The sequence below is a fragment of the Ranitomeya imitator genome, chromosome 1, assembly GCF_032444005.1.
Source record: "Ranitomeya imitator isolate aRanImi1 chromosome 1, aRanImi1.pri, whole genome shotgun sequence".
Lineage (NCBI taxonomy): Eukaryota > Metazoa > Chordata > Amphibia > Anura > Dendrobatidae > Ranitomeya > Ranitomeya imitator.
In genome coordinates this window covers 909606793-909678881 of record NC_091282.1, presented here as the reverse complement: position 1 = coordinate 909678881, position 72089 = coordinate 909606793, and the positions used below count along the sequence as shown (strand labels likewise).

Sequence of the window (72089 nt, the reverse complement as noted above, 5' to 3'; positions counted from 1 at the left end):
TCCATGTCTTTTCCCGGACAGGTCTGCCGAAGGAGATCCTGACTGACCAGGGGACACCTTTCATGAGCAAGGTGATGAGGGAGTTATGCAAAGCCCTGAAAATCTCCCAGTTGAGGACCTCGGTGTACCATCCCCAGTCAGATGGCCTTGTTGAGAGATTTAACAAGACACTGAAGAGCATGCTGAGAAAAGCTATAGAGAAAGACGGTAGAGACTGGGATTGTCTCTTACCCTATTTGATGTTTTCCATTCGTGAAGTTCCACAGGCCTCCACAGGTTTCTCACCGTTTGAGCTTCTGTATGGCCGACATCCACGAGGACTCCTGGATATAGCCAAGGAAACCTGGGAAGCCGAAGTCACGCCCCACAGAAGCGTCATTGAGCATGTGGCCCTGATGCAGCAGAGGATTGCAAAGGTGATGCCTATCGTGAAAGAACACCTTCTCCAAGCACAAGAAGCTCAGGCCAGGGTCTACAACCGGTCTGCCAGAGTGAGGCAATTCAATCCGGGAGACCGAGTTCTTGTGTTAGTTCCGACAGTGGAAAGCAAGTTCTTGGCCAAATGGCAAGGGCCATATGAGGTTGTCGAGAAACTTGGTGAAGTAAACTATAAAATTCACCAACCAGGAAGACGGAAACCATTCCAAGTATACCATGTCAACCTTATCAAGCCGTGGCAAGATAGAGAGCCGACAGTAACTCCATCGTTGTTAAGCAACCCAGAAGATGAGGTTGGAGCGGTTACTATAGCGGAGACGCTATCGGAGTCCCAGAAACAGCAATGCCGGGAGTTACTCCAGAAAAACAGGGACCTGTTTTCCGAGTTGCCTGGGTACACGAAGGTCATAGAGCATGAGGTCCTGACAGAGCCCCATGTGCGCGTGAACGTGAAGCCCTATAGAATTCCTGAGGCCCGTCGAGAAATAGTCTCCAAGGAAGTGGAGCGTATGTTGAAGCTTGGAGTCATTGAGGAATCCAAGAGCGGTTGGTCGAGCCCAATTGTCCTGGTCCCAAAACCTGATGGGGAGTGGAGATTTTGCAACGACTATAGGAAGTTGAATGAGGTCTCCAAGTTCGACGCATATCCCATGCCCCGAGTTGATGAGCTCATCGAAAGGCTTGGGCCCGCCAGGTACATAACCACCTTGGATTTGACGAAGGGGTATTGGCAGATCCCCATGGCACAGGAAGCCAAGGAGAAGACGGCGTTTTCTACACCAGATGGATGCTTCCAGTATGTCCGGATGCCATTTGGCCTACAGGGAGCTCCGGCCACCTTCCAAAGGGCTATGGATAGAGTCCTTGCACCCCACAAGGCATACGCTGCTGCGTACCTAGATGATATCGTCATCTTTAGCCCGGACTGGGAGAGTCATCTGGAGAAAGTCCAAGCGGTGTTTGATGCTATAAGAGAGGCCGGATTTACAATAAACCCGAAGAAGTGTGCATTGGGTAAAGAAGAAGCTAAGTACCTTGGATACATAGTGGGTCATGGAGAAATAAAACCCCAAATCAGTAAAGTGGAGGCAATTCAAACATGGCCAAAACCAGTTTCCAAGAAGCAAGTTAAAGCCTTCCTGGGAATCGTGGGATATTACAGGAGGTTCATCCCAAACTTCGCCACAATGGCGGCGCCTCTGACTGACCTGCTAAAAGGGACAAAATCAGTAATGGTTAAGTGGTCCGAAGAAACAGATTCAGCCTTCCAAGAAATGAAAGAGGCTTTATGTAAGCAACCCGTTCTGATGGCCCCAAACTTCAAGAAAGAGTTTATTCTTCAGACAGATGCCTCAGATGTTGGGGTGGGAGCAGTCCTTTCCCAAGAACTACATGGGGAGGAGCATCCTGTTCTCTATCTGAGTAGGAAGCTGTCCTCATCTGAAAAGAACTACTCAGTCGTTGAGAAGGAGTGCTTGGCCATAAAATGGGCAGTGGACACATTGCGGTACTATCTGCTGGGACGTAAATTTAGACTGGTATCTGACCATGCCCCGCTTAGGTGGATGAGAGAAACGAAAGGAAGAAATGCTAGAGTCACCCGTTGGTTCTTAGCCCTGCAGGACTTCAGTTTCCATGTGGAACATAGGGCCGGAAAGCTGCACGGTAATGCGGATGCCCTATCGAGAATCCCTTGTTTAGTGGGGGAAAGTGCCAAGCCCCACGGCTTTAGGCAGAGGGGGGAGGTATGTAGCATGGCTAAAGGGTTTGTAGTCGATGGGAGGTATGTGCCACATAAGTGCCTGGTTGCTGTAATGTAGCCCGGAGTATTCCTTTCTTGCACATAATCTTGTATATGTGTTTCAGGACCTGTGGTAATGTCAGACCACATGGCTAATCATGTGATGGGTTACTGGGTGGGGTTAGCTCTTTATAAGACTGGCTAATCCTTTACACAGCAGAGATGTGTGGAGGTGAAACCCTCCTGAGTGTGTTACGGCTTCAGGACTGAGCCGGATGAACTGGACACTTGTTTTTCTTTACCTGAACCAAAGGCTATTTGTTTTCTGTTGTTTGCAACATGGTTTATGAAGCAATAAACCCAGTGAACTTTAAAGGAACACGTCACCTGAGTGTCAGCCGTCGCAGCTGAGTGAGTGAAATCCTTACAATATATATATATATATATATAAATAAATCCTAAGGGAAAAAAAGAGTAATTAGTAAATGGAAGCATATATTCATATGCAACTAGGTAGCTAGAAAGAGACATACCCGCAAGGATTTAAATCAAAAACAGTAAAGCCATCATAAATCAACATATAAACATATAAATGATAGGTAAATATGTTTATTAAATATCTATTGTAAACATAGCGCATATAACTATGATCCATAAGGACAAATGAGCTGTAAGGTGCCCTGGTATGGAATAAATAAAGGACTCAAAGTTCAGGGGTCCATAGGTCCCAAGGGTTAACGGCTTTGCACCTCCATCCAATATCCATCCCACCATGTTGTCATCAATAATTGGCATAAATCCCCCACAAAATTGTTTCTATCCATCTCTGTCAAATGTCCTTGTAATTCAGTCCATATCAACACACTTAGAGGTACCCATGTTTCTTCGGTAGCCACCCATATCCACCTTCGTTGGAATTTTCCTCGGTATCTCATAATCCAGAACATTCCATATATGTGACCAAGGACCGTTGTAGGCTGGTGATAACCACCCTGCATGATGAAATATAATTTCCGATTCTTCAAAATCGTTGTGTAGAGACGCGGCATGGCCACACATATCCCCCTCGCCTTCCTGATGGAAAATAAGGTACAAGTGGTTAGTTAACAAGTACTGCAGCACAAACCCTCATGTGATTATGAGCAACATACAGTGTATAGATGGACTCACAGGGGAAATCTATGCCACGCTAGATCCAATAGGAATGACTCTCCATTGGTAGCGACCACATCCACTGTACCCTCTCGTAGGGAGGAAAGTTCCAGTGATTTTTATCTTCCACCAGAAGCGAGATAGACCACAGACCAGGTGTGGTAGGGGAAGGAGGAACTGCAAAAAAGCGGGCGGCACGCTCGTACCTGTCTGTGCTCTTTTGACTAACAACCGGTCCATATCACATGTACCACTGCCCATCTATCTAACACCTGGTCCAGCACGCACCTGCCAGTGCTTTTCTGTTCCTCAGCCATTCCCATCTATACCCTTGGTTCCAGTGTCCCTACATTGCCTGCATTCTTCATCCCTCCTTTGGGCCGTAGCAGCCTATCCGCTGTAGGTGGTCAGCTGCCACCTTCGGTAGGTCAGCCCTGGAGTAGCACCTGGGACCACCTCCTTGTCCCTCCTTGTGTCACAGTTTTCGCCTCCTGCCACTTATCTGAGTTGTGGGGATGGGAGGTCACCTAGTTACGCCCCTCCAGGCTTTCCGAGGAATAGGCATGTGTAGACTCCTAGTAGATTCCACCACCTTTGAGTCAACTACCTGTGTTACTAGCCTTAGAGTTTTCTGTCAAAAGTAGTCTCTGAAACTGATATTTGTGCCACCTGATTGTGGCTCAGCATGAAAGCAGGTTGCGCTGTTTTATGTGGTATCAGGGCTCCCAGCACAGCAGGCCTACATCGATCCCTCACCCACCTTGTCTAAAGGTACCTTCACACTGAGCGACTTTAGAATGATAACGATAGCGATCCGTGATGTTGCAGCGTCCTGGATAGCGATATCGTTGTGTTTGACACGCAGCAGCGATCAGGATCCTGCTGTGAGATCGCTGGTCGGAGCTAGAAGGCTAGAACTTTATTTCTTCGCTGAATCGGCGTGTGATGCCGATTCAGCGATGTCTTCACTTGTAACCAGGGTAAGCATCGGGTCAGCTTCCCTGCACTGTGTCAACGCCGGCCAGCCGTAAAGCAGAGCACAGCGGTGACGTCACCACTCTGCTTTACGGCCGGCGCTTACACAGTGCAGGGAAGCTGAAGGCAGGGGACGCGACAGACACCGGAATGTAAGTATGTAGTGTTTTTTTTTTCTTACATTTACAATGGTAACCAGGGTAAACATCGGGTTACTAAGCGCGGCCCTGCTCTTAGCAACCCGATGTTTACCCTGATAATCAGGGGACTTCGGCATCGTTGGTCGCTGGAGAGCTGTCTGTGTGACAGCTCTCCAGCGACCACACAACGACGAAACAGCGACGCTGCAGCGATCGGCATCGTTGTCTATATCGCTGCAGCGTCGCTTATTGTGACGGTACCTTTAGAGGCATATGTTGGCTGTTTAACACAGCAGGCACCTGCATTGTATTAAATTGGCTCAGTTCCTAATCCCCAAATCCCGCTCCATACAATTGCACCCTTTGTATTAAGAAGGCAAATGTATTGTTGTGCTCATATTTATAGGTTAGGCAACTCTGTTGAAAGTTCTGTCGGATTTGAAGGTAGTACATCAAATAATTCTAACAGACCCTGTTGTAAGTCACAAGAGTACATTGGGTGCCTTTGATATTAACAGTATGATTGATCCAGCACAGTGTATTAACTACATTATACATACAGCATCCTCAGACCTGATACCGTTTTTCTCATGGTGTAACATATGGATCATTATTGCATAATTTTAGCTTTGTGAAGAATGTTTAAATTCCTTAGTTATATTTGTGTAAATGTAGAAAGGCAAGAGCACCCCCTTGTGCATATTGTAACAAATGTACAAATGTTTATAAACTATCGGAAACTGTGCATTCCTTCTTTAAACTGGCCCCAGTTTTATGTCTTATGTATTATTTTATATTAATAGCAGTTTACTACGGCTGATGGAATACCCTTATATATTCTGTTACATTATGCCAGGAACTTGCCAGTAGGAAGCAAGAGAATGTGAAACAGTTATTGGGCACATATCCAAAATGAAAGAGTGCTGTGTCACAGGAAAACCCAAAGGGCATAATGATGCCCTTCTGACACATTTCTGGGCACTGAATTAGACTGTGATTTAAAGAAAGTGATTCAGAGTTATGAGTGTTTAATATCTTAATATGTAGTAGTTAATGGGACTCTGAAATAAAATAAAAACCTTTATCCTCCATCATGTTTACAGAAAAATAATGTCTAAACAGGCTCAGGAACTTTTTATAAAATTCAAGCTTTATTCTTCACTCTTTTAAAAAAAAAATATGATACAGAGAAAAGTGGGAGAAAAGTACAATGCATTTCAACCACTTTTGCTTCTATTCATGGCTTGAGAAAAGCTCAAACACTTCCAATTAAAAAGCACACTATGCCACTCCCGCAATAAAATAAAGTGACAGTAAAAATGCTTTCAAAAATAGAAAGGTTAATAGTTTATTTTTAGCAACTAGCTATAGTAAAATCAATGAACAAAAGAGAAATCTAAATCCCATCATTATTTGGTGTGACCAACCCTTTGCCTTTAAAACAGCATTGAAGCATCAAGTCTTCTAGGTACACTAGCACACATTTGTTCCAAACATCATGCAGAAATCACTAAAGATCTCCCCGTACATGAAGGTTTTCTCAAATCCTTCTGTCACTTCATGTAATCCCAGCCAGCCTCTTAACAGGACTTAATGTTCTTCTTTTTGCTGAAGATAGTTCTTAATGATATTGGCTGTGTGTTTGGGGTTGTTGTACTGAGTAAATTTGGAGGGAATCAGATGCCTCCCTGATGGTATTGCATGATGGTTAAATATCTGTCTGTATTTCTCAGCTTTGAGAACACCAAAAATTTATCAACATTGATGACTGTAGATGCAGGGCCGGCCAAGGAATCTTAGTACAGTAGAAGAAAGGCATATCATGCTTATATCCCTTCGAAATCAGAAGATGTTCAGCAGGACCATCATCACAATTGGCATCAACCAGTGGGACCCAGCTACACCTGCTATTCAGTGAAGTCTAACTAGACGTGGTATTCATTGAATAACTGCTGCCAAAAATCCATACCTTTGACATATGAAAACAAGGTCACGTGTCACGGGTTTACCGTGACAGGGAGGACCCAGAAGAAAACAGGGTCTGATTTCTCCTTTTCCTGCACTGCTTAGAAGCACTTCACCTTCATATTAAATGGTGTAGGTTTCTTTTAGCAGTTCAGGGGTTAATCTGCTCAGTTGAGAGATCTTGGAAGCTTTCCTGCATTAAGGCTCTCAGCTGTTCACTGTTAGCCATTCCCCTCTCTTATATATTCTGGACTCTGGCAAGCACTCATTGCCTGAGCTAACTTCATGCTGCATGGTTAGGGGATGGTGGTTTGTTGTTGTTTGAGAAGGCGTTTGGCAGATATATCTGAGACTGTGGCTAGACTTTGGTTGTGTGCTAATTCCCCTCCTTCTCCTACTTTGGTTTTACCCCATCTTCCACTCCCCAGTGTTTACCTCTGTTGTTTGCGTGAGTGTATTTGTACAGTATGATTGGTATTTTCCTTTATCCCTGTTTGTATTTCATTGTTAGTCTGGTTGGTGTATTGTGGTACACTATTACTCACCTCTTACCTGGGTGGGGGGAAGAGTACAGAGCGGATTCAGGAGCTAAGGCAAGGTACGTGGCCCCGAGGTCTTCACCATCAGTAATCTAGGGAACAGGGTGAGCTAGGGCGCACCTAGTGTTAGGGACAGGGAAGGAGCCCTTGGATACCACACAACAGAGTTGTGACACCAAGTGACTCAATTATGTATGAAAACATAGGAATTGTGGTGCAAAAAAATGGCAGAATGTGCTCTGGAGTCAAAATGAGTGAAATATCTGGCTGTAACAAAAGACAGTTTGTTTGCCTGAGTTCCAGATAGGGGTACTGTCTCCAGACAACAGTGAAGCATGGTGGAGGTTCCTTGTAAGTTTGGGGCTGCATTTCAGCAAATAGAAGTGGAGATTTGGTTAAGATTAATGGTGTCCTTAATGCTGAGAAATTCAGGTAAATATTTATCCCTTATGTAATACTATCAGGGAGACGTCTACAGTAATTAGCTCCAAATTTATTCTGTCTGTCCGGCCCATAGGTCTTAACAGCTCATTTAAATATAAAAAAAGTGGATTTTTCTGGAAGGAGGCATCGGATCAAAGATATGAAGATATTATTTTATTCAGCTTTCTATGACCTACATGCCTATGTAGACCGCTTACATTTTCTTTAAGTGAGAAAAACTAGACTACTAACATTTCTGTTTTTTTTTTTAAAGCACTCTTACTTACAGCATTTTTCCACACCTGCATAAATATTGCACACAATATTGTCTGTATATAATTATTATTATTGTATATTTATATAGCACCATTGATTCCATGGTGCTGTACATGAGGGGTTACATACAAAACAAACTAATGATGATAGACTGGTACAGAGGGGAAGAAGATCATGGATTTGCAGGCTTTCATGGATGATGGGGAAGTAGACAGTAGGTTGGGGGGTTGCAGTGGCTCCGGTGGTGTTGAAGTGGCAGCATGGTCATTGCAGGTTGTATTTCTGCTGCACACTTAAAGAATCACGCTTATGGAGCCAGACCACCAACATGTATAAAAAAATTAAGATTTTTATCAATATCTCACAACAACAATTTTCAAAATTTTGATAAGACTGAGTTTCATAGAACTTTTTTTAACCCATAATATGAAAGTAAGGTTAATAAAATATATTTCATTACGCAATCTTCAGTTTTACTCACATTAGCTGATGTAAAAATGAAAACACCCCACGTAAAAAAAAAAATACATCTAGTATTTTGTATGACCTCCATGATTTTTAAGGACCAAGTCTTCTAGGCATGGAATGAACAAGTTGGCGACATATTACAACATCCCTTTTTTATTGGTCAAAAACCTTTTAGAAGGTCTTTTAGAGCCTGGATGCTTGATGGAGAGTGATGCTCAACTTGTATCTTCAGAATTCCCCGTAGGTGTTTGATTGGGTTCAGATGAGGAGACACACTTGGCCACTGAATCACTTTCACCCTGTTTATCTTCAGAAAGAACAGTGGCCTTAGATGTGTGTTTGGATCATTCTCATGATGGAAAAATGCACATCTATCAAAGACGTGGAGTGATGGTAGCATCTTCTCTTTCAACATAGAGCAGTACATCTGTGAATGCATGATACCATCAATGAAATGTAGCTACCGGACATCAGAAGCACTCATGCAGCTTCATATAAGTGAAGTGCCACCACCATGTTTCAACTTTAAGTGGAAGAGTTGTTGTGTTATAGATTTAGGCACTATTTTGGTAAGGTTGTCACATTGAAAGCAGCCTCTTTAGTAAAGAAACTGAGGCCCATGATAAAGGGGTCCTGAGCAAAGGCTCCATTTTTATAGTTTTCTATTTCACTATTGCCCATTGAATCTTTGCTATAGTTAGGTGTGGACTTGTTTGACTCTAAAGTCAGACCACAAATTAATTTATTCAGTAGAAATGCTACCTGTGCTGTACCTTGTAGGCAGCCTTTTCCAATTACCATTAGAGGAGTTTAAAGTATGTGAAATCGTATTTTTATTTTATTCATGAAAAGGGTGAGGAATCTCTACAACCCCAGGATACCCTTGCTACAATAGATCTGTAATTATGCAATAAGCAGCCCTAACCTCTGACAGGCAGGAAATAGAAAGAAAACTGGCAGGCAGAAGGAATGTGATTTGCGCAATAGTCTTTGAAAGTCCATTGTTAAAACTTGTAGTAACAAATCCCTAGCAAACTCATAAAATTACTAACAAATATTTTTATTTAATATCATATTTTTCAGCAAGTCTAGGATGATCTGTAATCAATGACTTATGCACAGTATGCATTTATTTAATTTATTTTGACGTAATGTGCTATCAACCCACAATTTTTCAAAGAAATTTAACACGTCAAGTTGAGCACATACAGTATGTAATAACTTCTACCCTTATATTAATTAAAATTTCAGGCCACACAACAAATACTGGGGGAGATTATTGATAGTGGCACTGTCTAAGTAGAAAAAGTTTGAAATGGCAATATTCCATTAAAGAGAACCTGTCAGAAAGTGCATGCTGCCCAGACACTGTCTGCATTATTGCATCCATTTATGCTTTACTCTAAAATGCAGTATCCTTATATAGATTGAAGGGCACGCAATAGTTTTATTGGGGTTGCCAGTAAAATGGTGCATCTAACCCCTTTCACCCCCCAAAAAATTAAATAATTCACTGCACACACTTGTATATGATGCAATTTTTCAGACAGAAATTAATTGTAATACACAGTTCACAGAAGATGCCAGAAATGACCAAGATTCATGTCATAGGCAACTATAAAACTGTGTCACTACTCAAAGTGACAACGATTTACCGTGAGGCAAGATAGTCAAAAGGTTCAGGATCAGCACCAATAGAGCTTCCAGTAGATAAAGGGAAAAAGACAAATGCGTAGTCATGTAACATCCTGAGTTCAGAGTATCGGGAAGGTAGCAGATCAAGACAAAGGAGTAAGTCAAACAGATGGTGAAAAAGGTAAATTCAAGGTCAGCAACAAAGATCAGAAGACAACTCAAAGTACAGAGCAAACACTTGGACAAATCTACAGTTGGCAAAGATCTGACAATTGTCAGAGTGCTAAATAGCCATGTAATCACCCAGAATAGGTGACATATGGAGGAGATCCCACAGACCCAGCCAGAGAGAATGGCTGAGCTATCAATCACAATACTCACACCTCTACCTGAGATTGGGCAGTAGTGCGGTCATTCACAATCCTCACAGCTTAGCCAACCCTTGATCCCACAGGGCGGCAGAGCTGTTATTCACAGCGTGTCTAGGACAACGTGAACAGTGCAAACATGACAATTATTTGATGTTTCAAACCTCCTGGGTCTTTCTTAATAATTTACTTGATAGGAGATGGGTAAGTAAACATCGGACGGCAGACGCATGGCCCCTGTTGCCGGGCGATTATTTTCTCGCACCCATTAACTTGCATTGGCAAGTCTCGTCCGATATATGCAGCTACATGCTGTGATTTTTTTTCTCGGTCCAATCTGAGCTGAGAAAAAGATTGCAGATGAACAGGGAATCATAGAATAACATTAGTCAGAGTGCAATCTGGTTTTTTACACTTGTACTCGTCCGTTTTTCCCGCAAATGAGTATGAGCCCTTAAGGGGAACCTGTTGTGTAGAAACACTATTAGCCTCCAGATGTGTGGTTAATCTGCAGGTTAATAGCGTTCTAAAGCTGTGTAGCCACTGCACCAAAAGCTCGACTCCTGGGAAGAAATTAACTTTATTCATTCTGGAAACCTTTGGCTTTTCAGCCATAAAGGCACATCTTCATGCTTCGTTCATATATAGTGAGCCACAGAAGTAACCATGCCCCCATACTGAATCAGGAGACAACCGGAAGTGCAGTGACTGTAAAATACATATAGACATGTAGCACATCCTGCTGGAAACCTTCTGTAACTCAGATTTTTTTTTATAGTTGACAATATCTGTCCAATAGAATTTTGTACATACCAGCTATTTCTTGAAAAACCTAAAAGGTGTTTATGAAATTTCCCTACCATAATATGTATAGTGTGATGTAAGAGTACAGTAACACTCTTGAGACAGTGCAGCTACTGAATGTGAAATGGCTGTCTTCAGATGAATTAAAGTGGTTGTCCATGTTTATTGAAAAACTGTCAGTTAAGGCCCCTTTCACACATCAGTTTTTTGCCGTCAGTCACAATCCGTTAGCTCGACTGATCCATCTCAGATTGTGAAAAACTGATGCGACTGATCCGTTTTTGGATGAATCCGACTAGCAGATCTGGCTAGTTGGATCGGAGTATGCTCAGTTAAAATACGGAATCCGTCGCCAGATTCCGTCATTTGATGCATTCGGCACCATAGGCTTCCATTCTAGCAAGCAACGGATCCATCGCTGTCTGTTGTTTCGACGTACACAAAGAACGTTACTTTGTCCGTTGTCTCATGCCGCTGGACAAACAACTTTCGACAGATCTGGTGAACGACAGATGAAACGTGAGGCCATCCATCGCTAATACAAGTCTATGAGAAATACAAGTCTATGACAAAAAAAATGGACCTGGCAGCATCAGTCGCCGGATTCGTTTTTTTTCAAAACTCAATGGATTGCGACTCATGGCAAAACACTGATGTGTGAAAGGGGCCTAACACTCTGCTAAACTAAGTAGATAAGATGATACTAAAGGTACCGTCACACTAAGCGACGCTGCAGCGATACCAACAACGATGTCGATCGCTGCAGCGTCGCTGTTTGGTCGCTGGAGAGCTGTCACACAGACAGCTCTCCAGCGACCAACGATCCCGAAGTCCCCGGGTAACCAGGGTAAACATCGGGTTACTAAGCGCAGGGCCGCGCTTAGTAACCCGATGTTTACCCTGGTTACCAGCATAAAAGTAAAAAAACAAACACTACATACTTACATTCCCGGTGTCTGGTCATGTCCCTCGCCTTCAGCTTCCAGCACTGACTGAGCGCCGGCCGTAAAGTACAGCGGTGACGTCACCGCTGTGCTCTGCTTTACGGCTGGCCGGCGCTCAGTCAGTGCGGGAGGCTGAAGGTGAGGGACATGACCAGACACCGGGAATGTAAGTATGTAGTGTTTGTTTTTTTACTTTTACGCTGGTAACCAGGGTAAACATCGGGTTACTAAGTGCGGCCCTGCGCTTAGTAACCCGATATTTACCCTGGTTACCAGTGAAGACATCGCTGAATCGGCGTCACACACGCCGATTCAGCGATGTCAGCGGGAGATCCAGCGACAAAATAAAGTGCTGGACTTTCCCCAGCGACCAACGATCTCCCAGCAGGGGCCTGATCGTTGGTCGCTGTCACACATAACGATATTGTTAACGATATCGTTGCTACGTCACAAAAAGCAACGATATCGTTAACGATATCGTTATGTGTGACGGTACCTTTAATCCTTTTACTCTTCTCAGTTCCCTAGATGTTTCCCCGATACACCCTATTGGTCTTCTGTTTACTTTGCCTAAAGCCATCAGTGGGATGAAATTTTGAAAAAACTGCAATTACGCCACTGTTTTCTGGGTTTCCAGTGGTCATTGATCGATAAAATGTAATTCTACAAGTCAATTCGATTATGGCGATACCAAATTTATGCCATTTTATTTTTTTTATTTTACTGATTTTAGTCCATTTCCAGCATGTAATGTACATGCATCTTAGTAGCAAAGCCCCAAAAGAGGACTAAAAATCCTCCAAAAATTCAAGAATACAGCTGAAAAGGGGCTGCACAAAATACATAAAATATGTGACGTATTGGTCGATATTTTGGGCAAAAAATGCAATCTCGCAACCCAACGTCAAGGGTTGTGAGTCCTAACACTAAACTTAGTAGCAAAGCCACAAAAGAGGACTAAAAATCCTCCAAATATTCAAGAATAAGAAAGGGGGTGCCATGTCTCTGCCCCCTTAATGTATTTTGCTGCTAAATATGTATATATATATATATATATATATATACATACTGTATATATATATATATATATATATATATATATATATATATATGTATATATACAGTATATATTTATATGTAGGATGCGTGTTTTGTACTTCTATTTGCCTTATTTATATTTAGATATTTCAGGGTAGTGCAATTGTGACATCTGTCCACTAGATGGGGCACACTAGTGCAATTCTGACATTCGTCCACTAGATGGGGCACACTAGTGCACTAGTACTCAGGAGTGTACATAGTTAACATAGGAGGAGTTTGCTGTAGTTAAGATAGGAGGACTTCCTGACTCCGACTCCAGTCAGAAGAGCCAGGGTGCTCAAGGAGCTCGGGTGGTCTTAAGGCCTGAGCCAGACAGCAACCACGTAACATTTGGGAAGTAAAGTACCCAGCCATCCAGAGTCTGCAGGGAAAGACAGAGGTACAGCTGAACGGCAGTGGGACCACAATATGAGCTGAAGATAGAGAAAAGGTCCAGGACAGTAAACGGGACACAGGTCACTCAAAGATGTGGCAGGTCATTGCATGGGCCGATGCCCTTAGATCCGGTGCAAAATGGAAAAGGGAGCCCTCAGCCATAGAGACCCAGCACAGGGAGGATGCTGTGTTACCACAGGAGCAATAGGACCCAGTAATGTACTAACAGACACAAAGGAAGGGAGCATTGTAAACTGTGTGAAAACTGATGCTGATGTTGTCACAGACCAGGATGTGCTGCGAAACGCAAAAAGTAAAGTTCTTCATTTTAAGTTTGATTGTTATTGTGCAACTACATCAGCTACAAGACTTCAGCAAGCCCGATGGGACTTTGGCTTTACTGAAGGTGTAGCAGAAGGTATGCTGACAGAGGGACAATATTTTCACGTGATGGGATACCAGGGTGCACTACAACACATAGTGACGGAGAGAAGATTCTGCTATGATGAACCCATTACCTGCGGAGGAAGGTCACTGACAGCTGCCGGAGTCAGAGCAGAGTCCTCAGGAGCCGGAGTCATGTGATATGGAGCCGGAGCACCGATGTCAACTGGAGCCCTACCGCCTTTTCGACCGAAACCACTACAGGAGCAGGAACCAAGTTTGCAGGAGCTGGAGGCCGGACCTGGTGACCGCCTCGGCAAAGCCATCACCGGAAGTGGTGGCAAGACCGGTGCTAAAGCCATGGGGGATGGATTATCCAGCGGTTTCTGCAGAGAGGACCAATGGGATGGGTGTGACCAGACTGCTAAAGGTACCGTCACACTAAGCGACGCTGCAGCGATACTGACAACGATGTCGGTCGCTGCAGCGTCGCTGTTTGGTCGCTGGAGAGCTGTCACACAGACAGGTCTCCAGCGACCAACGATGCCGGTAACCAGGGTAAACATCGGGTTACTAAGCGCAGGGCCGCACTTAGTAACCCGATGTTTACCCTGGTTACCATCATAAAAGTAAAAAAAACAAACACTACATACTTACCTTCCGCTGTCTGTCCCCGGCGCTGTGCTTTCCTGCACTGACTGTGAGCACAGCGGCCGGAAAGCAGAGCGGTGACGTCACCGCTGTGCTTTCCGGCTGGCCGGCGCTCACAGCCAGTGCAGGAAAGCACAGCGGGGGACAGACACCGGAATGTAAGTATGTAGTGTTTATTTTTTTTTACTTTTAAGCTGGTAACCAGGGTAAACATCGGGTTACTAAGCGCGGCCCTGCGCTTAGTAACTCGATGTTTACCCTGGTTACCAGTGAAGACATCACTGAATCGGCGTCACACACGCTGATTCAGCGATGTCTGCAGGAGGTCCAGCGACGAAATAAAGTGCTGGACTTTCTGCAGCGACCAACGACATCACAGCAGGATCCTGATCGCTGCTGCCTGTCAAACTGAACGATATCGCTAGCCATGACACTGCAACGTCACGGATCGCTAGCGATATCGTTCAGTGTGACGGTACTGGTGAGTCCCCTCAGCCTTTGACCCCACAGAGCTGGTCCTTGCTGCATCCCAGTGCATTCCAAATACGTCCCTTGACTTATCTCATGACCATTATGACCGGAGGGCCGAAAGCCCATCTGAGGCAGGGCTCTAGGTGCCCCGTATTGCCACCAATCTGAAGAGGACTCGTCCACAGTCAGCCTGGCTAGCAGGGGTGATAGATGGGAAAAAACAAAGAGAGAAGGAAATATGGGCCAAACTGCTTAAATACGGAAAAAACGCTATGGCCGTGCGCCGAACTTGAGGGCAGCTGGTCCACACCAAAGTGAATCAAGAGAACAGCTTCATCCGGGAGGCTGGAACAAATGACAAAGTTTATGTCAACGCTGCCTCCGTTAAGTATGGGAGACCCTTAGTGGATGGGGACTGTGTCTAATTTTTTCAAGGAATACTGTACTACGGGTTACTTTGCGGTGGCAATCATTATATGCTCAGAGGACGACGGCCCAAAACTGCATGAGGGCCCAGAACAAAGACAACCGGTTCCCTATCCCTCAGCCACCGGACGGGCAGATTCAACCCCTGCCACATCATGACGGTCCCCGATGCCTGTGGCTGCAGGAGCGTTAATAGTCAGAACCAGGGCAAGAAGTCCATTGCTTGGGCGGATGCCCTTAGATCCGGTGCAAAAAGGACAAAGGAGCTCTCAGCCGTAGAGACCCAGCACAGGAAGGATGTTGTGTTACTGCAGGAGGCGGTAAGACCCAGTAATGTACTAACGGACGTAGAGCAGAGGGCAAAGGAAGGAAGCGTTGTAAACTGTGTGAAAACTGATGCTGATGTTGTCAATAACCAGGATGTGCTGTGAAATGCAACAAGTAAAGTTCCTCGTTTTAAGTTTGATTTGGACTCTGCTTCTTATTGTGCAACTACATCAGCTACAGGACTTCAGCAAGCCTGATGGGACCTTGGCGGTACAGAAGGTACAGTAGAAGGTATGCTGACAGAGGGACAGTATTTTCATGTGATGGGAGACCAGCGTGCACTACAACACATAGTCTCAGCCACGACTACCCCTCTGGCGCTCCCTCACAAACACAGCTGAAAAGGGGCAGCACCGCTTACCTGCCCAGGTCTCTGAACAAATGCACTACAGGATGCAGCCAGCCCATGTAGCAAAGATGTCGGCAACGCAGGTGCAAAATACTACATAGACAGACACTCACAACCTACCAATTCATAGAGGAGGTGACTGCTTAATATATGTTTGCACAATAGATTATAATGTACATGTATATGTGGCACCCCAGCAGTTCGGGTACCACAGTGATGCTGCCTTCCTCTCGGGGAGGGTAGAGCCATGCCTGGAGACAAGTGGGATCCCTTTGGCAGGTAAATCTTACACACAACATATTCTAACTCCAGGCCAGAAGGGGGAGCTCAAAGCCCTGTTCTAGGGGAACTTCTCTGATTTCCATCCTGGTCTGGATGAGGAATGAGTTCAGCCTGGAGCAGACATTGAAGGGAGAAGAGTGATTAGGAGCTCAGGGAGGCTGCAATTGGGCCTCCTGTGAGCCAGAGCGCAAAAAACGCGCATCGGGAGCCCGAGATTGTGGATAACTGCAAGGTCCACAGTAGAACCGGAGGGCATAGGACTGTACATTAATTGCCCAAACATTCCAGAGGTACAGCAGCAGCCTGGAGTTACCGTGTCAGAGACCCCCAAGAGAATAGCTTAAGCTGCCTGCCATGCAAATACTGTCCCAGGACAGGAGAGAGAAAGGGGTACCTTGCCAGCGAACTGCAGATAACAAGGGACTAGAAAATCAGCGTACAGAGGAAGGCTCCCAACCTGACTTGCCAAGGGAGATTACTACTTGTTTTCAGGCTGCCTGGATTCCTTCTGCACCTGTTGCCGGTACCCTAGACTGAGGCCTGTTACCTTCAGTAAACCAGTTAAAGATTGCAACTCTGTGTCATCCGTTATTTACCGGCAGCCCACCATCCTTGCCATACATCTTGGGAGCCCTGTGGACCCCACTTTACCTGTAGGAAGTGTCACCATCTTGCTGCAACAACATCACCCCAGAGGACCCCTTTAAGCAGCATCGGTCCCTCTGACCGAGAGCCACAGGTAACGTCACAAATAAACTTTGTTACCAAATTCCCTTTAAAGACTTTTCCTCTTTTATTAAGTGCCCAGGGCCACGGACCAGGTCGCAGCCACCATGACATCCCCTTTAAGAGCGACCAGACCTTTAAGAGATCGAGTTGCCAGTATTCCCATTATGTGTAGTTTTGCACAAATTCCACTCCCTTGTTGCAATATCTGTGTGTTAATGGATTGCCACCATCTTTTTTACTCCATGACACTGCAAGCTTTTTGCTTAATAGAAGGTTGATATTTCTACTAAATACTACAATACTGTGCTATAGTACTTCAGTATATAATTTAAGCGATTGCAGGTTCAAGTCCCCTAGGGAGAAGAAAACATAAAGGAAAAATTAATAAAAAGTGTTTTTAAAAAAAGTATTAAACTTAAATGACTAAATTTTTGCTTTTCATTCAATGTATCTCCCCAAAAATGCATTGAAAAACAATCAAAATGTTATGCGCACCCCAAAATGGTATTGATAAAAAGTCAATACATCACGCAAAAAACAAGCCTGGACACATTATCAATAAAAAAAATTTAAATGTTACAGACCTCAGAAAATGGAACAACAAACAATTTTTTTTTCAAAGTTCTGATTTTTTAACCACGGAAAGAAAAAAAGAGTAAATGTTTAGTATCATCATAATCGCATAGTCATGCTGACTTGGAGGTAGGGATCAGTGTACTCATGGATGTTCGGGTTCAGCTGAACTGTAGTTCAAAGTTTGGTTCAGTATTCGAACTTTGACCCCGGCCCCAAATACAACAAAAGTCAATAGGGTCCCGAACTTCGCTGCTTTAACATTGCTGTAAAATGGTCATAGTAAGAGCTAGAGGGCTGAAAAAGGAAGCAAATTGGGGATAAGAGCAGGACAATTGCTCTACAAACAAATATAGATAGTGAAATTACTTAAAATAACAGAATAAAAAATAATAATAATAACAATAATAATAATAATAATAATAATGAACCAGAAGGTGGAGGTCCAAGTGGAGCAGGTGGAGAGGACGTGACAGTGTAGGTGGAAGAGGCAGAGGAGGAGGTAGTCAACACTGTATTTTGTTTTTTTATTTGGGGAGGCCCAAAGTTAAACAATTGGCAAATAAAGTTGAACAATGGCTGGGTGCGGCTGGTATAGTTGACTAGTCAGCCAAAAGTGTGAATAAGTCCTGTGGGATCCACTCCTGATTCATTTTAATGAATGTCAGCTTCACCATGTTGGCTGTGGACAGGTGGATGCTTCTGTCTGTGATTACATCCCCTGCTGTGCTAAATACATGTTCCAACAGAACACTTGCCGCAGAGCAGGCCAGCACCTCCAAGGGTAAGATCCAGAAGTTAAAAGAGGCCGACCCATCAGTTAGTACGTGGAGACGTGAGGGCCCATACTCTTCCACCATGTTTTTGTAACACTACTTCCTGCTAAAGCGAACTGTATCAGATGGTGGTGCTGGATATTGTGGTGTACTGAGAAATTTTTTGCCAAATTTCGGCCATGCTAACCCTGCCTTTCAAGGTGATGGAGGTGCCCCAGCTGTGTTGGCAACTTCCTACTCCTCTGCCTTGTTCTTCCACTGAGCACCCGCTGTCAGGTGGGAATGCCATCAGTAGTGCCTCTTCCAGGGTACGCTTTTATTCATGCATTTTGCAATCCCACTCCAGTGATGGAAATAATAATGGTACGTTGTCTATATAGCCGGGACACAGCAGGGTGGCCAACCAGTAATCAGCAGTGGTAACAATCCAGGCAACGTGACTGTCATTGCGCAGGCACAGCAGCATGTATTGGTTCATTTGTGCCAGGCTGCCCTGGGGAAGTGACAAGCTGTCCTCGGTGAGGCCCATTAGCAGCTTTTAGTGCCACCTTGCTGTGAACACTGAAGTATTTTTTCCAGCAAGCACAGAAGTAGTATTGTAACGCTCATAATGGCGTCATCAGCACTGGCCATGTTGGTGGAATATTCAAGGCAGTGCAACACAGCACACACGTAGTGGTGTTCCGGTGTTGTTCCACTTAACCACCAATGAAACGACTCATCTCACTATTGCTTGCTGCTGCTTGCACAGACTATCCAGCATATGCAAAGTAGAGTTTCACGTTGTCGGCATATAAGGCTGTAAGCAAGAAGGCAGAATTGACACTGCAGAGCAGATAGGTGAGCAGCAGCAGGGCGAGAAACCCAAAAGCGGGCACACACTGCCCATTTTGTGTTCTCTAACTGCTCTTACATACAGTTGTGCTCAAAAGTTTACATACCCCAACAGAATTATTTTTGCTTTCTTGGCCTTTTTTCAGAGAATATGAATGATAACACCCAAAATTTTCTTCACTCATGGTTAGTGGTTAGGTGAAGCCATTTACTGTCAAACTACTGTGTTTTCTCTTTTTAAATCATAATGACAACCCAAAATATGCAAATGACCCTGATCAAAAGTTTACATACCCCATTTTTTAATACCATGTATTACCCCTGTAACATCAATGACAGCATAAAGTCTTTTGTGGTAGCTGCGGATGAGGCTATTTATTTTCTCAGATGGTAAAGCTGCCCACTCTTCTTGGCAAAAAGCCTCCAGTTCCTGTAAATTCCTGGGCAGTCTAGCATTAACTGCGTGCTTGAAATCTCCCCAGAGTGGCTCAATGATATTGAGGTCAGGAGACTGAGATGGCCACTCCAGAACCTTCACTTTGTTCTGCTGTATCCAATGACAGGTCGATTTGGCTTTGTCTTTTGGATCGTTGTCATGTTGGAATGTCCAAGCACATCCCATGCGCATATTCCAGGGCTGATGAGTGCAAACTTGCCTCCAGTATTTGCTGATAACATTCAACATTGACCAAGTTTCCAGTGCCTTTGTAGCTCGCACATCGCCAAAACATCAGCAATCCAGCTCCATGCTTTATAATAGGAATGGTGTTCCTTTCATCATAGGCCTTGTAGACCTCTCTCCAAATGTGATGTTTATGGTTCTGGCCAAAAAGTTCAATTTTGGTCTCATCACTCCAAAACACCTTGTCCGGAAGTTTTGAGGCTTTTATCTGTGCTATTTCGCGTATTGTAGGCGAGATACTTTGTGGCATTTGAGCAGTAATGGCTTTCTTATGGCGACTCGACCATGCAGCACATTTTTCTTCAAGTGCCTCCTTATTGTGCATTTTGAAACAACCACACCGCTAGTTTTCAAAGAGTTTTGTATTTCAGCTGATGTTATTTGTGGGTTTTTCTTTGCATCTTGAACAATTTTCCTGGCAGTTATGGATGACATTTTTGTTGGTCTACCTGACCGTGGTTTTGTTTTTACAGAGCCCCTGATTTTCCATTTGTTAATCAGAAGTCTGGCCCAATCCAGCCCTTGTTAATTTTGATAAGAAAAAAATATTTTTAGTTGACAGGTGGATGCGCCTATCAGTTATAATACCCCAGGAGATACTAAAAACCCACTCTGACAAAACGCTAGCGACTGAGCAGGCCATGACCTCCAAGGCATAGCGAGATAGTTCATGCCATGTGTCTAGCTTGGATACTCAATTGTTACAATGCACAGGGAAATCCCAAAGAACACGGGTACGGTCTACAAGGTACTTCTTCAGTAACTTCCAAAACTTTTCCCCCCTTGTTAGAGTGCCCCGTGCATTAGGGCCTGGGCACTGTGAGGGTCTGGGAAAACAGTCCCAGAATTTTGAGAGTGTTCAACTGCCTCTAATGCATCTGGTGTTTGTCTCCTCTGTCTCCACTCCTTGGTTGTCCAAGGAATTGTGACCTCTGCCACCAGCATTGTTAGATGTGAATTATTTTAATAATTCAACTTTAATAATTTAATAATTCAACTAGTGCCTTCTGATACTGCAAAATGGGAAGGAGATTTCTCCTTGTAGCGTGGGTCTAAAAGAGTGACCAAGCAGTAATTGTTGTTGTTCAAAATTCGTGCAGAGCATGGGTTACAGGAAAGGCAGCGGAACATAAACTCAGCCATGTGTGCCAGACTGCCAATAGCCAAGCCTTCACTGTCCCTACCAAGAGGATGACTGTCCATGTTGCCTTTTCGTCCTCCTTCTCCTCCTTGTCTTCAGGCCATCCACGCTGAGACGAGATGAAGTTGGTGTGGGTATTACCATCTTTTGTGCAGGCAACCAGCTCCTGTTCCTACTCCTCCTCCTCATCACCCAATCGGAGTTGAGAACATGAGATGAGGCTGTGCAGCATCAACCAGTATAGTTTCTTACTCCATGTCAACTTGCTCCACCTGCAAAGCTTCCTCTATAGTTGTGAGTAGCGAGCATTTCTGTAAATAGAAAAGCGGGATTCTGGCATCAAAGTTTGATGCAACAAAGTGTTTAATACATACAGTATTCACAATGTTCACAAACGTTTCGGTCTGCAAACGACCTTCATCAGTGTGCTCTATAGCTAATCGGAGAAGGGTATGAGAAAAAAAACACTTGAGAAGGATATTGCATCAAAAAGATTTTTTTATTTGGGTAAACAGGCAATCCTGTAGATAGAGGGCTAGGCCAGCCGATCAAGTTAAAAACAGCTGGAGAGCAGGAGGGAGACACGGTATCCACCGCAAGTCTGGTAACGGTACGGTACGGTATTACAGTGACTGGCAGGCAATCTCCACGTTTATTGGCTGTCTAAAAAGTGTAAAACATGCGGGATTGGGTGTCGCGCTACCGCTCGAGCATTAAAAAAATATTCGCCAAGTAACAAGCATCACATACAGTAGCGAGTAGCGATGAGCACGCTCGTTCATCACCAGTCTGCAGTTTTGGCAAATAAGAAATATTATACAAAGAAATCTCTCTTTTGCTTGTCAAGATTATATTTTTTAGAGAAATCATTTCAGGAGGCTGCAGATATGTATGTAGGAGGGGACGATCCCTTGGGAATATATTATCTCCTAGTTTGTACCTGATACCACCTGAACTTGGCGAAATGTTAAGAGATTTTTTAGGTGTGCAGGGAGTCGGTGCAACATCAAAAGGTGAGAAATTTTATATTGATAAACTCAGTAATTCTGGTATACCATATTGAATGTAGTGCATGCAAAATAACATACCTATGTTGCACCATGAGAAAACTAAAACAACGTATATCAGAAGATCCTGTTAATATAGTCAAAAAGATTGCATGCTATTCCAGTGCAGTAAAGCATTTTGTCAATGTCCACTACGTGTTCTATGGAGTAGGAAAGGATTCCTACCCTGTCAGAGGGGAGAGTTGGCAGACGCGCCTCATGTTGAGAGAAGCCTTTTGGATACTTCAAACCAAATATCCTGGAAGTATACATTTCAGAAATTATTTGTTTGTTTGTTTTTTTATTTTCCTGGACGCAATATCCTTAGGCCACAATAAATATCTAATACAATAAATGTGATTTTTCCCTCTGTATAGCATATGAAGTACAGGGATTTTAATTATATTTTCTCTACTTTTTTCATGAGTTACTGTTCAAATATTATTTATTTAATTTTTTAAACATATTTTAGGTAACAGAACTTCTTACTTTGGCATGTTGCATGTTGTTATGTGATTCTCCTCTCGTGTGGTTTTCTTGTTAATTGCATTTGCATCATGTGTTAGCTGATTTGTTCATTGTGCTTTAAATAAGACCATTGCAATGTATTTGTTATAACATGATTAAGGGCAAGTGACTCTCCAGAAACGTGTCTACTTTAAATCCCTTGTGTGTCATTTTAATAGATACAAGTTTAAAGAAATAATGACCTTTACCTACCTTTAGATGCGCCGTCTCTTCCATCTTCCCTTGGTTCTTTACTGCTGTGCTGAACCAGCCAGAGACATGGCACCCTTTGGTTCGATCCCCTTTGCTGCATTGGAATTAGCTTGATTAGGCTCCTTCACCTTTCCCCTAAATACTTTTTTAGTTGTCCTAAGGACTAAAACCTCTGATCACTTGTATTTTTTTAAAGCAATGGTTACGTGTTCCAGTAAATAGTAAAATAATGAGTTCCTTATGAAGCCAAGCCAAAAAGTTGGGCTTCTTAGGATCACCAAAATGGCGGCTGTATGAGCCTTCAGTATGTCCCTTACTCCCATCGTAACTTATCGGCACTATACAATGGTGTTGTACAAGGGTAGGAGGAGATCATGAATCAACAAATGTACCCCCATAGCATATAAAACCATTTAAATGTTGCTGTTAAAGATTGACAGTGACATCTAAATGGTTAAATAGAAATGCTCGGTTCAAGCACCGGGTGGTCACTGCTGGTAGAGACAGATGCTGGACATGTAACGGCTTGTCTAGGGTCTATATCAAAGAGGTATAATCCCCAGTAGTATTACAGTGCATTAAAAGTGCAATTAAAAGATTGTAAGGTCAAGTCCATGAGGATTTACACACTGTAAGGTACCCATTTCTGGCCCCATACTGCCGTCAACAAAGCATGACACCCCCACAGAGCCTCCGCAAAGTATGATGCCTCATACAGTACAATCCCCCACAGCCCTCTAAACATTATGATGCCCACCCAGTGGCGTAACTTGAAACTCATGGGCCTCGATGCGAAAGCTCCAACTGGGCCCCCAAATAATTTAAATCTTTAATTGCAATAGTCTTTTTATATAGGCCAAAGGGAATTTTAGGGCCCCCTAGGCTCCAGGGCCCAGGTGCGATTGCCACCCCTGCACCTATTGTAGTTACGCCCCTGTGCCCACCACAATCCCCCCACAAACAATATAATCCCCCACACACAGCATGATTCCCCCTTATGCACAGTATGATGCCTCACATACACAGTATCATGCCTCTCATTGTGCCCTTCACACTGAATGATGCCCCTACACAGTAAATGAAAACATGAAGTTTGCTATACTGTAAAGTATAAAAGTGTAAGGTACTTATTGTTTTTTGATCAAAGAGCACAACATCCATCCACGAATGTCAAGGTGTACCTAAATGTGGATGGTCCCTATCACTAATGACCTACCACTAGTGTTGAGCATTCCGATACCGCAAGTATCGGGTATCGGCCGATACTTGCGGTATCGGAATTCCGATACCGAGATCCGATACTTTTGTGCTATCGGGTATCGGTATCGGATCAATAGGGATGTGTAAAATAAAGAATTAAAATAAAAAATATTGATATGCTCACCTCTCCGGCGGCCCCTGGACATCACGCTGGTAACCAGCCGGCTTCTTTGTTTAAAATGAGCGCCTTCAGGACCTGCGAATGACGTCGCGGCTTCTGATTGGTCGCGTGCCGCCCATGTGACCGGCACGCGACCAATCAGAAGCCGCGACGTCATTCTCATTCACAAAACTCCTAATTCTAGGAATTAAGGACCTGCGAATGACGTCGCGGCTTCTGATTGGTCGTGTGCCGGTCACATGGGCGGCACGTGACCAATCAGGAGCCGCGACGTCATTCGCAGGTCCTGAAGGCGCTCATTTTAAACAAAGAAGCCGGCCGGTTACCAGCGTGATGTCCAGGGGCCGCCGGAGAGGTGAATATATCAATATTTTTTATTTTAATTCTTTATTTTACACATCCCTATGGATCCCAGGGCCTGAAGGAGAGTTTCCTCTCCTTCAGACCCTGGGAACCATGAGAATACCTTCCGATACTTGATGTCCCATTGACTTGTATTGGTATCGGATATCAGTATCGGCGATATCCGATACTTTTCGGGTATCGGCCGATACTATCCGATACCGATACTTTCAAGTATCGGACGGTATCGCTCAACACTACCTACCACTCAATATGCCAAACCAGGCATCATCTGGATGGGGAAGTGAAAGAAAACCAGGCAAAGCTCACAATTAAACCCACGTCTGAGAGGGATATGTAGATAAGGGTGGTGAGCCCTAGAGGGAGCCACAAAATGAATACTACAAAAAAAAAGAGAAAATTAGTTTTCACATACGTTTAGTATTAAATTAATGTACAGGTATATAAATGCGCTATGTGGCCAATGTACAAACACATCAATACACTAGGTGTCAGCACACTGCGACTACTGAGTACCTGAACGCTATTGCTGTGTTAAAAACGTAAGGTACTTAATTTTTTGATCAAAGAGCACATGCAGGGCCAACATTGGGGGCTCCCCCAGGGACAGCCAGCCAGTGCCTTTATGGGGCCCGTGAGTCAGGGGGGGCCTGTCCAGCGTAAGGTTGCCCCTCCTGTTATGAATAGGTAATTCAGAACCACAATGGACCTTGAAGTTCAGAGCACACAAAGTGACCTGACAATAAGCAAAAAACAGGACGAGCTCTGAGACGTGGGAACTCTGCTGACCGCAATCCCTAATCCTATCACACCACACTAGAGGTAGCCGTGGATTGCGCCTAACGCTCCCTATGCAACTCGGCACAGCCTGAGAAACTAGTTAGGCCTGAAGATAGAAAAATAAGCCTACCTTGCCTCAGAGAAATTCCCCAAAGGAAAAGGCAGCCCCCCACATATAATGACTGTGAGTTAAGATGAAAGTACAAACACAGAGATGAAATAGATTTAGCAAAGCGAGGCCCGACTTACTGAATAGACCGAGGATAGGAAAGATAGCTTTGCGGTCAACACAAAAACCTACAAACAACCATGCAGAGGGGCAAAAAGACCTTCCGCACCGACTAACGGTACGGAGGTGCTCCCTCTGCGTCTCAGAGCTTCCAGCAAGCAAGAAATACAAATTAAAGCAAGCTGGACAGAAAATATAGCAACAAAAGTAACACAAGCAGAACTTAGCTTATGCTGAGCAGACAGGCCACATGAGCGATCCAGGAGGAAGCAAGACCAATACTAGAACATTGACTGGAGGCCAGGATCAAAGCACTAGGTGGAGTTAAATAGAGCAGCACCTAACGACTTAACCTCATCACCTGAGGAAGGAAACTCAGAAGCCGCAGTACCACTTGTGACCACAGGAGGGAGCTTGATCACAGAATTCACAACACCCTCCCCCCACATTCAACTGTATCAACATCATAGATGCCAATACAGTTGAAAGCAATAATGGAGCAGAGAGCGTCAGATGACGCTCCCCCATCATTCCCCTCTGCCTCTGACACAGTGGGTGTGCAATGACATCACTTCATCATGCCTCATGCTGTGTTCCAGGCAGTGCTGCTGCTGAGGCTGGAGTAGAGCCTGATAACAGCAGGGAAATGAAGAGGAGAGGTGAGTATTGTGCGTATATATATATATATATATATATTATGAGAGGCTGTGACCCCTGTTACAGCTAGGGGGCGATGTTTGTGCTTCCCAGAATGTGCATGCAGACAGATGAAGTCCATAGGTGTGCATGGCAGTCGCAGGTGTAGCTGTGATTGCAATGTGAGGCAGTGACTCATGTTACAGGTAGGGGTCGCTGTGTCTTCTCCCCAGGTTGTCCATGCAGACGGATGAAGTCCATAGGTGTGCATGGGAGCCACGGATTTCTGATCTGGGTTTTCCATGTGGCCGAAGGCCACAGGTTTGTGTGTGTTAAAAGCCCTGCAGTAAGAGGTATGGGTGTGTCAGGTGTCAGGTGTGTGAGGTGCATGTCAGTGTCAGTCTGGTGTGTGCTGGTGTGCAGAGCAGAGGCCTGCAGAGTGCTGGCTAAGTGCATGGAGGCACAAGCCAGTGGAGCCAGCACCCAGGGCAGCTGAATAGCCTGGCACCCAAAGCGTATACAGTGATGCAAGTCGTCCATGGTACTGGTCTCGGATGTGGACAGTCCTGTGCTCGGAGGTGGATGTCCTGTGCCCGAAGGAGTCGGATGTGAACAGTCCTGTGCCCGGAGGTGAATGTCCTGTGCCCGAAAGAGGACTAGCATGTGTAACGATTGCAAACAGGTGGATATGGTGCTGGGCTGCTAACCGGAGGATATCCTGGACTGTGTACGGCTGTGTGAGTAAAGAGACTGTAAGAGACTGTGATACAGCGATACAGGACACCCACAAGAACTAGTCAGAGGAGAGCTGGCGTGTGTAGTGTCTACAACATATGAGGCTGTGTATATGGAGACATATGGAGACTGTAATATGGCGTGCGGTCGCCCAGGGAAACTGGACAAGGGAGGTCTAGCCTGATTAGGAACCATAAATCGAAAGCCATGTAATATGTATTGCTATGAACTGGTGTGAACTGAACACTGATAGTATACACTGGAGTTATATGCATATGTGTGAATTGGACTTTAATGCCATGAGGAAACACATTAAACAGACTTTTGTGTTGGAACTTTGTGGGTCACTGCCTCTTCACTGCGTACAATGCTACTGCATCTTACATTATATATATTTAGTAAGTAAGTACTGGTGGCCATAATACTCTAGGACCGTGGGGCTGGATTATATTCTATGGGGGGTTGTATTATACTATATGAGGGGGCTGCATTATACTCTATCAGGGGCTACATTATATTTTATGGGGATTACATTATATTCTATGAGGGGCTGCATTATACTCTGAGGGGGCTACATTATATTCTGTGGGTTGTTGCATTATACTATATGAGGGGCTGCATTATATTCTAGGTGGTTATATTATGTTCAATGGGGCTGCATTATACTCTATGAGAGGACTACATTATATTCTATAGGGGGCTGCGCTATATTCTGTGGGGCGGCTGCATTATACACTGAGGGGCTGCATTATACTATATGGGGGATGAATTATACTGTATCGGAACTAGGGGCAGTGCATTATGCTATATGTACTATATAGGACCTGCATCATACTGTATCGAGGACTATGGGGAATGCATTGTACTATATGAAGAAATATGGGGTGAATTATATTATGGGAAGTGTACTGTAGTACATGGAGGACTATTGGGGTGCATTATACTATACGGAGGACTATGAGGGATGCATTATACTATATTAAGGACTATGAGAAGTGTATTATACTATATAGATGACTGTGGAGTCTATTATACTATATGGACAATGGGGAATGTATTATACTATATGAAGGACTATGGGGATTGTATTATACTATATGGAGGACTATGGGAATGTATTATGCTATATGGAGGACTATAGGGAGTGTATTATACCATATGGAAGACTCAGGGGAGTGTATTATACTATATGGAGGACTATGAGGAGTGTATTATACTATATGGAGGACTATGGAGTTTACTATATTATATGGACGACTATAGGGTGTGCATTATACAATATGGAGGACTGTGGTGCACATTATACTATATGGAGGACTATGGATTGCATTATACTATGTGTAGAACTATGGGGAGTGTATTATACTATATGGAGGACTATGGGGAGTGTATTATACTATAGGGAGGACTGTGGAGAGTGTACTATACTATATGGAGGACTGCGATGAGTGTATTATACTATATTGAGGACTATACAGTGCATTATATTATATGGAGGACTATGGGTGTGCATTATACAATTTGGAGACTGTGATGTACATTATACTATATGTAGAGCTATAGAGTGCATTATACTATGTGGAGGACTATGGAGAGTGTATTACACTATAGGGATGACTATGGAGAGTGTAATATACTATATGGAGGACTATGGGGAGTGTATTATACTATATAGAGGACTATGGGGCACTTTATATTATATGGAGGATTATGGGGTGTGCATTATACAATATGGAGGACTGTGGGGCTATTATACTATGTGGAGGACTGTGGGGTGCATTGTGCTATATAGAGGACTATGGGTTGCATTATGCTATGTGGAGGACTATGGGGTGTATTACACTAAACAAGCAACATGCTGAATATTCATCGAGTGATTGGATTGTTTATGCCGAAATAAAAATCATTATTGTCAGCAGCACATCATCTGGTGCAGATATGCTGCTGATAACATGATACTGTATGGGGACAGATTGATCTCTTAGTGATTGTTCTGTCCCCATCATTGTTCCTCAGCCAGTGTGAAGAAGTCAGGAAATTAGCGTCGAAAGTCTTCAGTATTGTTGATCACACAGCGCATGTAAATACAACCAAAATGCTTCTGTGTAATGTGCAATATGTTAGCATTTGGGGCCTCATTTTAAACTTTTGCCCAGGGTCCTACTTTGCCTAAAACCGCCCCTGAACACATGCACATTAATTTAATACTAGAGGTCTATTTTTTGTAGTACAGGTTGGGGGATGTGGCCCCCTCCACACAGTACCCTTATCTGCACATCTTTCCCAGGCAAGGTTTTACTTGTTTCCCCATTCAGATGAGGGTGGTTTGGCACTTAAGCTATATGCACACGTTGCGGAATGGGGTGCAAAATTTTCTGCACAAAATCCGCATCTCCTGGCAGAAACCGCAGGTGCAGATTTGCCGCAAATTTTATGCGGATTTTGTGCAGATTTTCTGCAGTTTTTACCATTGCGGATTTCTATAATAGTAGGGTACATAAACGCTGCAGATCCGCACAAAAAAAGTGACATGCACTTCTTTTAAATCCGCAGCATTTCCGCGTGGATTTTTCCGCACCATCTGCACAGCTTTTTTTTTTCCCTTTGATTTACATTGTACTGTAAATCACAGTGCGGATCTGCAGCTTTTCTGCGCGGAAAAATCCTCTGCGGATCCGCACTAAATCCGCATAGTGTGCACATAGCCTTAGAGCGGTAAGACATTAGTGATAATGACCATCCATATTTATGTGCAACTTTACATGGTTGGATGACTTTTGAACTCTTTGTCCAAAATACACTAGGTACCTTATGTTTTTAATGTTTACAGCAATATTGGCTTTCATCGAGTATTCGTAAATCGCAGTGTGCTATAGCATAGTGTATGTATTTCTGTTATGCTGTAATGTCTATTGTCTGTACAAGTCCCCTCTATAATTTGTAAAGCGCTGCGGAATATGTTGGCGCTATATAAATAAAAATTATTATTATTATTATTATGTATATGCCTGGTGGAATAAGAATCTGATGGTTCCCTGATCAACCATTGTATTAATCTGTATTTGTGTACAGAGGACACAGATATAGATGAAGTCGGACTATACCCCTGACCTCCTGGTATGGTAAGACAGTTCCTCAAATTCAGGACCATCTCACTGATCAGGGAGAGTCAGGAATATGCATATCCCTGCATTGTGCTTCGAGTGGATAGGTAAAAATATTTTAAATCTACATTTTATTTGCAATAAGCCCCCTTTCATCACTACACTGTGTTCATGTGACATGATGTCAACACCTGGTAAAGAATACACAGAAAAAACAGCAGTTTTAGATGACATAAGATAGACATATTGAGATTAATGTATTGTCAAAGTATCTTCTAGGAAAAGAACAACTTCTTTAAGCTGCAGTGACATCAAAATAAAAAGCTTTCATACTAGAAAAAAAATATCTATAGGTGTGTATACAACTAAACTATATATGACTTACTTTGATGCAGGAGAGGGTTTCCTATATCCGAACAAGACCAATGGAAGGTATGAAGGAGGTTGGTTTTCTAGTTAATTTTTTCATAGGTAAGCCAGTCATTTTCTCCATCACTACAGAAAAAGTGAGCTGGCTTAGGAGGAATCTGTCAGCAGGTTTTTGCTATGTAATCTAAGGACAACATGAGGTAGGGGATAAAACACTGAATTCAACGATGTGTCACTTATTAGGCTGTGTACTGTTTACTTACAATGAAAATTTTATCTAACCATGCCCCCCTCTCTGATAAGCAGCTCACTGTCAATAGACAATGTACATACAGAGCCTGGTGTGGGCGGGGGCAGCTTTCTTAGCTCTGCTGCATTCTTCATTTAAGAACTCTGTGTCACAATTTCTGCACCCAGTAAACTAAGTGATACATCATTAGAATCAGGGTAGCAAATATCTGGTGACATATTCCCTCTAAGAGTCTGGAAAGAGTAATTTTTATATACACTGCTCAAAAAAATAAAGGGAACACTAAAATCCTACATCCTAGATATCACTGAATGAAATATTCCAGTTGTAAATCTTTATTCATTACATAGTGGAATCTGTTCAGAACAATAAAACATAAAAATGATCAAAGTAAATCACAACCAATATCCCACAGATGTCTGGAGTTGGTATGATGCTCAAAATCAAAGTGGAAAATGAAGTTACAGGCTGATCCAACTTCAGTGGAAATGCCTCAAGATAAGGAAATGATGCTCAGTAGTGTGTGTGGCCTCCACGTGCCTGTATGACCTCCCTACAATGCCTGAGCATGCTCCCGATAAGGCGGCGAATGGTCTCTGAGGGATCTCCTCCCAGACCTGGACTAAAGCATCCACCAACTCTTGGACAGTCTGTGGTGCAACGTGATGTTGGTGAATGGTGCAAGACATGATGTCCCAGATGTGTTCAATCGGATTCAGGTCTGGGGAATGGGCGGGCCAGTCCATAGCTTCAATGCCTTCATTTTGCAGGAACTGCTGTCACACTACCGCCACATGAGTTCTGGCATTGTCCTGCATTAGGAGGAACCCAGGGCCTACAGCACCAGCATATGGTCTCACAAGGGGTCTGAGGATCTCATCTCGGTACCTAATGGCAGTCAGGCTACCTCTGGCAAGCACTTGGAGGGCTGTGCGGCCCTCCATAGAAATGCCACCCCACACCATTACTGACCCACTGCCAAATCGGTCATGCTGAAGGATGTTGCAGGCATCTGATTGGTCTTCCCGGCATCTCCAGACTCTGTCACGTCTGTCACATGTGCTCAGTATGAACCTGCTTTCATCTGTGAAGAGCAGAGGGCGCCAGTGGCGAATTTGCCAATCCTGGTGTTTTGTGGCAAATGTCAAGCATCCTGCACAGTGTTATGCTGTGAGCACAACCCACATCTGTGGACATTGGGCACTCAGACCATCCTCGTGGAGTTGGTTTCTAACCGTTAGTCCAGACATATGCACATTTGTGGCCTGCTGGAGGTCATTTTGCAGGTCTCTGGCAGTGCTCCTCCTGTTCCTCCTTGCACAAAGGCTGAGGTAGTGGTCCTGCTGTTGGGTTGTTGCCCTCCTACAGCCCCCTCCACGTCTCCTGGTGTAGTGGCCTGTCTCCTGGTAGCGCCTCCAGCCTCTGGACACTACGCTGACAGACACAGCAAACCTTGCCACAGCTCAAATTGATGTGCCATCCTGGATGAGCTGTACTACCTGAGCCACTTGTGTGGGTTGTAGAGTCCGTCTCATACTACCACGAGTGTGAAAACACAACCAACATTCAAAAGTGACTAGAACATCAGCCAGAAAGCATTGGTACTAAGATGTGGTCTGTGGTCCCCACCTGTAGAACCACTCCTTTATTGAGTGTGTCTTGATAATTGCCAATAATTTCCATCTGTTGTCTATTCCATTTGCACAACAGCATGTGAAATTGATTGTCAAACAGTGTTGCTTCCTAAGTGAACAGTTTGATTTCACAGAAGTTTGATTTACTTGGAGTTATATTCTGTTGTTTAAGTGTTCCCTTTATCCCTTTATTTTTTTGAGCAGTGTATTTAATCATTAAAAACATCCAAGGACTTTTTTTTCTATCTCAATAAACCTTCTTACTCCCAGTAGACATGTTGCACCTCGGGTAAAAACAAAACATTCCAAAAATTAGTATCATAAAAAATGCTACAGACAAGATATAAGAAATTAACTTTTTTTTATTTGGTCATGTACGATAACAGAGCCAGTTTCAGTTTTCAGTGAACATCACATACAGTAATTTGAGCACATTTTATAATAAAAAGTTAATTGTGTAACTAATACATGTAGCAATTGCATTGCATAACATTTTAGTTGAGCATTTTTTTTTAATACCGATCAGTTAAAGTAAAAATTTTCGCTATTGCTCCTTATTAGCTCTGATGTTTTGATGTTCATGGTCAGATACCATATTATCATATCCTTATTTCCATAACTAATGAGACATAATGGCAGTTGGTTTTTAGTGCATTCTTTTGGGCAAAAACAAGGAGTGTGCCTAAAACAAGCATAATTCTTAGCTTCATACTATTCCTCCTTGACTTAAAGAATATTTTTACAAGCAGTGCAGTAAAATTGCTGCAGTTGCTCCTTAGATCGCGGCAGCTGAATGATTTACAGCTACTAGCCTGCTTGATTACATGTGGGGATTCCCTAGCAACTAGGCAACCCCCACATGTACTCAGCCTGGCTAGTAGCTGTAAATCATTCAGCTGCCATGATGAAAAGTAAATGTCTGAGCAGTCATAAATACTCGGAGGTCACCCAAGCGTGCTCTGGAAAACCCGAGCAACGACTACACTCGCTCATCACTAGTGGAAATACACACAAACACGGTGAGAAAATGCAAACTCTTGCAGATGTTGGTGGGATTTGAACCCAGGACTCCAGTGCTGTAAGGCTACAGGTAATAAAGACTTCAATGTAAGTAAACAACAGAACACAGCTTTATATGTGACATATCTCTAAACTCTGTGTTTTAACCCCTACCTCATGTTGTCCTCAGATTACATAGAAAATAAAATCTCCTGAAAGGTTCCCTTTAATGGGAATCTGTCACCCCAGGGATGACAGATCAAAAGTTTGGACACACCTTCTCAGTTAAAGATTTTTCTGTATTTTCATGACTATAAAAATTGTAAATTCACACTGAAGGCATCAAAACTATGAATTAACACATGTGGAATTATATACTTAGCAAAAAAGTGTGAAACAACTGAAAATATGTCTTATATTCTAGGTTATTCAAAGTAACCACCTTTTGCTTTGATGACTGCTTTAGTAGTCATGAAAATACAGAAAATCTTTAAATAAGAAGGTGTGTCCAAACTTTTGGTCTGTACTGTATATGACCTATTAATATGGCCATACAGATAACAGAAATGTTCCACAAGTCCTACCTGTATGCCTCATATTAATGGTCTTGTTGCTGAGAAATGTAATATTCTTTCTTTATGTTAATGATTTCCAGGCTCTGGGGTGTACAGTGCCTGGAAGAAATAACTGCCCCCTGACCTCATAGTAAAACTATCCCCCCTCCCATCAGCGTCAGTTACTGCACCGGATCTTTTGTGCAGGCCCCGGCGACTTCCGCTCCATTGACCTCCGGTGTGCGCGCCGATAAGGTGTTCTCCCTACTTCCTTACTGCATAGTCATCATTATGGACACATGGTTCCTGTGCAGGGAGGAAGTGGAGAGAGCACCTTATCGGCGCGCACATCGGAGGTCATAGTGACTCACCGGTGCCTGCGCTGAAGATCCCTGAGTGCAGTGCCCATAGAAGGGAGGAAGAGGCACATATTGTGGAGGGAGTGCAGGGCACAGGCGGAGGATTCCAGCGCCATAACTGACATGCATGGGATGGGGGTAGTAATGTAATGAAGACAGGAGGTTGGGATTTCTTTCAGGCACCTTTTCCCCTGAACCCTGTAAGAAATCATTAACATAAAGACAGATTGTAACATTTCTCCACAACAAGACCTTTAATGTGAGGCATACAGGTAGCAATGGTGTAACATTTCTATTCCTATATGCCCATATTATCCGGTTGTCGGCCCTCATAGCAAGCCAGTAATTCTGCTACATATAGGCAATCTGATCATTGCAGCAGAGGAGATCGGGTTATGGCAGCTTCTAGTCCCCCATGGAGGCTATTGAAGCATGTCAAAAGTAAAAAAGAAATAAAAAAATTCAAATCACCCCCCTTTTGCCTCATTCAAAATAAAACAACAGAAAAAAAAAACCTTACACATATTTGGTATCGCCGCGTTCAGAATCGCCTGATTTATCAATAAAAATAGAATTAATCTTATCGGTAAACGGCGTAGTGAGAAAAAAGTCAAAACATCAGAATTACGTTTTTTTGGTCGCCGCGATATTGCATTAAAATGCAATAATGGGTGATCAAAAGATCATAGCTGCACCAAAATGGAAACATTAAAAACATCAGCTCAATGCGCAAAAAAATAAGCCCTCACCCGACCCCAGGTCACGAAAAATGGAGACGCTATGTGTGTCGGAAAATGGCATAATTTTAGGGTTTTTTTTTTTTAACGAAGTTTGGAATTTTTTTTTTACTACTTAGATAAAAAAAGAATCTAGACATGTTTGGTATCTATATACTCATAATGACCTGGAGAATAATAATAGCAGGTCATTTTTAGCATTTAGTGAACCTAGTAAAAAAGCAAAATTAAAAAACAACTGTGGGATAGCACTTTTTTTGGGAAATTTCACCACACTTGGAAATTTTTCCCTGTTTTCAAGTACATGACATGGTAAAACCAATGATGTCGTTCAAAAGTACAACTCATCCCGCAAAAAACAAGCCCTCATATGGCCATATTGACCAAAAAATAAAAAAGTTATGGCTCTGGGAAGAATGGGAGCGAAAAATGAAAATGCGAAGCCAAAAATACCTCTGGTCATTAAGGGGTTAAATATATACAATCAGTACTTAATTAAATTACTTTTTGTCATAAGTTAATTTTTAAAAAGTGCCATTCTTTTGCTAATTGTCTCTTCAGAGAGGAAGAGGACTGGAACTCTAGTGCCACCTATTGGAAGTAACAATCCTAACAGTCAATGTCGACTCTTTAACGAGTCTTGTCACATGACTTAGGATAATAGCCAAACCAGAATCTCAATTTGCAGACACTGTGTTTCGGGGTACTGCCCCTCGTCAGTGCAAAGTGGAGATCCGGTTTGGCTGATTGAGAGGCGTCTGACCGGGATCCAACAAGTATCGTTTCTCCTTGCTAGACAGCAGTGCTATACCATATGAATTATAGAAGCCACAAGTACAAATCTTCTTCTATGAGCTCTAATCCCGTGTCACAGGAAGCCCCTTTCTGCTTTGTGGGGGACAAAGTACTGCTTTTCCTATGCAGAATATTAGTGATGTCGGTGAAGGTCGCGCTCGTCTCTGCAATGGCTGACGCATGGGCAGAGAACGGAGCTGGCTTGCTTTCTAAAATAAGCGCTGTCAGCCAGCATCCTTCTCACACGTGGCGGCATCGGAAAAATTGTACTGTCAGTCATAGAACCAGAAGTAAAACTGTTGCGACCCGGGATTAGAAGATCGGACATTGGACATGAAATATATTAGTAAGTTTGATTTAGTGCATAATTTAAAAATTTAACCCCTTTCCAACATGTCATGGGTGCCAACCGGCACATGCCTGTAACTTTTGCAATTGGTTATAGCTCTGCTTGAGACCATGGTCAAGAGCGACCTTAGCACACAATTCTCACACAGAAGGAGGCATCCTGCACTTTCCCCTAATTTTTACACCCAGCAGGAAACCAGCAGAATTAATGAGCACCAGTAGGTTACCATGGCTGCTGAGGACAACAAAATATACTTTAAAATGAAATTAACCCCTTTTTATTCAGTAAATAAAAATAATAATAATAGGGAAAAAAAATTATTATATATACTGTTTATATATACAGTTGTGCTCAAAAATTTACATACCCTGGCAGAATTTTTGCTTTCTTGGCCTTTTTTTTCCGAGAATGTGAACGATAACACCAAAACTTTTAATCCGCTCATGGTTAGTGGTTGGGTGAAGCCATTTATTGTGAAACTACTGTGTTTTCTCTTTTTAAATCATAATGACAACCCAATACATCCAAATGACCTTGATCAAAAGTTCACATACCCCATTTCTTAATATCGTGTATTGCCCCCTCTAACATCAATGACAGCTTGAAGTCTTTTGTGGTAGTTGTGGATGAAGGTCTTTATTTTCTCAGATGGTAAAGCTGCCCACTCTTCTTGGCAAAAATCCTCCAGTTCCTGTAAATTCCTGGGCTGTTTAGCATGAACTGCGCGCTTGAGATCTCCCCAGAGTGGCTCAATGATATTGAGGTCAGGAGACTGAGATGGCCACTCCAGAATCTTCACTTTGTTCTACTGTAGCCAATGACAGGTCGTCTTGGCCTTGTGTTTTGGATTGTTGTCATGTGGGAACGACCAAGTACGTCCCATGCACAGCTTCTGGGCTGATGAGTGCAAATTTGCCTCCAGTATTTGCTGATAATATGCTGCATTCATCTTCCCGTCAACTTTTACCAAATTCCCTGTGCCTTTGTAGCTCACACATCCCCAAAACATCAGTGATTCACCTCCATGATTTACAGTAGGAATGGTGTTCCTTTCATCATAGGCCTTGTTGACCTCTCTCTTCTGGCAACTTGACCATGCAGCCCATTTTTCTTCAAGTGCTTCCTTATTGTGTATCTTGAAACAGCCACACGGCTAGCTTTCAGAGAGTCCAGTATGTCAGCTGATGTTATTTGTGGGTTTTTCTTTGCATCCAAAACAATTTTCCTGGCAGTTGTGGATGACATTTTTGTTGGTCTACCTGACTGTGGTTTTAATTTTACAGAGCCCCTGATTTTCCATTTGATCACAGTTTGAAGGCTTCTGACTGGCATTATCAATTCCTTGGATATCTCTTTGTATCCCTTTCCTGTTATATACAGTTCAACTACCTTTTCCCGTAGATACGTTGAAAATTCTTTTGCTTGTCCCATGACTCACAATCCAGAAACATCAGTGGCTGGATGAAAGATGCAAGAGTCTGTCTGGGTCCCAGAAGCTCACTCAGCTTTTATGCACACACACTGATTACAAGCAAACAGGTCACAGGTGAGGATGTTACCTTTAGTAGCCATTCAAACCCATTTGTGTCAACTCCCGTGCATGCTATCAGGCCAAAATCACCAGGGTATGTGAACTTTTTATAAGGGTCATTTGGATGTTTTGGGTTGTCATTAGGATTTAAAAAGAGAAAACACAGTAATAAATGGCTTCACCCAACCACTAACCATTAGTGGAGAAAACGTTTTGGTGTTGTCATTCATATTCTATGAATAAAGGCCAAGAAAACAAAAACTCGGCCGAGGTAAGTAAACTTTTGAGCACAACTGTATATATCATATTTACTATCACCATTTTTCTAAAAAATCCAGATTGTAAAAATATAACATTATTAATCCCCCATACTGTACTCGCTAAGAAAAAAAAGCTATGCATGTTTTTCAGTCGCCTAACCTCTCAAAAAAAAAAATAGAATAAAAAGCAATAAAAAAGTGATATACACCCCAAAAAGATATTAATAAAAAGATCAACTCAGTCCTCAAAAATATAAGACTTCACAAGCTCTACTGACAAAGAAAAATAAAGTCAGGATTTGACAACACATTTTTTTTTATTTTTTAAAAATATTTTTTATTTTTTAAAAAGCAGTAAAGCATTAAAAAAAATATTTAAATGTAGTATCTCCATAAATACTGACCTACAAAATCAAATTACAAATTAATGTTTACTGCACAATGAATGCTGTAAAAAGAAAAAAAAACTTGAACAACAATGGCAAATTTGCATTTATTTTTCTTTATTCCACCCTTGAAAGAATTTTCAATCCTGGTTTTCAGTACATTAGATAATAAGGTAAGCGGTGGCAATCAAACTTATCCCACAAAAAGCAAGCCCTACCGTGGCTACATTGACAGAAAAATGTAAAAAAAAAAAAAAAAGGCTTATAGCTCCTAGAAGACAAGGATGAAAAAACAAGACCATAAAAAAAAGATGAAAAATGGGCATGGTGGGAATGGGTTAAGGATCAGGTTTATCAATATTTCTGCACAATTAAAGAAATTGTAGCATAAGGACATTTTTTTAAATACAACACATAAAAAGTACATAAATATATTGTTATAAAATGTGACATACAAAATTGTGTTCCCTACAAAATACACACAATTTGAACTGTGTTTTTCACAAAAAAATATATACAATATTAACACTAGCCTTAAATAACACGTTTATGGTTGACCTGCAGTGCATAATTTATAAATAATGAAAATAGAAAATGAATGGTTCCATTAAGGCCCTCACAGACACTGCAAAGGCTCCAATTTTTCTTCGACCCTTGTGGAATCCAAGGATTCCTACATGTTCTGCGTACTGACTTCTTTGTATTTCTGGTTGGGCTGGATTGATTTCTTGAGTGCGTACCTGTAAAAAAGAAGCAAATGTTAAACATTCATACTTGACAATCAGGAGGAACTATGTGAAAGGTTTGATAAGATCCAAAGAAGGAAAAGCACTCACCGTCCGTGAAAAATATCCAATCTTTATTGTGGCTTCACATAAAATTAGCAAGACATAGCAGGGAGAACCTGTAGGTCCAAGAGACGACGGCCGTTTCACGCTCCTGCGCTTCTACGGGACCCGTAGAAGCGCAGGAGTGCGAAACGGCCGTCGTCTCTTGGAACCACAGGTTCTTCCTGCTATGTCTTGCTAATTTTATGTGAAGCCACAATAAAGATTGGACATTTTTCACGGACAGTGAGTGCTTTTCCTTCTTTGGATCTTATAGATGTTTTGCACTCTCTTTTTTCTGAATGAGCACCCGAAATCCGGTGTGGCATAAGAACGCAATTTCAGTCAAGAGGAGGTGGGATAGGTGTTCAGAGCTGAATGTGCGTACCACTTTTTTCTTTGTTACTTTGAATATGTGAAAGGTTTGTACTACAACTCTCAGGAGATTTTTAGAGTTGTCACCTTCTATTTTTCCATTGAAAATATGGAACTATTTGTTTTTCTGAACTGTATCCCTCCACCAGTGCGCCAAGCTCAAAGTTCACCAATTCCCTTAGCTTGGCTGTGAAGATCCCTGGCACGGAAAGTAAAAGCCCCTGCGTGGCTTGAGGTGGGGAACAAGCAGATGAAGGTGTCCAGCCGTTTCAATATAAAATTTCATCACAACTTAAAAGGTTCCAGGTACATTAAAAATATTGCGTCAAAGCAAAAACCAACGCATTTCGGACATTAAGCTGTTATTAGTCATGGTATTATATCCAAATGGCTAGTCACCTTGTTAGGTGATCCATGGAGCTCAAACCACAGGCAGCATGAAGAACAGCTTGGATGCGCAATTTAGGCCACTTTTATCATTCTCTGAATCATTCGGGCGTTTTAGAGAAAATATACTTTAAAGATTTGGCTGGGGACCATAGCCAAAGACAACAGTAGCTCTTCCCAGCACCACTTCAGGGGTTTTCCTCGTAGGAGAGACCTCTAGCATCGCTGGGAAGAGCTGGCCAAGGTCAGAGCTGGACTAGTCTGCACGCTGACTATGGTCCCCAGCTGGATCTTTGAAGTATATTTTCTCTGTAGTGCTGGAGCATTTCAGGTTGTGCCGACAGGTTGCGATTCATGCGGTTTAGGCGGCATGACTCATCTGACAGGTTCCCTTTGAATGAGTTGGTGCTCACTATCAGCTCCAACTTAAAGGGGTTGTCTTGGATTAACATATTGATGATCTGTAGGTTTGGTGATCAATATAAGTTTGGTGGGAGTCCGATACCCAGTACTCCACCGATTAGCTGATATCCGCTCTGGCCTAGTGTAAGTAATGTATAGAGTGGAACTCCGCAGTTCTGGACTTTACTTAGTGGGCGCCATCACATATTGCAGTTTATTTCCCATTTGCTTGGAGAATAGGGTGAGCAGAAAGATAAACTATGGGTCCACAGAATTCTATCAGTATCAGATTCCGGATTGGCGTCAGTGGCTTTTTTTATAATATTCACAATTTTAAGTCAAATTCATGGAATCTCTAATTTGCAATACCAGACACAGACACATATACAATAGTGGTGCTGTTTCTAGGAGTTCACACAATGTCTTTAAGAAGAAAAAAATTATGAAGTTGAAAAGAAATACTAAGTTGCTGTAATAACTTAATTCCGTTATACAAAAAAATGGTACTGTTATATAATATGGACACAACTTACCATTTATATGCAAAAAACGCTACCAGTGCAACTGCAAGAAGCAGCAATGCGATTAAAAAGATGGTGAGCGCCAGGCATTCCTCATTCATTGGTGACTTCACAATGTCCGAGTCTGTACAGCGAAGACCCCTATAACCACTTTCACACCTAAGGAACAAAAGGAATGTATTAGTTCAAATGCAAAACATTCCCATAATAATTCACCATTATTTCTAACCTCATCAATGCCAGAACTGAACGATGTGATAGGATTGAGCCAAAATAAGGCAGCGATTATAGGGGCACGTTTTCACCTTCTAAAAACAATCTCTCCTTGCCTTTAATAGGTAATGAAAGAAAATAGACTGAAGCCCAAAGATTTCAGCTTTAATGTCTGCAATTCACCAATTGGCACAATGGAAAATACAATTTGGCGGCTTTGGATCAGATTTTCAGTTTATGTAAATTATCAATCTTTTGAAATTAAATTCTTAATTTTTTTTAAACAATTTTCCCAGAGATTTTTTGGTAAATGTATTTAAAGAGAATCTGATAGCTCCATAATGTAGGGGCAGAGACCCTGATTCCAGCAATGTGTCACTTACTAGGCTACTTGATGCAGTTTTCTCTGTTGTAGATGTACAGTAGCAGTGGTCAGATTGTTGAGCTGTGTATAGCGCCGCCCACACCCCTGATTGGCTGCTTCCTGTGTACATTGTCAGGACGATGCTAATCACACAAATTAGCTGGACTGCCCGGCATGTGACACCTAGTCCAGTAGTGATAATCTTCTGCTGATAAACCACTGATTGTATTGAAACTACCGCAATCTGCTCAGTAAGTGACACATTGCTGGAATCAGTCCCTCTGTCCTTACATTATGCTGCTCTCAGATTACATAACAAAAACCTGCTGACAAATTCCCATTAACCATGAATTTCTAGGAGCAATGACGACACAGTGCACGATTCTGAAGGAAGATGCTGCAGAATTATTTCATGAAAAATGCAATTATAACTGTATTCTTGTGTAAGAATTGTATTCTCTATCAAAAAATGTGTCAGGAATCGTCACGTCGTCTTTGATGGTATACTAATACTAAATCACTGTAAAATAACTGGATTTCAAAACCCTAATCAGTTGTTATGTGCCAGATATACACAGTATATTGTTAATTACCTGCAGTAGTGTTCGTCCACATCTAGCAGGTACAAGCACTGACCATTTACACAGTACTTTCTGATTTCTTCTGCACATTCTACTATTCTCACTGCCACATTTGAAGTCGCAGTTGTAGGCACTACAAGAAAAGAAAAAAAAGAAAATCAGTATTTAGGGAAATAATCGAAGTTTCACACATTGCTCTGTTGAGTAAATATTATTTTCAACACTTTTCTCCTTTGTATAAAACTACTTTTAGGTCTCACTCACACATCTGTTTAAACATGTACTTGAGAAAATGGCACCAATGTGATCAGTGTGTCATCAGTGTACGGTCCGTGTGTCTGTTGTTACCTTCAGTGTGTGGTCAGTGTGTCCATTTTTACCATTAGTGTCATCCGTGTGTCCGTTTTACCATCAGTGTGTCATCTGTGTGTCCGTTTTACCATCAGTGTGTCATCTGTGTGTCCGTTTTACCATTGGTGTGTCATCTATCTGTCCATTTTTACCATTAGTGTCATCTGTGTGTCCATTTTACCATCGGTGTGCCATCTGTGTGTCCATTATTACCATTAGTGTCATCTGTGTGTCCATTTTACTATCAGTGTGTCATCTGTGTGTCCGTTTTACCATCAGTGTGTCATCTGTGTGTCCGTTTTACCATCGGTGTGTCATCTATGTGTCCATTTTTACCATTAGTGTCATCTATGTGTCCATTTTTACCATTAGTGTCATCTGTGTGTCCATTTTACTATCAGTGTGTCATCTGTGTGTCCATTTTACCATCAGTGTGTCATCTATGTGTCCATTTTTACCATTAGTGTCATCCGTGTGTCCGTTTTACCATCAGTGTGTCATCTGTGTGTCCGTTTTACCATCAGTGTGTCATCTGTGTGTCCGTTTTACCATCAGTGTGTCATCTGTGTGTCCGTTTTACCATCGGTGTGTCATCTATGTGTCCATTTTTACCATTAGTGTCATCTGTGTGTCCATTTTTACCATTAGTGTCATCTGTGTGTCCATTTTACTATCAGTGTGTCATCTGTGTGTCCGTTTTACCATCAGTGTGTCATCTGTGTGTCCGTTCTCCCATCAGTGTGTCATCTGTGTGTCCGTTTTACCATCGGTGTGTCATCTGTGTGTCCGTTTTACCATCAGTGTGTCATCTGTGTGTCCGTTTTACCATCGATGTGTCATCCGTGTGTCCGTTTTACCATCAGTGTGTCATCCGTGTGTCCGTTTTACCATCAGTGTGTCATCCGTGTGTCCGTTTTACCATCAGTGTGTAATCTGTGTGTCCGTTTTACCATCGGTGTGTCATCTGTGTGTCTGTTTTACCATCAGTGTGTCATCTGTGTGTCCGTTTTACCATCGGTGTGTCATCTATGTGTCCATTTTTACCATTAGTGTCATCCGTGTGTCCGTTTTACCATCAGTGTGTCATCTGTGTGTCCGTTTTACCATCGGTGTGTCATCTATGTGTCCATTTTTACCATTAGTGTCATCTGTGTGTCCATTTTACTATCAGTGTGTCATCTGTGTGTCCGTTTTACCATCAATGTGTCATCTGTGTGTCCATTTTACCATCGGTGTGTCATCTATGTGTCCATTTTTACCATTAGTGTCATCCGTGTGTCCGTTTTACCATCAGTGTGTCATCTGTGTGTCCGTTTTACCATCAGTGTGTCATCTGTGTGTCCGTTTTACCATCGGTGTGTCATCTATGTGTCCATTTTTACCATTAGTGTCATCTGTGTGTCCATTTTTACCATTAGTGTCATCTGTGTGTCCATTTTACTATCAGTGTGTCATCTGTGTGTCCGTTTTACCATCAGTGTGTCATCTGAGTGTCCGTTCTCCCATCAGTGTGTCATCTGTGTGTCCGTTTTACCATCGGTGTGTCATCTGTGTGTCCGTTTTACCATCAGTGTGTCATCTGTGTGTCCGTTTTACCATCGGTGTGTCATCCGTGTGTCCGTTTTACCATCAGTGTGTCATCCGTGTGTCCGTTTTACCATCAGTGTGTCATCTGTGTGTCCGTTTTACCATCGGTGTGTCATCTGTGTGTCTGTTTTACCATCAGTATGTCATCTGTGTGTCCGTTTTACCATCGGTGTGTCATCTATGTGTCCATTTTTACCATTAGTGTCATCTGTGTGTCCATTTTACTATCGGTGTGCCATCTGTGTGTCCGTTTTACCATCGGTGTGTCATCTATGTGTCCATTTTTACCATTAGTGTCATCTGTGTGTCCATTTTTACCATTAGTGTCATCTGTGTGTCCATTTTACTATCAGTGTGTCATCTGTGTGTCCGTTTTACCATCAGTGTGTCATCTGTGTGTCCATTTTACCATCGGTGTGTCATCTATGTGTCCATTTTTACCATTAGTGTCATCCGTGTGTCCGTTTTACCATCAGTGTGTCATCTGTGTGTCCGTTTTACCATCAGTGTGTCATCTGTGTGTCCGTTTTACCATCGGTGTGTCATCTATGTGTCCATTTTTACCATTAGTGTCATCCGTGTGTCCGTTTTACCATCAGTGTGTCATCTGTGTGTCCGTTTTACCATCAGTGTGTCATCTGTGTGTCCGTTTTACCATCGGTGTGTCATCTGTGTGTCTGTTTTACCATCGGTGTGTCATCTGTCCGTTTTACCATCGGTGTGTCATCTGTGTGTCCGTTTTACCATCGGTGTGTCATCTGTGTGTCCGTTTTACCATCGGTGTGTCATCTGTATGTCCGTTTTACCAGCAGTGTGTCATCTGTGTGTCCGTTTTACCATCGGTGTGTCATCTGTGTGTCCGTTTTACCAGCAGTGTGTCATCTGTGTGTCCGTTTTACCATCAGTGTGTCATCTGTGTGTCTGTTTTACCATCGGTGTGTCATCTATGTGTCCATTTTTACCATTAGTGTCATCTGTGTGTCCATTTTACTATCAGTGTGTCATCTGTGTGTCCATTTTACCATCAGTGTGTCATCTCTGTGTCCATTTTACCATCGGTGTGTCATCTATGTGTCCATTTTTACCATTAGTGTCATCCGTGTGTCCGTTTTACCATCAGTGTGTCATCTGTGTGTCCGTTTTACCATCAGTGTGTCATCTGTGTGTCCGTTTTACCATCGGTGTGTCATCTATGTGTCCATTTTTACCATTAGTGTCATCTGTGTGTCCATTTTTACCATTAGTGTCATCTGTGTGTCCATTTTACTATCAGTGTGTCATCTGTGTGTCCGTTTTACCATCAGTGTGTCATCTGTGTGTCCGTTCTCCCATCAGTGTGTCATCTGTGTGTCCGTTTTACCATCGGTGTGTCATCTGTGTGTCCGTTTTACCATCAGTGTGTCATCTGTGTGTCCGTTTTACCATCGATGTGTCATCCGTGTGTCCGTTTTACCATCAGTGTGTCATCCGTGTGTCCGTTTTACCATCAGTGTGTCATCCGTGTGTCCGTTTTACCATCAATGTGTAATCTGTGTGTCCGTTTTACCATCGGTGTGTCATCTGTGTGTCTGTTTTACCATCAGTGTGTCATCTGTGTGTCCGTTTTACCATCGGTGTGTCATCTATGTGTCCATTTTTACCATTAGTGTCATCCGTGTGTCCGTTTTACCATCAGTGTGTCATCTGTGTGTCCGTTTTACCATCGGTGTGTCATCTATGTGTCCATTTTTACCATTAGTGTCATCTGTGTGTCCATTTTACTATCAGTGTGTCATCTGTGTGTCCGTTTTACCATCAGTGTGTCATCTGTGTGTCCATTTTACCATCGGTGTGTCATCTATGTGTCCATTTTTACCATTAGTGTCATCCGTGTGTCCGTTTTACCATCAGTGTGTCATCTGTGTGTCCGTTTTACCATCAGTGTGTCATCTGTGTGTCCGTTTTACCATCGGTGTGTCATCTATGTGTCCATTTTTACCATTAGTGTCATCTGTGTGTCCATTTTTACCATTAGTGTCATCTGTGTGTCCATTTTACTATCAGTGTGTCATCTGTGTGTCCGTTTTACCATCAGTGTGTCATCTGAGTGTCCGTTCTCCCATCAGTGTGTCATCTGTGTGTCCGTTTTACCATCGGTGTGTCATCTGTGTGTCCGTTTTACCATCAGTGTGTCATCTGTGTGTCCGTTTTACCATCGGTGTGTCATCCGTGTGTCCGTTTTACCATCAGTGTGTCATCCGTGTGTCCGTTTTACCATCAGTGTGTCATCTGTGTGTCCGTTTTACCATCGGTGTGTCATCTGTGTGTCTGTTTTACCATCAGTATGTCATCTGTGTGTCCGTTTTACCATCGGTGTGTCATCTATGTGTCCATTTTTACCATTAGTGTCATCTGTGTGTCCATTTTACTATCGGTGTGCCATCTGTGTGTCCGTTTTACCATCGGTGTGTCATCTATGTGTCCATTTTTACCATTAGTGTCATCTGTGTGTCCATTTTTACCATTAGTGTCATCTGTGTGTCCATTTTACTATCAGTGTGTCATCTGTGTGTCCGTTTTACCATCAGTGTGTCATCTGTGTGTCCATTTTACCATCGGTGTGTCATCTATGTGTCCATTTTTACCATTAGTGTCATCCGTGTGTCCGTTTTACCATCAGTGTGTCATCTGTGTGTCCGTTTTACCATCAGTGTGTCATCTGTGTGTCCGTTTTACCATCGGTGTGTCATCTATGTGTCCATTTTTACCATTAGTGTCATCCGTGTGTCCGTTTTACCATCAGTGTGTCATCTGTGTGTCCGTTTTACCATCAGTGTGTCATCTGTGTGTCCGTTTTACCATCGGTGTGTCATCTGTGTGTCTGTTTTACCATCGGTGTGTCATCTGTCCGTTTTACCATCGGTGTGTCATCTGTGTGTCCGTTTTACCATCGGTGTGTCATCTGTGTGTCCGTTTTACCAGCAGTGTGTCATCTGTGTGTCCGTTTTACCATCGGTGTGTCATCTGTGTGTCCGTTTTACCATCGGTGTGTCATCTGTGTGTCCGTTTTACCATCGGTGTGTCATCTGTGTGTCCGTTTTACCATCGGTGTGTCATCTGTATGTCCGTTTTACCAGCAGTGTGTCATCTGTGTGTCCGTTTTACCATCGGTGTGTCATCTGTGTGTCCGTTTTACCAGCAGTGTGTCATCTGTGTGTCCGTTTTACCATCGGTGTGTCATCTGTGGGTCTGTTTTACCATCGGTGTGTCATCTGTGTGTCCGTTTTGACCATCAGTGTGTCATCTGTGTGTCTGTTTTGCCATCGGTGTGTCATCTGTGTGTCCGTTTTACCAGCAGTGTGTCATCTGTGTGTCCGTTTTACCATCGGTGTGTCATCTGTGGGTCTGTTTTACCAGCAGTGTGTCATCTGTGTGTCCGTTTTACCATCAGTGTGTCATCTGTGTGTCTGTTTTGCCATCGGTGTGTCATCTGTGTGTCCGTTTTACCATCGGTGTGTCATCTGTGTGTCCGTTTTACCAGCAGTGTGTCATCTGTGTGTCCGTTTTACCATCGGTGTGTCATCTGTGGGTCTGTTTTACCATCGGTGTGTCATCTGTGTGTCCGTTTTGACCATCAGTGTGTCGGTTTTACCATCAGTGTACGGTCCATGTGTCCGTTTTTTTATGGATGCATAAATATATTACAAAGCTTCTGATAGATCCAGACAGCACACGGATGGTGCATAGATGCCGTCCATGTGCTGTATGTGTTTTGCATAAACCCATACGCTTGTATTGGCCCTTGTCATCCGTGACAACAGAAAAAAAGTGACTCTGAGTGTTTTGTACAGACATACGGTCCGTGAAAAAACATAGCCGTGTGAGTTCAAGTAAAACATGAAAGAAAATTGATGTCTTACTTGTGGTTGTGCAGTTCTCTCCAGATTTACACAAAGGAGCAATTGTCTTCTGACACCACACAGTCTGTAGAATGGAGAGACCTACAAAAGAGATAAAGAGAAACATTAGCAAATAGGTCTAAAAAGAAATGATACATTAATGGAAATGGAACTCAAATGAACCATTTAGGCTACGTCCCCACAGTCAGGAGTTGGAAGCACTTTAGACGCAGCACATGTCCGCTCCGTCCAAAGCGCTGCCGGCTACTGAGCGCAGGTGATTCCGCATGTGATCACTGAACCGTGCGGAATCACCCTGCCCAATACATTGTACGGGTGAGATTTATCTTGCAGAGGATCGTGTCTCCGCAGGATAATTAGAGATGCTGCAGTCTGGAAAGACACGCCACATGTCTTTCTCCGCAGCTAAGCCACTGTGGACACATAGTAGGCATGGGATTTAACATCCACTATGCTGTAACATCTGGACGCTGTGGGATGTACGCTGCACAAGTATGCAGCGTCCAACCCGCAGCGTTTACTGACCATATGCACCTCCCCCAGAGTCTTGCAGAACATCTTACAGACTCATAGGTGCCGATTCATCATTGTCTTTGCACCTGTTTTTTGTGTTTTGTGCCTTTTTTTGGCGGCCAATGCTTAATTCTAGTAGCGTCGTTTTTTAAGTCTGTTTTATATTCACCCACCTGTTTTTGTCTAGTTTTGTGTGTCTTTTCCTTCTTTTTTTGTTTGTATTCAGTTTGTGCAGTTTTGAAGTCTATTTTCGCTCGCCTGTTTTTTGTTTAGTTTTGTGTGTTTTCCTCCCTTTTTTGTTTGCACCCAACTCTTATTTCTCTTTCTGCTTTTTTATATGTGATTGCCTGTTTTCTTTCCTTTTCCGCTTTGTGGTCGGAGTCTAGCGATTCCAGAAGTTTTTGCTTGATTCATCAATTGTGACTTTTCAAAAAGTCCCAAAATTTGGTGCAACTTCACTCTCTATCCTTAGTGTATTTTTGAGTGTCCCTGTATTTCGGCGTAATGTTGTGTCACTTTTGGCACCAAAAATCTGCAAGACAGCAACAGCAACACAAACGTTTGACTTTGCACCGAATTCATAAATTGAGATTTGCAATGTTTTATGAATTTGGAGCCCAACATGGCAACAAATGATGAATTGGAGAACATGGAGGTGTCCGCTGTTACATCGGGGCTCTACACTCTAACGTCGTACCCCTAACACTACACTCCAGTGTGTATATTTTACACCTATGGAAAAGTGGACACAAAGGTCAGGAAAGACTCAAGCCCATGAATCTTCCGGCATGCCATCGTTGTATTGCAGATCTCATGGCATCAAACACTCTGTAGTTATTTGCTAAGCAAATTTGCCTTTGCAGTCGGAAGCTTGGTGTCAGCCCAAGATGCGTGACCGATTCAATATTTGCCCTTGTGGTATAAGTAGTGATATACTGTGGGAGTGCCGCTGCAGTTATCACATCCTCAACCTCCTGGTTTCCAACAAGCCAAAAACACAAACAGAACGACGGCCCGCTGCTCGACGTTCTAGAATGAAGGGTGTTAGCGGATTTCTGGTAAATGAATGAGGAAGCCTAACAAGCAACTACATGAGTGGAAGCTTGTCTTAGCGTACTACTTATTAACATGCAAATGATCGTTTCCCACTATCGAAACATCTGGCTGCCCCCGGGTGTATGGAAGGACTCTTTGGTTTTACATATTTAATTATGTGATTGTGACTGCCGACATCATTTCATGAGTCACGCCGTTTCTTTGCTTAAGCCTTGAAATCCAGATACCTTTATTACTTCCAAATCTCTAAAGCTGTCGTCTTCCCGAAAACCTGCAATGTCCAATATTTTTTTAGCAGTCCATGTGTCCATGTAAAATATGAGTATAATCCATCAAAAATGTTATATTCTGACATTTTTGTCATCTTTTGAACTGTGTAGCTGATATAGGGAAAAAAATATATATTTTATATATTTTTATTTCTAACTTGTTTTACATGATTTACAAAAACTTGCCTATCGTTTAAATTTTTTAAAGAATTTAGCAATTTTTTTTTTAATTTCACGATTATTATTATGAAAAAAAAAATTGTAACTTGCAATTTTCACACAGGCCACTGGGGCTTTTTTAGACTTCTGCTTCCTGTCCTTGCTCAGTTTTCAGCAAGGCGACTTTATTTTCAGGGGCAGTAAGTAACACCTCTATATGCAGTTTATCCACCAATCACAATAGATGATGTCATGGCTGATCCTGCTCCCCCTCCCTTCACAATGACCTGTGCACAGGTTAATTAGACACGTTGATACAAACAATAGTGTCCAGGGTCTGACTATTGTTGCTATGTACATGTGTTGTTTCCTGATTCTAAAAAAGCCCAGGTGGCAAATGTGAAAATTGCAACATTTCTATTTCATTTTAATATAGGTTGTGATATGTATTTTTTTTAATACATTCAAAATAAAAACCTGATTGATATCTTAGGTACATTTCTGATGATAGCTTCCCTTTAAAGCTGCAATGCAGATAAGATGACTAGTCATGGGCATCACAGTGTAAAGTGCAGCTGATGCTTTGGAGAGTCAATGTCGAAATCTGTGTAGTCTGAAGCAAACATTGGCTCCATGCTGTGTAACCAATAACATATTCTCCATAGTTACAATGGAAGATGTTTATCAGTCCTTAGTTTGCTCATGGATTAACTTTAATGCTAAGGTTTCCTTTGCATACTTTCTATAGCCTGTCCTGTGTTTGAACATGGAATACCTGTGGGTAATAGAGTTATTATCAGTAATTGTTGGGTCGTAATAAGTATGTTTTCTTCTTTACACACTACGAGTGGCCATTTAACGTGTTTGGCTGGTGTATGTCAGGATACAGTTTCTTCTACTATAAATTACAATTGACCATACTTTTCAACACTACTGTATGCAATCATTTTTTAAAGGGAATCTATCAGCAGGTTTGTGTTATTAAATCTAAGAGCAGCATGAGGTAAGGGAAGAAACCCTGATTTCAGCGATGTGTCACTTACTAGGCTTGCTTTAACTGTTTTAATACAATCAATGTTTATCAGGAGATTATCACTACAGGACTAGGTGTCTCATGCCTCCTAGTCCAGCCACACCCCCAGCACTGATTAGCAGCTCTCTGTCACTATATAATAAACACAGTAAGCTGTCGTGTGGCGGGGTTATACACAGCTCAGCAACTGAGCTCTGCTAGATCTGCAGCAGAGAAAACTGTGATTCTATAATAACTGCTGCACCCAGTAAACTAAGTGATACCTCACTGGAATCAGGGACTCTGTCCCTACCTCATGCTCTAGCATGATGACACAGTGCTTGGGTCATGTGGAATATCTGATCAGATTACCAACACTATGAAGTTACGGGGTTCTCCACTACTTGGAAAACCCCTTCTTAAATGCTGTATTCCCCCAAAAAACCCAGAGAGTCACCTACAAGGACAAGCACCGTTCCAGTGATGTCTTCTGGTGATCGTGTGCTATTATTATGCCCTGCGAATGCCACAGCCAATCAACGGGCAGTAATGGGCTGCTTCTGACACATTCCTAGGACGATACTTGGGGAAGACGTGTGTGCCGCAGCCTATTAGTAGTCACAGATCGACTGCAGCGCTCACATTGCATAATAATGTCATGTGAATACCGGCTGACTCAGCACTGACTTCACTAGGACGGCGCCGGTGCGGGAGGGGAGTATCTTTTTTATTACAGGATATAAGGAGGGGTCATCCAACTGGTGGCCAAATCCTTCCACATTTCCTCAATTCTCTCTTTTTTTCGGACTGTATAGTAACATATAGGTATGATTGGTTAGCTGTCATAACACCGGTCGGTGTAGGGGAAGTTAGGAAAAGGTTTGGAAGGTTCATATAACTGCTATTATTAATATTGATGTCACCAATGAGATTTTTAGATTAAAAAAAACGAGTGTATAAAATGCTAATTTAATACATATCCTTCATATGAAACAGAAGGGCGTTGTGTTGTTGGATTGAAGCTCATATAACTAAAATAGCAAAGGGGCTAAAAAATGAATGATGTCCGGAAACTCACTAATTACACAACAACTTAAGAAAAATACAGTGTTAGCCTCTGTACTCTGCTGACACGATAGTAGCAAAGTCAGCGTTCTCCCAGGACTACATGCAATGGGCGAGATCAAAGTTTGCACCCAGCCCAGTCTTGCTTCACCGGCTCGGAGATGTCAGCACTTTGAAGCTTTCCGCAATGTGAAATAGATAGCCATCATAAATGGCTCAGCACACACCTCCGACCGTCCACCTTCTTCCGGCATACGATATGATTGAGAGTCCAACCACATGACTGCAGATTCGTGCACCTCTCTACTAGTTATTGCTCAAAGTACAATCAGAACTATAAAAAGTGGCATCATACAAGCTAATAGACCTCGATTATAAAACTACATGATCTTCAGATCTGTCTCTTGCCCAAGTTTCATAGCAATTGTAGCTATTATGAGTCAAACTGAGCTCACTAGATACTTAGGGCCCCAACAATTGACACACAAAATATCTGGTCAAAAATTCAACGCCGCTGAAGATGACTTTGTGCTGGGAATCAAAGACCTTCTGTTCTGGCCTCAGGGCCTCTTTAGGCCGTGCCAGATTTTTTTTTTACTTTGAAGGATTATCTAGCAGTCCAGGTCAATCATGACTGGCACATATATGGCTTTGTATCTATTATATTAATTAATTGGGATATTTAGAATCCAAAACCAAAACAAAATTCAGTTAGTAGGGTCTATAATGCCAATTTAACTTAGCCCTTTCCGACATCGGGTGTAATAGTATGCCAATGTCGGACACCTTCCCTTTGATGTGGGCTCCGGCGGTGAGCCCACATCTTTTCCGGCACATGTCAGCTGTTTTGAACAGCTGACATATGCTTGCAACAGCCGCGGGTGGAATCGCGATCCACCCGCGGCTGTTAAATGTTGCTGTCAAGCTCTGACAGTGGCATTTAACACGCGCTTCCGGCAAATTCAGTCCATCGGCATCCGTGTCACATGACTGCAGGTCACCGATGGGTTGGCATGACCACCAGAGGTCTCCGGAAGACCTCTATGGTTTTCACTGCTGGATTGCTATGAGCGCCGCCCGGTGTTCTGCACTCATAGCAAGTCAGCAATTCTGCTCCATACAGGCAGTCTGATCATGGTGCTGTATTTGAGAGAGGGTTACATACAAAATGCAAATATAAATTACAGTGAGCAAACTAACATTGACAGACTTGAAATGAAAATATAAATATCAGCTTCTCATTTCTTTCAAATTAACTCAAAATTAAAAAAATAACCAACATTAAAAAAAGCCATGAAAATCCCCTATTAGAAGCAGGTTGGCTCTGGTCAGTCAGTGAGTGAATCCCCAGTTCCTGCAGCGGCTTACATCATCTTTCCCAGCACGGCAGAATAGAGCACTTACTGATGGCCACTTTCTCAGTGGAATGCCATTCACAAAAGTACAACAAACACTGATGTGGTTTTGTGGAATGTGATTACAATAGCAGAGCATTCCAGTTATTAGCACAGCAACAGAGAAAGCCCTGATAAGACAAATCCGAAAGTAGCCGATGCCGCTGTCTCTGCCATTGTAGATGCGCAAACGTGGTGATGATGACATTGCGAAAAGCACGTGAAATAGTTCGTTGCTGGAGACGGACACTTTATGACTACAGCCTTGTGCAATGTGCCATTATAATAGTAAAATATAAATATGAGGCCATATGTGTGTATGCAGCAGTTATATATATAGCGGAATATGATAAGACTACGTAGTGACTTAATGCATGATGGAATTATCTCAGATTTTTTCAATAAGTCAATTTACAATACAATGGATGTGAATCTGGTTTTACATAACAATCTTTGTTATATACAGAGAAAAATAAGATTATTCATATCTAGTGTTGAGCATTCCGATACCGCAAGTATCGGGTATCGGCCGATACTTGCGGTATCGGAATTCCGATACCGAGATCCGATATTTTTGTGATATCGGGTATCGGTATCGGAAGTGTAAAATAAAGAATTAAAATAAAAAATATTGTTATATTCACCTCTCCGGCGGCCCCTGGACATCAGCGGGAGGATCCGGCGTCCGGCACGGCTTCTTTCTTCAAAATGCGCGCCTTCAGGACCTGTGGAATGACGTCCCGGCTTCTGATTGGTCGCGTGCCGCCCATGTGACCGCCACGCGACCAATCAGAAGCCGCGACGTCATTCCTCAGCTAAAGTCCTAGAATGAGCGCCTTCTAGGACCTGAGGAATGACGTCGCGGCTTCTGATTGGTCGCGTGGCGGTCACATGGGCGGCACGCGACCAATCAGAAGCCGGGACGTCATTCCACAGGTCCTGAAGGCGCGCATTTTGAAGAAAGAAGCCGTGCCGGACGCCGGATCCTCCCGCTGATGTCCAGGGGCCGCCGGAGAGGTGAATATAACAATATTTTTTATTTTAATTCTTTATTTTACACTTTAATATGGATCCCAGGGCCTGAAGGAGAGTTTCCTCTCCTTCAGACCCTGGGATCCATGAGGATACCTTCCGATACTTGATGTCCCATTGACTTGTATTGGTATCGGATATCGGTATCGGCGATATCCGATATTTTTCGGGTATCGGCCGATACTATCCGATACCGATACTTTCAAGTATCGGACGGTATCGCTCAACACTATTCATATCCCATGATCATTATATTACCAAAGCACTGCGGATGTTCACGTGACAATCTGCACCCCTAAGAAGCCAAATCCTTGATGTCCAATCTGACCCCATATTTACAGTATATACAGTTAAGTCCATATATATTTGGACAGAGACAACATTTTCCTAATTTTGGTTATAGACATTACCACAATGACTTTTAAACAAAACAATTCAGATGCAGTTGAAGTTCAGACTTTCAGCTTTCATTTGAGGGTATCCACATTAAAATTGGATGAAGGGTTTAGGAGTTTCAGCCCCTTAACATGTGCCACCCTGTTTTTAAAGGGACCAAAAGTAATTGGACAAATTAAGTAATTTTAAATAAAATGTTCATTTCTAGTACTTGGCTGAAAATCCTTTGTTGGCAATGACTGCCTGAAGTGCTGAACTCATGGACATCACCAGACGATGTGTTTCCTCCTTTTTGATGCTCTGCTAGGCCTTCACTGCGGTGGTTTTCAGTTGCTGTATGTTTGCGGGCCTTTCTGTCTGAAGTTTAGTCTTTAACACGTGAAATGCATGCTCAATTGTGTTGAGATCAGGTGACTGACTTGGCCATTCAAGAATATTCCACTTCTTTGCTTTAATAAACTCCTGGGTTGCTTTGGCTTTATGTTTTGGGTCATTGTCCATCTGTAGTATGAAACAACGACCAATCAGTTTTGCTGCATTTGGCTGGATCTGAGCGCACAGTATGGCGGCTCTGAATACCTCAGAACTCATCCGGCTGCTTCTGTCCTGTGTCACATCATCAATAAACACTTGTGACCCAGTGCCACTGGCAGCCATGCATGCCCAAGCCATCACACTGCCTCCGCCGTGTTTTACAGATGATGTGGTATGCTTTGGATCATGAGCTGTACCACGCCTTCGCCATACTTTTCTCTTTCCATCATTCTGGTAGAGGTTGATCTTGGTTTCATCTGTCTAAAGAATGTTCTTCCAGAACTGTGCGGCTTTTTAGCTGTTTTTTTTTTAGCAAAGTCCAGTCTAGCCTTTTTCTTCTTGATGCTTATGAGTGGCTTGCACCGTGCAGTGAACCCTCTGTATTTACTTTCATGCAGTCTTCTCTTTATGGTAGATTTGGATATTGATACGCCGACCTCCTGGAGAGTGTTGGTCACTTGGTTGACTGTTGTGAAGGTGTTTCTCTTCACCATGGAGATTATTCTGCGATCATCCACCACTGTTGTCTTCCGTGGGCGCCCAGGTCTTTTTGCATTGATGAGTTGACCAGTGCTTTCTTTCTTTCTCAGGATGTACCAAACTGTAGATTTTGCCCCTCCTATTATTGTAGCAATTTCTTGGATGGGTTTTTTCTGTTTTCGCAGCTTAAGGATGGCTTGTTTCACCTGCATGGAGAGCTCCTTTGACCGCATGTTTACTTCACAGCAAAACCTTCCAAATGCAAGTATCACACCTCAAATCAACTCCAGGCCTTTTATCTGCTTAATTGAGAATGACATAACGAAGGGATTGTCCACACCTGTCCATGAAATAGTCTTTAAGTCAATTGTCCAATTACTTTTGGTCCCTTTTTAAACAGGGTGGCACATGTTAAGGAGCTGAAACTCCTAAACCCTTCACCCAATTTTAATGTGGATACCCTCAAATGAAAGCTGAAAGTCTGAACTTCAACTGGATCTGAATTGTTTTGTTTAAAATTCATTGTGGTAATGTCTATAACCAAAATTAGAAAAATGTTGTCTCTGTCCAAATATATATGGACTTAACTGTATTACTGACTGCACACTAAATCGACATAAGAATAAGTAAACTTTCTTGTTAATTCGTTTCTTTCATTATTACATTTTAAAGATGTTTATCTCAGGAGTCAGGACAAAAAAATGATGGCATATCTCTATGTGTACTAGCTTTCTAAATACAATCAATAGAGTAAGCCACAAGTATCTAATCGGCAGGGATGCATCCGCTGTGATACCTGCCAACTGAATCCATTGTCAATGCCCAGAGAAATGTGAAATTATATATGAATCACAACACAATTTAATGTGGTCTAAGCTGCAGTGCCCAAGAATGGCTACTTGAGCTGCAGTACCCAAGAATGGCTTCTTAAGATGCAGTGCCAAAGAATGGCTACTCGAGCTGCAATACCCAAGAATGGCTACTTGAGCTGCAGTACCCAAGAATAGCTAGTTGAGCTGCAGTACCCAAGAATAGCTACTTGAGCTGCAGTGTCCAAGAATGACTAATTGAGCTGCAGTACTCAAGAATGGCTACTTGAGCTGCAGCGGCCAAGAATGGCTACTTGAGCTGCAGTGCCCAAGAAGAGCTACTTGAGCTGCAGTGCCCAAGAATGGCTACTTGAGCTGCAGTGCCCAAGAAGAGCTACTTGAGCTGCAGCGGCCAAGAATGGCTACTTGAGCTGCAGTGCCCAAGAAGAGCTACTTGAGCTGCAGTGCCCAAGAATGGCTACTTGAGCTGCAGTGCCCAAGAATGGCTACTTGAGCTGCAGTGTCCAAGAATGGCTACTTGAGCTGCAGTGCCCAAGAATGGCTACTTGAGCTGCAGTGTCCAAGAATGGCTTCTTGAGCTGCAGTGCCCAAGAATGGCTACTTGAGCTGCAGTACCCAAGAATGGCTTCTTAAGATGCAGTGCCAAAGAATGGCTACTCGAGCTGCAATACCCAAGAATGGCTACTTGAGCTGCAGTACCCAAGAATAGCTAGTTGAGCTGCAGTACCCAAGAATAGCTACTTGAGCTGCAGTGTCCAAGAATGACTAATTGAGCTGCAGTACTCAAGAATGGCTACTTGAGCTGCAGCGGCCAAGAATGGCTACTTGAGCTGCAGTGCCCAAGAAGAGCTACTTGAGCTGCAGTGCCCAAGAATGGCTACTTGAGCTGCAGTGCCCAAGAAGAGCTACTTGAGCTGCAGCGGCCAAGAATGGCTACTTGAGCTGCAGTGCCCAAGAAGAGCTACTTGAGCTGCAGTGCCCAAGAATGGCTACTTGAGCTGCAGTGCCCAAGAATGGCTACTTGAGCTGCAGTGTCCAAGAATGGCTACTTGAGCTGCAGTGCCGAAGAATGGCTACTTGAGCTGCAGTGTCCAAGAATGGCTTCTTGAGCTGCAGTGCCCAAGAATGGCTACTTGAGCTGCAGTACCCAAGAATGGCTTCTTAAGATGCAGTGCCAAAGAATGGCTACTCGAGCTGCAATACCCAAGAATGGCTACTTGAGCTGCAGTACCCAAGAATAGCTAGTTGAGCTGCAGTACCCAAGAATAGCTACTTGAGCTGCAGTGTCCAAGAATGACTAATTGAGCTGCAGTACTCAAGAATGGCTACTTGAGCTGCAGCGGCCAAGAATGGCTACTTGAGCTGCAGTGCCCAAGAAGAGCTACTTGAGCTGCAGTGCCCAAGAATGGCTACTTGAGCTGCAGTGCCCAAGAAGGGCTACTTGAGCTGCAGTACCCAAGAAGGGCTACTTAAGATGCAGTACCAAAGAATGGCTACTCAAGCTGCAGTGCCCAAAAATGGCTACTTGCGCTGCAGTACCCAAAAAGGGCTACTTAAGATGCAGTACCAAAGAATGGCTATTCGAGCTGCAGTGCCCAAGAATGGCTACTTGAGCTGCAGTACTCAAGAATGGCTACTTGAGCTGCAGTGCCCAAGAAGGGATACTTGAGCTGCAGTACTCAAGAATGGCTACTTGAGCTGCAGTACCCAAGAAGGGCTACTTGAGCTGCAGTGCCCAAAAATGGCTACTTGCGCTGCAGTACCCAAGAAGGGCTACTTAAGATGCAGTACCAAAGAATGGCTACTCGAGCTGCATTGCCCAAGATTGGCTACTTGCGCTGCAGTACCCAAGAAAGGCTACTTAAGATGCAGTACCAAAGAATGGCTATTCGAGCTGCAGTGCCCAAGAATGGCTACTTAAGATGCAGTGCCCAAGAATGGTTACTTGAGCTGCATTGCCCGATAATGACTACATGAGCTGCAGTGCCAGGCACAGTCACAGTTATGGACTTTGCACTGCTGAGTATGAAAGTTATCTGACTGTGATTCACTAGCACACCAGCACTGCAAATTCTTTGTTCTGCTCAGTGAAGGCAGTCCTGCAGATGGGATACTGCCAAACATACATTGTTAGTCTGTTTTATGGATATGGTATGAGTGCAATATCCTGGAAAATGTAATTTTTTACTATGTTACATTAGCCATAGCATGCTTGTGAGATAAGGAAAGTAGACTGAGTCTCATAGTGACAAGATCTGTATTCTACGGAGTGAGAATATGTTGATGAAACACGCATAAAATGTAAATTTATTCTAACAATTGACACCTCAGTGATACTGATCTGTGAGATAATTATGTATCCAAAATGATAAACCATAAGGGTAGTTTTGTTGATCTTCTGTTTATGGTAATGATACCACTGTGAAGCACATAGCAATCGAAATGTGATGCAACAACATTCTTTCTATGAAATGTCTAACGTCAGAAGTGAAAAGGTGAAGAGTCAGGTTAATAATAAACTATAAGACAATTAGACTGACCTTGGACAATGCTTATGTGGCTCACTAGACAGGAGTGTTTTTCTAATAGTTTTATGCCCACACTGCAATTTGCACACCATGGCGGCCCATCTTAACGCAGAGATCAGAAATGAACTAAGCGCTCTGTATCCTAATTTAAGCATGTCATACACATTAGACTAATGTTGTCCGCACTTGGCAATAGCGACAGACTCGCCAGCACTCTAAAGTGTATGTATGGGTGGGCGACAAACTGATTGTTGGAGATGCCAATCAACCATGTCCAATTTTGGATGGCTGATCGCTTTACAAGAGGTAAACCACCAGCAGATATGTCTGACAGCGGCTCTCTTAGAGAATGAAGGAGAGCTCAGCTGAATGTGTGCTACTGTGCATGGGAGAGATGGTTGTCGGCTGAACGAGTGTCCAAAGCATTGCCAAACCGACAGCCATCTAGTGTTTATGGTCATCTTAACACATAAGGGGATGTAAATGTGCTGCAGTCTATACCATAGGTCAACCCTCTACTTGTTGAACAAAGTTTCTGAAAATAATTTATCCCGAGGCTCACTTGTGACCGCCATTGACACGCGTTCCCCTATCGGCTCTACGTTATCACATACTTAAACATCTTGCTCTACAAGCACAGAGTATCACTATCTTTGCAGCACTCTTCATGTACATGCTTGTTCAGATATGTAGGAGGTAGCACATATTACAATACTGATATGCAAATTGAGAAATACAGTAAATAAGGTTTCACTGTCTGCATGGATATTTGGAATAAAATATCCACCAGTTAAACAGAAACTCCAGTAGCTCATATTAACTATGGGTTTGGTTAGAAATGAAGTTTGCAAGCTGTAATTATGACCAACACCGTCCAAAAATGTAGCCAGGTTTAGAAATCTGGCTCAGTCTGGATCTCAGACATTTTTGTGTTTAACCTTTTTCCTTTGTATTAATGGGAGGGATAGGTTAAGTTCTCACATACTCTTAGTCAGCTAACAATTCCAAATACCTGCCTAGAATGAGAAATATAGATCATCCACAGCTACAACAGGATGATTTCTCTAGTTTGACCTCAACTCAAAAATGCTATGTCCTATGGGGAGGTCTCAGTTCCCTTCCACTTTCTGGTAAGTTAACTCTAGTTCTGTTAGTTTATTATACTGAGGAATGTGACATAAACAGGGCACTCCTGAATATCCCCTACCAACAATCCAGGCGGGTCAGATTACAAGTATTTTCATCATTGTCTCCTAATCTATAAAAGCACAAAAACTACATAGGCATCAGGCATGTACTGTAACACCAAAACTTCAGGTGGTCATACTCTTTATGAAGACGTAAGTTGGGAGATTACACATACATCAAAGAAATTATTATCTGGAAAAAGATTGCTTCAATGTAATAATTTTTAGTACATATTATCTGTTCTGGCTGAGATCGCACAGTGCATGTGTTGCATGCAATGAACAGCCATGCCCACCTGTGGCCATGAATGAAGGCATGAGTTTGCTGTAACATTGAGGTGTTACCTACAAATTTGTGTGCTTATACAACCCTGCAGAAGGGTGCAACCTATGACTGGCCGTAAATGTTTATTGACGTCGGGCAAAGGCCAAACAAGGTTTATGGAAATAGCCTTTCAAAGAAAGATGGTTTGTGGACTAGTGACTATGGAATGAAAATTTTGAACATGACCAACATTGTTTTGGACCATGAGGGTGTGCCATAGGTGAGCACATGCCAAACATTTCTGCCCACAGTGCGACTTCTGCATGCAGCCCACAGTCATGGCTACCTGCAGCCATTAATGAAGTCAAGAGATTGTTGTAACATTGAGGTGTTACCTAAAAATTTGTGCGGCTATAATAATAATAATAATAATCTTTATTTATATAGCGCCAACATATTCCGCAGCGCTTTACAGTTTAACAGTTTCAAACACAAAAGTCATAAGTAACAACGTTAACAATACAATAATTAAAGCAAAATAACTATTCAACTCTGCAGAATGGCACACCCTAAGACTGGCCATCCATGTCTTTTGATACCTGGCAAACAACAAACAATGTTTCTGGAAATGGCCTTTCAAAGTAAGATCGGTTGTGGATTAATTGCTATTGAATGAAAATTTTGAACATGACCAACATTTCTTCAGACCACCAGCGTGAACAAAATTTGTGCCAATAGTGTGCTTCCTGCATGCAGCTCTCAGCTCCCCCCTGCAGCCATGAATGAAGGCTAGAGATTGTTGTAACTTGTCGCGTTATCTACAACTTTGAGTGCTTGTTCAACTATGCAGATGGGCGCAACCTAAGACAAGCAATAAACGTTTATTGAAACCGGGCAAAGGCCGAACGGTGTGTCTGGAAATGGCCTTTTAAAGTAACATCTGTGGACTGGTGACTATGGAATGAAAATTTCAAACACGATCAACATTGTTTCAGACCATGAGGGTCAGTGATAGGTGGGCGCAAACAATAAATTTAATTGTTGTTAAATTTCATATAACAACTATTCATTACAGTTTAAACAGTCCATTTTCATCAGCTGTAGTCTAATCTGTATTTCTTCTAATGCTGTTCTCCCAAGAATTCATTGTAAAAATTATTAAGATATTAAAGAAGTTGTCCTATAAACAACATTTATCACCCATCCACAGGATAGTAAATTATTTTATCAATCCAGGTGATTTGACTGCTGAGATCCTCACTGATCCAAAGAATCAGGCCTAAAGTCACTTATGTGATTTGAGCAGTATTGAGCATAGACTGTGAATGGAGTAGTGCCTGCACATGCTCACTACCATTCCATACATACCAGTAATTTTTGGACTTTCTCTTAAGGCAAAACTTCTTTAACTGGTCTTTGCAAGTCATTGATATTGTTAATCTTCAAACTACATATGCATGACCAGTGCAAATGAAGAAAAATGTAATGTTTGGGTATACTGCATGCCAGTTCCAGCGTCTCTGAGATCTCCAATGAAGAATGACATTTGTCTTGGCATCATATCTTAGTGGCTGAAAGGATTAAGGGCTACAGAATGTAGTATCCCTTATGATATCCACCATTTGCAAACCCCATAGCTACCTGCAGATCGTTCAATGATTTTGCCTCTTTCATTGCTTGACAATTTTTGAAAATTTAAGATCAAACCTAAGGTGTAGTTTAGATGGTAAAGTTGGTTACATTTTTGGATCCAGTTTATGGCCTTCACCAAAGACCTCATTGGTTCCACTGAACCAAATCTCCATAGATCACCATAGGCTTTTATGGTGCTTAAGGTTTGGTTCAGTAGAAAATATGAGGTTTTGATATTCTGGGTTCAATAAATTATGGGCATATTATGGACCTCTGTAAAAAGTGCCTGACTTTGAGATTATATATTGCAGGGCCAACTCATAGAAATGGGTGAGTTTCTACAGGGTGGAACAAAAACGATAAAACATCAGGGAAACATTGAAAGCCCATGCTACTGGAACACAGATGAGACTCAAATCTTGACCTCAGTGACTAGTACATACTCTATATTCAACATACATGTCAACAGGGTGGAGCCCAAGCTAAATGGCATCAGCATGGACTCTGGATGTATTACTATGTTTGATAGTATATATATATATATATATATATATCTATATATATATATATATATATATATATATATATCTTCTTACATTCTTGCCCATTTTGGGCTTAGTAGTCAAAGGGGTGGACCTAACTAGTAGTGATTGACAGCTGTCAATCGCTGATTAAGACCGTTCACTTGATTGGTAAGTTTAAAATGAGCAGGAAATGAAATGAATAAAATGCAAGTCAATTTGTTCCAATTCTCCTGTTCTATAACAGAAGGCCCGCACATTGTTCAGGTTTTCCAAGCTGACTGGTTCTCTTTAATCAAATATAGCTTAAAGATGCCTCATAATAAAGCAGGGAGTGAAATATTACAAGGGATAATAAATCTGTTTACATGCTCATTTGTCAATGCTGTCACCAAGCCTAGTCATCTACTTTTTCCCATAATCAAAAAAAAACTTGCAGTAATCCCTGTCCTGTAGTTTCAGTGGCGGTGCTATACATAGCATTGTTGCTGGATTAGCAGATAATGATGTCATTGTTATGAAACAGGTAATTGAATTACTGGAGGAATATTGTACAGTGTTGCAAAATTAGAGGTGGCCATGCACAATGTAGAGTTGTCAGACCAGAATCCACTCGGGCGACAGCTGTCAGCCCTTATGCTGCACTTGGCTAAACTATGCATGTTTTGTCTATGAGGATATAATGGGTGAATGGCTAGTAGTCACCTCTGGCACCAATAACCCTAAAGCAAACTGAAATCAAAAACTCCTACAAACAAAATAAATATTGGTATTTTAAAATAATTATAGTCTTATTTTTACTTATTTAAAATATAGACTATCACTGATAAACTATTACAACTTTATAGTGATCATTTCAATACCAATATATCTTTTTTCCAAGAAGAAAAATTTAAACCTCCAAAATTTGCGAATACAACTTTATATATCCCAACACAATACATTTTTTTAAACCTTCTAATTTCCTTTTGTCTAGGCAAAATGTATTAATGTATTAAAATACCTTTGTGCTATTAATGTATAGCAGGAAGCTAGAATTTTCTTAGGACCCATAGTAAGGTACGTTTTATGGGATATGAAATTTGAGCGTCTGTGTAATAGTTGACAATGATTTATAACCATAGGTGTGTGGTTCTCCATAGCATTTCAGAAATAGTATACAGTACATATGAAGACAATAATCAATCATACTCACAAAATAAAACCAGTGAACTGGAAAGCCTTCTCCAACAATTCATGCTGGCCATTGGTGGTGAGAAATAGGCGATCTCTTGATCTTCAAGCTTAGGTTCTTCTTGACTTGTCCTTGCAGGGTTCGGAGAGCCTTGGTATGGAGTATTGCCTACAGAGGAATGACTAAGACTTAGTCTTCAGGCAGGTTTCCCTCTCACTTTGGAATGCTGCTCTTAATTCTTCAGCTCTACTGTGACCTCTTAGCTAGCACGTCATTTATATAACCAGCCCTGCTAGATAACTGGCTTGGCTCAATTTCCACTGCAGACGTACAATAAAGGAGGAGGAGATTTTTTTTTCCCACTCATTCCTTTTTTTCGTCATTCAGCCCACCAGTCGGAAGTTAGGTTTTTAAGCTTAAGTAAATCATCTGATCCCACATGTATTTAATAGGAGCTGTAAATTTTAGTGTGATTGGTGCTTAAGAGGAAGTAAGGAAGAAAAAAGTATTTCTCTTTCATCCTCTCCCTGCTGCCTTCACTTCCCACACCCAGGTAAAGGGCTCACCTATGACACCAGTTAGTTAACTCTTCAAATTCACAAACTTCTTAGCAAAAAATATTTTAATTAAACGGAGCTCTGGACGTTAATTACCACCAAGTCACCTTTAGTCTACATAGAATTAACCTACATAACAAGTAGAGTAACTTTACACATACCTTAAATTACTTGCACTGCACTGTACAGCCTGGTATATAATCCACAGCTGCATTCACAACTCTGTAGACTTCAGAGCTGAAATCTTCTTAGCTCTAAGTCGGCATAGGTGTTGCTCTGGAAACTTCCATTCTGGGAAATGTCATATTTTCACCATCCATTGTACAGTAATCCTTTTTGTGAAAAACTTAGGCCATGTTCACACATAGCGTCCTGTCCCTGCGGGTTTTCCCACAGCGGATTTGATAAATCTGCAGGGCAAACCCGCTGCGGTTATCCCTGCAGATTTATCACGTTTTGTCCTGCGGGTTTCGCTGCGGGATTTTTCTCCTACTATTGATGCTGCATATGCAGCAATATGCAGCATCAATAGTAATGTTAAAAATAAAAAAATAATGATATACTCATCCTCTGATGTCCCGATCTCTTCGGCGCTGCAGGCGGCCGTCCGGTTCCAAAGATGCTGTGCGAGAAGGACCTTCGTGACGTCACGGTCATGTGACCGCGACGTCACCGCAGGTCCTGGTCGCATAGCAAACCTGAGACCGGACGGCCGCGTGCAGCGCTGAGACTTCAGAGGTGAGTATAACATTATTTTTTATTTTAATTCATTTTTTTACCACAAATATGGTTCCCGGGGCCTGGAGGAGAGTCTCCTCTCCTCCACCCCAGGTATAACCCGCACATTATCCACTTACTTCCCGCATGATGTGCACAGCCCCATGCGGGAAGTAAGCGGATCAATGCATTTCTATGGGTGCAGAATCGCTGCGATTCTGCACAAAGAAGTGACATGCTGCGGCTTATAAACCGCTGCGTTTCTGCAAGGTTTTTCCCGCAGCATGTGCACAGCGGTTTGCGGTTTCCATAGGGTTTACAGGTTACTGTAAACGCAATGGAAACTGCTGCAGACCCGCAGCGGCAAAATCGCCGCGGTTCCGCGGTAAAAACCGCAACGTGTGCACATAGCCTTATAGTGCAGACATTTAAACATTTTTGGCTCTTTTAGCTGTCCTTTAGTGTGAGATGAAAACGCTGCCCACAGCTCAAGAGATTTACTATAATTTACTCCATAGATTGGTGGAAACTGTAATGGAAATCTATGTCTCTCATACTTGGCAACAATTTCTGTTTGTTGCCCACAGAATTTCCCAAAGTACTATATGAGGAGTACATGCAGGGCTGACATCAGGGCATTACTGCCCTTACTGCTGTATGGGGCCCAGTGAGAAGAGGTACAGAGGGGGGCCCCGCCTCTTATGCTTCCGCTCACTGGGCCCCATCGTGCGCTAATTTTCTGTTCTCTACGGCACTCACATTAGCTCTGGAGCCCAAGAGCTTTTTCTGAGCTGTACACGGACGTGTAACCTTGACGGCTGCGCAGCTCCAGATCCATCCGTCTTCTCTGGACTTCTGGTCAGGTGATGGCATGTGCGCAATGATGTCATTGCGTACGTGCCAACATTTAAGAGGAAGCCAGAAGAGGAGCTTAACCTTCAGGGGAATGTCTGTGAGCTAAGTATGAAAAAGGCTTTTTTGTTTTTCTTTATAAAATGAATTAAATGGGTGAGGGGAGGAGGAGGGGGCACTGCACATGATGAAGTGTGTCTGGTGGGGATCTGCACATGATGAACTGTGTCTGGGGGGAAGGGGACTGTACATGATGAAGTGTATCTGGGGGGTGGACTGCACATGATGAACTGTGTCTGAGGGAGGGGACTGCACATGATGAAGTGCGGGGATTGCACTTGATGAAGTGTGTCTGAGGGGGACTTGGAATAATGAAGTGGGGGCTGCACATGATGAATTGTGTCTGGGGGGACTGCACTTGATGTGGGGGGAGGGGGACTGCACATGATGAACTGTGTCTGGGGGGATTGCACATGATGAAATGTGTCTGAGGTGGGGGACTGTACATGATGAAGTTGGGGGAGGGAGACTACACATGGTGAAGTGGGGGAGAGGGACAGGGGATTGGAAATGATGACATGGGGGGATGGGAGACTGCCAATGATGAAGTGAGGGGGACTGCAAATGATGAAGTGAGGGAGGATGGGGACTACAAATGATGAAGAGAGGGGATGAGGGACTGAAAATTATGAGGTGAAGGGAATGGGGCACTGCAAATGATGAAGTGAGGGGGACTGGGGGACTGCAAATGATGAAGTGAGCGGGAATGGGGGACTGCAAATGATGAAGTGAGGGGGATGGGGGACTGCAAATGATGAAGTGAGGAGGGAGGGGGTCTTCAAATGATGAAGTGAGGGGAGAACGGGGGGTCTTCAAATGATGAATTAAGGGTGAGGGACAGTGATCGAATTTAGGTGGGGAGAGCAAATGATTAATTGGAGGTCAGGGTGGGGAGAGCAAATAATGATGAATTTTGATGGTTGGGGAGTAAGTTATGTGTAGAATGTGGGGGAGAGCAGTTGATAATGAATAGAGCAGGGGAGAGAGATAAGACATGACAATGAATTGGGGCAGAAGTGACATGCAAATATAATGAATTGGGAGAGCGGGAGGTACATAGCTGGGGGGGGCGTTGAGGATATAGTGACTGGTAATGAATTGGGGAAAATCTACAGGTGTTAATTAGTTTATATATTTATTAGGTGGGGAAAGTGACTATTGTTAGTAGCGGCACAGTGGTGGATTATTATAATTTATATTTGGAATGGTGGGTTGCATAATAACTAATTATATATTAATGGTGGGTGCATGTCTGTATTTATATGTGGGAAATGGGAAATGTGCTCTTGAAGTGGGGATCTAGGTAACTGTTATTTTATGCAGAGACAAGTCCTGGTTAGAAGAAGTGATGGTGGTCTGTGCTGGACGAAAAAGAAAAGCAATGATGAAAGGCTTCAGCTAGAGATGTCACTGGTGAGTCAGTATGTTACCTGTACACTGACACTATACACTGTATACTATATACAGAGGTCCTGTGTATAATGTCATTGTGATCACTGTATTACCTGTACACGGACACTACATACAGAGCTCCTGTGTACAATATCACTAGTGATCACTGTATTATCTGTAGACTATACATTATATACAGAGGTCCTGTGTATAATGGCACTTAGTATTGTGTTTTTTCTTTTATTAATGATCAGTATTGTAGTATTCTGTCACTATGTGGTGGTAATATGTGGTCTGGTCAAGGTGTGGCGGTATTTGTTCCTTTTATGTGGCATTATTCAGTTGTTATGTGATGGTAATTTGTGGTCTGCTCATGGTGTGGCAGTATTTGCTCCTTGTATGTGGTATATATCAGTTGCTATGTAGTGGTAATATGTGGCCCAGCCATGGTGTGACTGTATTTCTCCTTTGCATGTGGTATTCTTTGGTCACTATGTGATGGTAATATATGATCTAGTCATGGTGTGGCGGTATTTCTCTCTTGTATGTGGTAGTGTTCAGTCACTTTGTGGTGGTAATATGTAATCTGGTCATGGTGTGACAGTGTTTGTCCCTTGTATGTGGTATTAATGGTCTTTTAAAAAAAATGTACGTGACTCATTCCTTTAAAGAAAAATACATAAAATATACCTAAAAAGAGTACTGGATATTTTTAGAAATGTTTAATAGGTTAGATTAGAGTAGGGCCTGGCAAAAAAGTCTACCTTGCTGTGGTTGTGGCTTAAAAAATCTTTTGGCCAGAAAAAAAGTTGCTGGCAATGTATGTGATATGGTATTTCATGGGAACTGATAATATCTGGTGAGGATGTGGTGCAGAAGTTGAGTTTTTCCAAGAGTGGGCGGTGGTTTGTGGAAGGTTCGATGGGTGGAGCTGGAATAGAGCTTGGGTGGAGTCTCAACGGGGCTCAAAAATTTTGCCAGTATGCGGCCCCGAAATTCCTAGTGGCAGCCCTGAGTACATGCATCATTTCAGTATTTTTTGGTGAAGACCTGCACATGAAACACCAGTCTACCCCCAATTCAATAGGCATTTGCATGCCAGGGGCGGACGTTAGTAGTGAGCAAGTGTGCTTGGTACTGCATGATAATCGATCAAGCATTCAGGTGCTCTGGTACGCTTGTTACTTGATCAAGTATCGCGGGTGTTCAAGAGCCATGCTCGAATCCCTGTCCCGCATGTTGTGTTCCTGTTAGACAGCCAATATAAATGTGGGGATTGCCTGCTATACATGGTTATGCCGTAGCCATGTTGGCTACTGGCATTACAGTGATTCGCTGGCCGCATCGCATATTCGGGTCTTATAGAGATGCTCAGCACACTGTCCTCTGCAAGCAGTTCCGAGAGAGTTGATACAGGATGGAGAGCTTAGATTAATGTACATCCCCCTTAAGTATTATAAAGTTGCACCCTTTAGTGCATTTCATGTGTCACTAAAGGGCGTTATTAACCTTTTTTAAAATTTTGTGATGTCCTCCCTATTTTTGACAAACAGCCAAGGTAAAGCAGATAGCTGTGGGCTCATATTATCAGGCTGGCAAGGTCCATGGATATTGGGCCTCTTCCCAAAATTACCAGCCTGGAGCCACCCCAGAATTGATGCATCTATTAGATGCGCCAATTCTGGCAATTTGACTGGCTCTTCCCAAATTCCCTGATGTGGTGGCAATCAGGGTAATATATTTTAGGGTTGATGTCAGCTGTCTAATGTCAGCTGACATCAAGACCAGGGGGTAACGCTGGAAAGGTGTCTTTCAGACATCCCCATTACTAACCCTCCCCATTACTAACCCTGTAATTAAAAAAAACCTCCAAAACCACCCCTTTACGAACTTAGTAATCAAAATAAAACTGCACACACAGAAAAAATACTTTATTTGAATAAAGACTCCCCTACACTATCTCTTGTTCACCAAATTATCATAAAAAATGTTCCCTTGAAGCTCCTCCTTCATAGTCCACGTTCCTCGCATCTAACTCTGGCGTCTGTGAATAGCAGTAAAGTGCTGCTATTGACAGGCACCAGGTAATGATGACAACTCTCATCAGAGCCAGCAGTTCTGATCAGAGCTGTTGTCACTACCCGGCACCTGTGAATAGCGGTACTTTACTGTTATTAACAGATGTCGAAGCTGGATGAGAGGAGCATGGATTACGATGGGGGAGCTTTGGGGGAATATTCTTTTTAATAAATTGGTGAACAAGTGACTGTGAAGAGGAGCCTTTTTTTAAATGGATAACTGGGTTAGTAAAGGGGGTGGCTTTGGAGTGGAAGCTAGCCAAACAAATCAGCATGTCATTTCTTTTACTGCTTCTGTGTTTCTAAACCCTGAAGCTTTTAAAAGACATGACATTAGACAGAGCATGTGCACAGCAAGTTGTTTTGACATTGCTGTGCACTATGTTCATTTTACGGAATGCTTTTGCAGCACTCTTTGAGTTTTAGAATCCACCTGAAAAAAAAACATTGTGTTCAGATACCCCAAGTGTGCTGTCTGTTTCTAACGAAAACCAGGAGAATTGGAGTATATCACAAAATGTAAATCAGACATAGTAAGAAACTAAAAATGCAATGTTACTTTTTATGCTAAGCATGTTTACTGTTTATTACTTGTCGACCACATGTTAGGGGATACATTTGTTCTATAGTGTTTAAATGCTTGGTAGAAAAGGAAGAACATGTTCTAATTTAAACATATTGTACTCTTCATGTTAAGTTTGTATTTCTTCGTGAAATCTTGTATTTTATGTATTTGAATTTGTTCTCTCATTATTTGTTATACAGTTGATTCATTTATTTCTCTTAGAGGTTGTTACTACTGGAAGGCCTGAGAGCTAAGCTAAGGGCTCCTTCTCACTTGCGAGAAATACGTGCGAGTCTCGTATGCTAAAACCAAGCTCTGGCGCCGGCACTTGGGAGCAGAGCGTGTGGCTGCATAGCAACACATGGAGCTTCATGCTCCGCTCCCAAGTTCCGGTGCCAGAGCTTGGCTTTAACAAGCGAGACACAGACGTATTTCTCGCAAGTGAGAAGGAGCCCTTAATGTCATTTATTGATTGGGACATTCCCTTAAATTAAGCCAGCCAGCATACCCCTTCCCAACATGCGCCATACTTGTACTGCTCTGCTGGAGCTGCGTTCCCGCAAACAGGAGTACTGGTACGCGGCACGATTGTGGAGTGTCACACTGAGCGCCGCGGCGATCGGGTGCAGGTGTCAGCTCTGTGTGAGAGCTGACACCCAGCAGCAACACCCATGGTTGGTGCTAGCACCGATCATGGGCATTTAACCCCCCTGATGCCGCTGTCAGTAGTGACAGCAACATAGAGTAGAATCGCGCAGGGAACTCATTCCCTACACGCTTCCATCAGGACAACAAGATGCGTTGGCAATATGGCCGCAGTATGGCAGCGGGGTACTTCGGAGAAGGTGGTGTGAAAGTGCCTGGTCAGAGCAGGACCTGAGACAAATCCTACCCTGCCTGTCGGACACTACTCTGATGCCCTGCAGTGCAGATACATTGCAGAACATCAAATTAGTGATCTGATGATATACAGTAGTGTCCCATACAGGAACAATGAAAAAAAATATTAAAAAGTGTAAAAGTATTTTTTTTTAAATCCCCAAATAAAGAAAACAAATCTTTTTCCAATAAATACATATATTTACACTTATTTACATTTGCTAAAAGTACACATAATTGGTATCACCGCGTCCGTAACGGCCCGCTCTATAAAGCTGTCCTACTAGTTTACCCCTTCAGAGAACACCGTAAAAAAACCCAATGATTTATCATCATACCACAGAACAAAATTGCAATAAAACACAATCAAAAAGACAAATGCAAATAAAAACGGTACAGCTGAAAATGTCATCTTGTCTCGAAAAAAAAAAAAAAAACTGCTCCATCAGCGGAAAAATAAAAAGTTATAGCTCTCAGTAAAAAGCGATGCAAAAATAATTATTTTTTCTATAAAATAGATTTTATTGTATAAAAGCACCAAACAAAACATAAAAAACTATATAAATTGGGTATCGCTGTACTCGTACTGACCCAAAGAATAAAGCTGCCTTACCAATTTTACCACACGCGGAACGGTATAAATAAAAAACCCAAAAAGAAATTCCTTAAATTGCTGGTTTTTGTTCACTCTGCGCAAAAATGGTACTAATAAAAACATCAGCTTGTCCTGCAAAAAACAAGCCATAACATGATTCTGTCTGCCAAAGCATGGAAAAATTATAGTTCTCAAAATATGGTGATGCAAAAATTAGTTTTCACAATAAAAAGCATAAACCCCTATATAAATCGCTGTAATCACACCGACCCGAATAATAAACCCGCCTAATGACTTATACCGCACGAGTAATGGCATAAAAATAAATAAGTCAATTCTTCACATGCTGTTGATTTTTTAATTCTGCCTCCCAAAGATCGCAGTAAGGCTCGGCGCACATTTATCCTGTGCTTTGCGCTGAGCGCTTACAATGGGGTTTGCATGTACATCTCTGAAATATGTGATTCAGACGGAACCTCGGTGGAAGATTCCCTATAATGAGGCAGATGGAGGCACTATGGGTGCCATAGGACCTGTGATCCAGCAATGTCCGTCTTTTTAGGATTACATTAAAGTGTAGTCTGCCACAGTTTTGTGCACTTTTGAAAAGAAGGACACCATTGATAGAGGCCAGACGGAGTCTAGAGTAAGTTT

At 42.5% G+C, this 72089-nt stretch overlaps 1 protein-coding gene across 1 annotated transcript; it reads right to left on the bottom strand.

Moving 5' to 3' along the window:
• Positions 1 to 38101: 38101 nt before the first annotated feature.
• On the bottom strand, positions 38102 to 63993 carry EREG (epiregulin). The gene is made up of 5 exons (XM_069743495.1): positions 63762 to 63993; positions 47694 to 47774; positions 41869 to 41989; positions 40711 to 40857; positions 38102 to 38926 (listed from the first exon to the last, which is right to left on the bottom strand). Exons 1-5 carry the CDS (start codon positions 63811 to 63813, stop codon positions 38860 to 38862), a joined length of 468 nt encoding a protein of 155 aa, XP_069599596.1. The 5' UTR covers positions 63814 to 63993; the 3' UTR covers positions 38102 to 38859.
• Positions 63994 to 72089: the final 8096 nt, after the last annotated feature.

Coding starts and splice junctions, on each gene's coding strand:
- EREG (XM_069743495.1), bottom strand. CDS start 63,813: ATGGCCAGCATGAATTGTTGGAGAAGGCTTTCCAGTTCACTGGTTTTA. Junction 47,775..63,761: donor CAGTTCACTGGTTTTATTTT/GTGAGTATGATT, acceptor TCTCTTTTGTAG/GTCTCTCCATTCTACAGACT. Junction 38,927..40,710: donor GCGTTTTTTGCATATAAATG/GTAAGTTGTGTC, acceptor TCTTTTTTACAG/GTACGCACTCAAGAAATCAA.